Source organism: Meriones unguiculatus, chromosome 14 (genome assembly GCF_030254825.1).
Source record: "Meriones unguiculatus strain TT.TT164.6M chromosome 14, Bangor_MerUng_6.1, whole genome shotgun sequence".
In the NCBI taxonomy this organism is placed as follows: domain Eukaryota; kingdom Metazoa; phylum Chordata; class Mammalia; order Rodentia; family Muridae; genus Meriones; species Meriones unguiculatus.
This window is the reverse complement of record NC_083361.1, coordinates 84,505,891-84,576,291: the sequence shown is the minus strand read 5'-3', so window position 1 is coordinate 84,576,291 and position 70,401 is coordinate 84,505,891. Positions and strand designations below refer to the sequence as shown.

The following is a 70,401-nucleotide window of genomic DNA, read 5'->3' as shown; positions in this document are numbered from 1 at the left end:
GTCTCATGGCTCTGTAGTTAGGAGTCTCCTGGGGCAATGTCCTTCTCTCCTCCCCTCTTTCCATTCCATTCCATTCCCTCTTTCTTTTTCTTCAACTACAACACTAGGGATTGGAACTAGAAGCTGGTCATGCTTGACAAGCGTCTTGCCGCTGAGGTGTGGCCTCAGCCTTCTCTGTATTTTGAGACAGGGTCTCACTGAGCTGTCCAGGCTGGCTTGAACTCACTCTACAGCACAGGCTAGCCTTGAGTTTGAAAGGACGTTAATCTCTCTCTGCAGAGTTTGGACTTCGGCTTGGAGTTCACGTGACAAATCCTCTGGGGTTTCCTGTGTGTCACAAGTGTTCTTTAAGAGAATCTTTCTTCATGGCTATACAGCAGAAGGCAGCCTTGGTGCAAACTTGAAAGAAGCGATCTAAAAACATCTTCACTTACTTCTAAGTTCTAATGTCGAGGGGGAAAAGCAGAATTTGGACTTACACACTCTTCTCCAGGATTCTCCCTGTCAAAAGCACATGTGTAGGTGCACAGGGCGCTATGCTGTTTGCATAGTCAAGAAGTCTACTCCTTTCTCCGACCCACCACTTTGCAAAGTAGGAGTCTGCCAGAAGCCCCTAGAAAACAACAGGTTACCCTGTTCCCAGGCCCAGGCAGCAGCTCCCAAACACAATTCCTGAGGCACTTGTTGAAGTGAAAGACACAGAAAGCCCTGTGCCTGGGGAGGGCCAGAAAATCATCTCTGCTACCAAGCAGAGGGAGCCCATCACTAGGGAGAAGTCTCTCACCAATGACTGACTGTGGATCCCAGGCAGCAGGTGGCGGCCATGGAGGGAGGTTCTGGGAAGTGGAGAAAGCTTGTGAAGTAACTAAATGGGGGATGTTAGGTAGACAGGGTTTCCAGATCCCAAGTTCCCATGTAATGAAAACACAATACAGTGGATGTAAAGAATAGAAACTGCTGCCTCTAACATCTTCCTAGGGACTTCCTGTGGTGTACACACACATACTCACACCCGCAAAAGGGCAAATGCCCAGCTGTAGCCAACCTTATTTTTTAGTAACTTTATTAATCTTTGTTCAGCCTATAATAGCTTGTGGCTGTGCTGTTCTAATGGGCCTTTCTGCGACTCTTCCAATTTTCTGCTCAATTGTTGAGTCTTCTAATGCCCAAATAGACACTGTTAATTTTAATCTAAAGTCTTTAAGAAAGACCCACTTTCAAGACCAAGGTAGATGAAGCTGGCCTGCCCACTTCAGGTGGTTCACAACTGCCTGTAACTCTGGTTCCAGGGAATCCATAGCCACCAGCCCACATGTGGCATTCTCTCTCTCTCTCTCTCTCTTTCTCTCTCTCTCTTGTTTCACTTGGTTTTGGAGTTTCCAAAACCATTTTGGTACAATGGCTGTAACAGCACATCTGCCACCATAAGCTTTCGGAGGGCATGAGAAGCACTCACGGCTACACTGGTAAGGCTGGCTCTAACTCCAGAACCTTAAAATCCACAAACAGAAACTCTCCTGCAATTTTCCCTTCCCTTCAGTTCCTGGCAGCTGCAGGATTTGGGGTTTCTCCCCTGTGATGAAATGTTCTAAAAACAGACTGTGAGGATTGCACGATTCTCAGACACACTAAAAATCCATTAACCGTGTGACTTTAACAGTGAAATGTGTGATGTATGAGTTACATCTCAGTACCGTCATCACAAAATGAGGTAGGGGAGAGACGGAGACGTGTCCCCCAAGGCTATCCTCAGCACAAGGGAACAGCTGCCAATCACTGGAAAAGGTTGCAATGAAGCAGTAATAATCCCCTACTCAGCCCAGAGCTGACTGGTCACTCCAGCCCATGCTACCTGCCTGGAAAAAACAAACAAACAAACAAAACGACAAACAAACAAAAAACCTTTCCACTGTCAAGAAACAAAGCATACAGCAAAACCTGATGGCCAGATGAATCAGAATGGAGGGGGTCAAAGCTTTAAGTTAGAGATTTAACTCTGGTTAAAAGTAGATGGTTCCAGTAGAAACCATAGATGTCCTGTTCGAGCTGGTAGGGAAATAAGCTCATGAAATCTATTTATAAAAATAGCTAAATGAAGTACTAGAAGCCTTGCAGTGGTGGTGCACGCCTTCAATCCCAGCAATTGGGAGGCAGAGGCAGGAGGATCTCTGTGAGTTTGAGGCTAACCTGGTCTGCAAAGCAAGTCCAGGACGGCTAGGGCTACACAGAGAAACCCTGTCTTGAAAAACAAACAAAAACAATAAAATAACACAAAAAAGAAAAAAAAACTAGAAGTAAATAATATGTCAAAGAAGTGGTCAGCTGACCAGATGCTTAGCGGGAGGAGGAGCTTGCTATCAAGCTGACGGCTTCCTAGGCTCCGTATGGCGATGAGACAGAGACGACTCTGCAAGCTTTCCCTGGCCCCCACACACATGTGCACATAGAAGTGATTAAACAAATGTAAAAAGCAGAAAAAAAAAATAGCATTTGCCAGCAAATTGGAAACAGCTGAGGAAAGAAACTGACCATTCACTATAGCAATAGTCACATCCAAAGACAAAAAAAAAAAGGGGGCGGGGGGACGGGACTAGAAGACACAGCTAATAGCTGTGGGACAGAGGACAACAGTCCAAACATACATGCAGGGTGAGCTCCAGGAGAGGAGAAGAGAAAAGAGAACATATTCAAAGAGATAATGGCAGAAAAATCTCCAAATTCAATAAAAGACAACAGATCACAGACAGAAGAACCCTGGGATAAATACAAAATACACACATGCTTAGATATATAGTCAAACTGCCAGAGACAAACAAAACAAAAGTCAATCAATCAATCAACCAAACAAACAGAAAAACCCCACAGGTCAAAGGTAACCTCAGGGGAAAGTTATATATACTTATAAAATGAAACAGAACAACAACAACAACAACAAAAAACCAAAGACAATATTGACTCAGGCTCTTGCCAGATGTTTACTAGCCACAGCATGACAGGGTGACACCTTGAATGCTGAAAAGAAGCAGCAGCCCCCCCCCAATTCCATCGCAGTGAAAATATCATTCCAAAAGGATGGCTAAAGAAGAGTTTGTGCCATTCACAGTAGCATATGCATTTAATCCCAGCATTTGGAAGGCAGAGGCAAATGGATCTCTGTGAATTTGAGGTCATCCTGGTCACACAGTGAATTCTAGGACAGCCAGGGCTACATAGTGAGACTCTATCTTGAAGAAACAAAACAAAACAACACCACACACACACACCCCAAAACAAATAAAAAGCAAAAAACAAGAAAGGCTTGGAATCAATAAATTGAAGAAAAAAGCAAATTGTAGCCAAGGAAAGCAGAATAAGGGCATTAAGATAAAAAGTAGAGGTAAATAAAATTGAAAATATTTTGAAAAATGAGGCTGGTCAATAAGGCTGGTCAAGAGAAAAAAAAAAAGAGTAAAGACACAGACTGTCGGTGTCAGGATTGGAAAAGTTATTGCTTCCCGAAAGAAGTAATCCAGAAATCAAATTAAGGGTTTTATATTATGATCTGAGCTCCTATAACAGATGTTTCATGCCAAGAAAAAGAAGCAATTTAGAGTCAATACTGTGTAGGTATGCAGTGTATATAGCTATTGCTGTTTAATGATATTTAAATTATTTCAGTTATGTTAAGAAACTAATAATTTATGACACAGGAAAACATGATAGAGAGTATTGAAGGTATATTTTATCTTTCTACATCCAATGATGAGGACATTGTCTCAATGATTATGCTCCTGTCTTTGTTCCAGCAGTAACAGTCCAAACTGAAGTTAATACTGGCTTTTAGAAATCGCCGTTACCTACTCGTGTACCTTCGTCAGTGGTGGGGCTTACTTCCTTATTCTGAAAGCCATGTTCAAATGAAGGCTAATGTTTTCTTTCTGCTATACATTACATTCATATAAATGTTTCGCTCTAAGGTTCATAGAGCTGGATAACAAAATTGACTGTACATTCCTCCTTAAAATTCCCTCTAGATTGGTTCCAAAAGGTGTTAACAGTGACAGCACAACTACCCAGGGTTGTTTCCTGGGCTGCTTAAAAGAGCTGAAGGTGAGCTGGGTTTGCAAGATTCTTTTCCTCTATTCTCTTAATGTGTCTGTGACCAGCTAGCTGCTTTGACTTTCCGGCAATGATAACTGTAACCTGAAATGGCAGCCAAACTAAACCATTTCTCTTAAAGAAGACCGAGGGAAGGAAGAGGAAGTGACTGTTATGATCAGCTGTACAGCAGTGTGTGTGATATGTTAGGCTAAATGTCCTAGGGGAGGCCCTCGAAGCAACCAGGCCGTTCCTTCCATAACTGTTCCTTGTATAAAAAGCAAGCCTGAGGCTAGTCAAGAGGGGAAGGGAGGGCTACAGTGCGCTCACTTCTGTGGACAAGAACCCTCTGGCCCCAAGTGGGGTGAGGCTGACCTGGCGGAGAACAAACTGGGCTAGCTAACTGAGTTCAAATTCCCCTGAGTTTATCTTGGGTCTGAACCTATTTCTCAATCTCAGGTACACAAGAGTGACTGCTGTGGTGGCAGACTTAATTCTGGGGATTGCCCAATGGCAGTGTTGTAAAAATCCTTCCCTCCACCCCTCCTTTTAGTCTCCAACCCCTTCCATTCGGTCCCAAGCATTGCCTTAGCTTTGGACTAACAGGATTCAAGTCCCAGCTCCTTCTCTAACCGGTGCCACCTGTCTAAGCCTCAGTATCTTCACCTCTGCCTTAAGGTTGTTGTGAACTCATGCCTTTGAAGCTGTTGCAACAGCCGCAGGACAGGATGCCCAGTTAGTGCTCGGCACAAGGTTAGATCTAAACTTCTATCAGCCACTAGTGTCTTCCCTATAGGAGTCTTAGAAAACCCCAGTGCAGACTACACACCATGCTCTCTAATCTGACCTTAACCTTAGAAGCTCCAGGAGGGCAGAAAAGGAGACCTTTTCCTCTCTAGCGCACACAGATTTTAGCAAGCACGGTAGCGATAGATGGTATTGGGTGAGTGAATGAATGCATCAATGGATGAATGAGTACCATCATCAGCTGTTCTAAGTACTGTGATATTTAAAACTGTGTGGTCCATGTCCACTGACGGTACACAATTGCCGAAGTAGGGGTAGACAGTGAGGTGGATAAGATTCATCCTTCATCCTTAATAATTCAACAAATATCTGCTGACATCCACCTTCTGTCAGCTCTCGTGCTGAGCCTAGGAATCTTACCTGTCATTCTTCCTTTGCGTGGGTCACAACCTCTAGTCTCCCGGTGCTTCTGCAGCTGAGTGACTTTCCCCCGGGATCACAGATTTCTGGGGGCAGGATTCCTGGTATGCCAACTAGAACAATTTACTTATTAATTTTGTAGCGCTGCGGATGGATGTCAGGACATGCTAGAGACAAGGTCTATCGCCAGCCCGCTGGTGCAATGTAACAGAGCAAGGCCACGGTCCTCGCCAGCGCAGCTCAGGGCATTGCTCGCCCAGGGTGTGCTGAAAACCACCAGCAGCAACAATTCCTGGGAACTTGTAGAAATACAAATGATGGGCTCCCAACCCGGAGCTCCCCAGTCAGAAGCTGTGGGAGTGGGCCCAGGCACTTGTGGAGTGAGTGGCGTATGTGTGTGTGTGTGGGGGGAGTGGGTATTGTGTGTGTGAGTGTGTTTATATGTAGGCTAGAAGCTGCTCTCAACTGCTCTCCACCTCATTGTTATTTGACAAGGTCTCTCACTGACTGCAAAGCTCACTGATAGAGTTAGGTTGCCTGGAGCTCAGTGTTTGACAAGGCTGGTCAGAGAGCTTCAGGACTCCTCTTGTCTCTTCCTCTACAGTGCTGGGATTACAAGCATGCACCCCCCACTCCTTGGGCACCCCACTCCTGGCTTTTTGTGGGGGTGCTGGGTCCTTGTGTCTACATGGCAACAGCTTTTTCAACTCAGACATCTCCCCAGCCCAATTTAAGGATTGCAATGAGCCATGAAGGTACATTACAGCGCACCTTTACACGGTAGAGATAGAGAACAGTGCAGCAGTAATTATGGGCACACAAAGAATGACTCAGTTTGCCCCTCCTCCAGGAAGTATCGCCCACCCATGCCACCCCCCCTACCTTTTACCTAAAGGCATCTCTAAACTTCCTCCATCTGTTTACGTCATCTGTGGGCAGGGGGTGGATCTTGCCCGTCTCTGTGTGACGCCAGGCAGCTCAGGACTTACTAGAAGAGGCTGTTTAAGAAAGAAGTCCTGAGGTTGTTGCGGATTCCATTTCTTCCTGACTAAGGCTGCTGTGGGTGACATCAGCTCCTCCCAGGTCCCCCTCACAGTGTTTTCCTTTGTGAGCAGCAGTCTCCTACTGAGCAGTGGTCCCTTTCTGGGCTGAGGAGAGCATTTCTGCCATTTCTGGTCTCCTCCAGTTCTATTGGCTTCTCCACACGTTCTCTGGTCATGTTTGAACAAAAGCCTTTGACTATGTTGCTGTGTCTTCGGCAGGAAGCTCTGTCCTGCTCACCCATGGGTGGCACTGTCAAGAACTGTGCATCAGGTCCCGTGGTAGGCACTGGGTTCTTGTCACCGCTCCTTACTATGGCTCAAGGTGGGGAGAGGTGCCACCGTACTTACTTCCAGAGAATGGAGCCTAGGAAAACTGGGGTGTGAACAACAGGGACACATGGCAAGGCCAGGGTTGTTGTTGTTGTTGTTGTTGTTTGGGGCCCGGGTAAAGGTCTGGGGTATAGGTGTATAGATTAGAAAGGTTGTGATAAGCCAGTACTAAGAACTACCATAAAAGAATCTGATGGCCCTCTCCTGAGTTCCTACTTGGTACTATGGGTGAGAGAGGGGCCTGGTGCACTAGAACCACAGTGCCTTGTGCTTGTGTAGATGCACACGCCTTACTATCTGCCTGGCCCTGTCCCAGAACTTACTGCCTATACCAGAGGAATGTTTAAATGGTGCTTCGCAGACCATATGGAACCCTGGGGTCATCCTTGCTAAATTAGGCCGTCCCTGTCACCCACGTCACCTCCTGAGCTTCTGAATAAAGCTGCACTTGAATAAAGGCTGTCAGTGGTGAAGCGCTGGGGTAGCCAGGCTTAGAGGGACATCCCAGAACTCAAAAGGCTGATGCAGGAATATCAGCATGGACTTGAGAGCAGGCTGGGCTACACTGTGAGATCCTATCTCAAAAAACCAAGTCAGGTGATGCCTGTGATCTCCGAGTACGGGAGGGAAAGGCAGAAGGGAATCCAGGGAAGGCTAAGTACAGACAAGGAACAATAACAGAAGAGCTGGGGCTCAACAGTCGTGTGCTATATCTGCTGCTTCTCTAAGATCCAGAAGAGCACACGACTAGGGGTCTCAGAAAACGTGGGCCAGCTAGAAGGGCAGATGAAAAGTGGATTCACCGTGAATTCTCGGTAATTAAGTGTGTAAGTCTTCCATCTCCATCCTGGTTGGTGAAAGGCCTTGGGTGAGTTGAGTAAGAATGTTGCAGACAGAATGATGCAAGGGGCTCTCTGTACATATTGCAACAGAACATTCTAAAAAGGGGATTTGGGCTGCTTTGATGGCTGGCTCCTGAGGGGATCAGCTCTGCTGTTATCCTGTCAGTCAGACCTGCACACGAGACGGGAGCACAGGCCACCACTGAGCTCCCAAGGCTGACCTTACTGCGGTGCTCTTGGCTCTGGTTTGAAACCCAGAAACTTCTTCACTTTGCTCCTTCTCAGCCTTTGCCCTCTACCCATGTCACCGAGTCTTGCAGATCCCCAGACTTGGCATCCTTCAAAACACCCTTGCTGGCTTTGAAAGGACTTCATTTTGTCCCAGCTGTGTCACCATTATCCACTCCTCTGTCCCTGCATTCCTCCCACCAATATCACCCAAGTCCCTTTTGTGCACAGACTGGTCACAGAGTTGAACAAAGAGAGGACTCTGACACTTTTTCTGCCTAGAGCAGGCTTTTCGTGGGGGGTAACTATGTAGGCATTAGCTGTTACAGGCCCGATGGAGGACAGAAGCTAGGGCTCTGATAGGGGACGGGGTCTTCCTAGGACCATATGTTGCACACCTCCCTTTCTCTCTCAGCCCTGGTCTCCACCTTTGTCTCTGCAGTTTCCTGGATGCTCAACATGGCCGACATCAAGAGGCTTGCATCACCCTCTGGGTGGCAAGAAGTCCTGCCATTAGCCTTGGGGGAGGAAGGGAAGGGCAGAGAATAACCCTGCCAGGTTACCATGGGCTGTCTTTGCCCACAGCTCCTATTGGGCAGTCTTCTCCCCTCAACACCCACTCTGTAGAGCTCTCCCCCTTTGGCTCCTCTGTCCATGGGCCTTAAATGTCAGTAGTTTTGGAGAAAGTCTCCCATATTCATGCCCACATCTTTGAAAACGGTCTTTGTATTAAACTTTCCTCAAATTACCCAATTTGAGTAGGCTGCTCCCTGCAGAGAATCTAATTTAAGGCAGAGGTGATCAGGAAGGATGCCATAAAGGTGCTGGTTAAAGGTGTTCTTGTTGGTGACCTTACAGAGCATAAAAACGAGCATGCCTCGCCTCTGCTAAAATCCTCCACGGCTCCCATTGCTCTAAGGACAAAGTCCACATCTATAGCTTGGGAATTGAGACTGCACTCTCTCTGGCCCCTAATGACCAAGTGGCATGTAGGGATGTCTCGAAGAAGGACAGTGAAGGGCTTAGAAATGGGAGGGAGCCCAGGAGGGTGCAGCACAGCCACATAGCAGCTCCAGCTGGCAGATTGCTACCGAGAGAAGGAGATGATGAGTTCTGAGCCAGCGAGCCATGCCAGGCTGCCTTTCCCTTGCCCAAACCTCTACCCTCCTTCTCTCTGTAAGTGAAGTGAGCCCGTCCCGAGTTGAACCTCAAGGGCTCTAGCCATGAGTGTGAAGCTGGTTAAATCCTACCTGATCCCCGATACCCATCAGCTCCCTAAGATTAGTCTTTTCAATGACGAAATGGGAATAATCTCACGGGACTGTGGGAGCTGTTTAAAGGGGGTGATGGGTGAGAGTTCCTTTTCACCCAGGAGTTCTGTGTTTAAGGTGGACCCTTCTGCAGCTAGAGGGAATGGGAGAGCAGGAAAGGCATGTGGGCTGCAGGCTAGAGAGACTGGGGTATGGATTCCAGCTTCTCCACAGGCTGAGCACCCTTCATCTGAAATGCTTGGAGCCAGAAGCCTTTCAGACTTCTAATCAGAGGTACATTTCCAGTGCAGCCCAGGACATGTCTCTTTACCTGTCTGCACCTCAGTCCCTGAGCGGGGTGACAATCACTGCTGCAGTGGCTGTGGACTGGATAGGATCACATCAGCTGGGGCCTAACACAGGGCAGGGCGCTTGGTAAATGTTTCCTTTCACCCTGTGCCTGTGAACCTCCACTTCTACCATCTTCTCTATGAGGGAGGGAGGTAAGGTTCCCATCCAGTCTGTACACTGTCCATAGACACACAAGGCCACACACACAGTTCCTAGTAGCAACCTTTCAGGTGCTGGTGGCACACACCTTTAACCCCAGTGCTCAGGAGGCAGAGGCAGGTGGATTCTCTGTGAGTTCAAGGCCAGCCTGGTCTAAAGGGTGAGTTCCAGGACAGCCAGAACTGTTACACAGAGAAACCCTGTCTTGGGAAAATAACAAAAAAACGTAATGGCAACCTGACACTGGTGACTGTATGGAGTATTAGGACTGCCAACTTAGTAAAGCTCCTCTTGGTCAAGCCCTTCTCGAACCATCGCTGGTTATTCAAAGTGCTCGTGGGTTGGGATGTGTAGCAATGAAGGAGCAGTGACACAGGTCTAGAACACATCTTATCCTTGTGAAGAGCAGGCAGGCCGTCACCAAATTCTAAGGGTGTTTAGATGTGTGGAGAGGAAAATAGAAATCAATAGCCACCGTGAGCCCCCAACACCCACCTTCTTACAGAGGAGAAATCCCAAGTTAGTGTTCTCTCTTACTTATTTTCATGTGTGTGGATGTTTTGCCTGGTTCTGATCCAGGGGATCAGAACCTTTGGAGTTATGTTCAGTTGTGAGCTGTCATGTGAAGGGAATTTAACCTGGGTTCTCTGGAAGATCAGCTGATACTTATAACTGCTGAGCCATCTCTCCAGCCTCACAATGTCTTAAGCTTCTAACTGTGGGTCTGGTTTTCCATCCACATCTAATCTGAGCCAATGTATGTAAGCAGTGAGCGTAGCCATAGAAGCTGGATGAGAAGGGAGCTCTTGGACTTCTCTGTAACTCTTGGTACATGTTCCCACATTGAAGGGTCTAAACTAGGAACTAGATTTTTTTTTTTTCCTCAAGACAGTGTAGTCCTGGCTGTCCTGGAACTCTTTCTGTAGACCAGGCTAGCCTTTAACTCAGAGATCCATCTGCCTCTGCCTCGTGAGTACTGGGATTAAAGACATATGCCACCACTGCCTGGCATTAGGGACTAGATTTTACAGTCCTGTTTCCCAAACTTTCCACCTATATATACACTGCCAGCTCAGTCTGTCTTGCAAACCCATCATCTTATCCAAGACCTCACACCCTGCTCATGCTCTATCATTCACAGGATAAAGTCAGACCCAGTGCTGAACCATGACTCCCCCACCCCCCCAGATTTGGCTCTTGTCAACTTTTCAACTTCACCTCCTACCTTTTCCTCAGCTTACCATCTACATCCCTTTTCCAGTCATGGTAGGGTTTCACTCCTGGACCTCTGTCCATGCTGGACCCTGAATATATGGCCTTCCTCCCTGATCAACAGGACAGATTCATCTCATATCCGGTAGCAATATGCCTCCTCTTGACTTTCTCTTTTATCATTCCCTGACTACTGTCACATCTGTTGGCCAATCCACTGTTCACTGAGCTTCTTGGCTAAGTCAGACCCGGAGTGGGCATAGACCAAGGGCTCCTAGGCTTGGGTAGAGTCCAAGCTCAGTGGGGCAGGCAATGGCAGCCAGGAGGGAAGGGCTGACCTTGGCCTGTCCATCCTTTGACCACTGGTCTCATCTCTTGGTTGAGTCTCCACAAAGGCAGAGACTAGGTCTGATTCTGTGTGTTCCAATCAGTACGTGGCTCAGAGAAGGTGCCTAGGAAAATGCTGAAGTCCACGAACTTGGGATCTGAATGTTTCCAATGGACCTTGTTTACCCAAAGTCTTGCCATTTGTTATCATAAGATAATGATATCTCACTCTCATTGCATAAGGGTAACACCCTTTCCATATTATTTTAGTTGGTCCATAAGTACTCAAGATAGGAGCTGTCACCCCATTCTTTCTGTCTCCTTCTTTCCCTTCTCCCCTCCCTCCTCCTGTTTCTTTTTTGAGACAGTTTCATCTAATTCAGGCTAGCTCCCAACTCATTCTAGTCAAGAAAGACCTTCAACTCCTGGGGGCTTCCTCCCCGCCTGCCAAGTGCTTGGATTGTAACAGGTATGTCCAACCATGCCTGGCTTCCCACCTTCACTTTGTGATGAACAACTAGTGACTTACCCAGGGACACTTGACAAGTCACTGATAGAGGTGAGACCACAGACCTGGCCTACAGCCTTCCATCTTAATCTCTGCCCATTACACAGTATTAGAGGTGAGTGGGCTGCGGGTTACAGCACAAGACCTCCTCCATAGGAGATGCTTCTAGAGAAGGCATGTGCCTTACAGTGATCTGGGGTCTTCCGTGCCAACACCTCTCTGTCTCTTGTCTCTCTCTGTGTGAGTTGCTAGGTTATGAAACCAGAGTCTTATGCATTCTAAACATCCAGCAGGAAGGAGGCTTGCCTCCAATATCCATTAGCACTACAGCACCCACATGGCTGAACTCTTCTTTGCTCCCAAAATATACACCTACTGTCTCCCACAGTTGTTGCATGACACGCGTCCATTTCACATGGACATAGTATGTTGACTAGCTTTCCTGGGACTTTGTGACTATCCTTTCCTCTTCTGTTAGAACTTACCTCCTTTCTTTTCCACTCTCCCCAGCCCTCCTATGCCTTTTTTTTTTTTTCCCTGCAGGACATTCCTTTTACTGCCTTTGCTTGAGGCTAACCCTCTTACCTAGCTCCCTCCCACAGCGGGGCTCCCATCTATTTCTCATACTCTATCTAGAGAGCTCCTAGAATTCATCTTACCACTGTCATTTCCTTTATTAAGGCTCTCCCAAGAACCCACTCCCACCCTGGGAGACACTCAAGGATCTTCTAAGACCAAGCTGCAGTGCTGTGGGCTGCAGCATCCTCTACCACAGTTGCCTAAACTACAGTCACTGAGGGTCCTGGCCCCAATCCAAACATGTTCATTGTTCAGACTTTATGCTGGCCTTCTGCTTGCCTTCACACCCTCATTCTGCAAAACTCCTACTCATCCGTGGGCAATGGAAATAATTCCTAACCTTAAGTGCCTGCTGTGAGCAAAGTGCTTTTCATACCTCACTCTTTAGTTCTCAGAGCCTCTCACAAAACAATCATGTTTAGTCCCCATTTTACAGACGTGAAAATGAGGTGTGGTGGCACGTACCTTTAATCCCAGCACTCCAGAGGCAGAGGCATGTGGAGCAATGTGAGTTCCAGGACAGCCAGGGCTAGATAGCGAAACCCTGTCTCTAAAAAACAAACCAACCAAACCAAACCAAGCAAGCAAGCAAAAATCCCCTGAAGATGAGGAAAACAGAAGCCTAGAACTGGACTTGATGTAACATAGCATCACTATGTTCATAGAATTGTTTCTATCCCCGGTGTCTGGAGACAGGGCCACCAGATAGTCCAAGCTTGTTCTTCCTGATAAACGGAAAGAAAGGGCACTTGAATGACTGTGAAGTCCCTCTGTGACCTAACTAATCCCAACACTACGGACCGCAGGCAAGGCCTGCCCGTCTGCAGCCAAAGGCAGGCGCAGGCAAGGAAGAACACAGGCTCCCTCACGCACCCGATCGCCTCGCACGTGCTCAATTTCCCGGCCCACGTTCCAGCTGCTGGACCGTACCAATGTCTGAGAGGGAGGACGAGGGAGGAGGACAAGGCGGCCACTGGGACAACCAGAGGCGGCTTTCATATACCGAGACTCCAGCTCCCATTCCCATAGCTTATGAACTCTGTCCCATACAGGTCGGGCCACGGCGCCGCCATGGCCTCTGCGCATAAGCTATTCCCGAGAGACTCATCCCCAGAAGAATATGGTGCGGTCGGGGGCGGAGCCTTTCGCTCCGCCCTATAGCGTCACGGCCCGCCCCGTTGTGAGGTTATAAAGCGCGCGCGCGGCGGCGCTTAGCCGCCGTGGCCGCGCTTCGCCGTCCTTTGGCCTTTCCTAGGGTGGCAGCGGCTGCCTACTTGGGCTCTCGTGGTGTTGCTGCCGCCACGGCCTGGGCGCTGTTCCCCGGCTCCCGGAGTTCAGCGCGAAGCCCTGGCCCCAGCGGCCGGGGCATGGGCCGGGGACGCGGCGTGGAGCGGCTTTCTGCACGGCCGTGACGTGCACCGATTTCAGCATGAAGACCCTCATCGCCGCTTACTCCGGGGTCCTGCGGGGTGAGCGTCGGAACGAGGCTGCCGGCAGCGAGAACAAGAATGGAGGCTCTGCCCTGTCACGCAAGGGGTCTGGGCGATGGGGTGAGTGTCAGTCACTCCCGGAGCTTTCATCCTGGGGGTACGCACAAGCGAGACGACTTTGAAGAAGGGACTTTGGCCAAGGCATGCTGCCCTGTGCTGGACAGCTAGGTTGGCGTCCCAGGCAACTACTTCCAGTTTTTAAAAAGGTCTCACCTTGTAGCCCAGGCTAGCTTCCAACTCTCAATCCTTCTGCCTCAGCACCCTGAGTGCTGGGATTGCAGGTGTGTGCCAGCACGCCCGGCTTCTCTTTGGGGGAACCTGATTCTGCATCCTGTCATTTTTGTTCTGGGATGAGGGAAGAATCATGCTTGCCTAGTCTGTTTGGTCACTTCGAGACAGACAACCTGTCAAGCCTGGGTTCATTCTCCATCTTGGTACTCACCAGTGTTGCAACATGTGTTACATCACTTCCCATCCTCCAGATGATGAGGGTGACACCACCCACTCTGCTCACTTATTAGTGATATTTCATTCTCCAGCCCCCGGTACTGTTCTTTCTCACAAGGTGGAGTAGGATTTGGCTGCGAGAAACTGGATGGGGCAGGGTGACAAGGGTTTTGCAATCCCCTGAAACAGCCACTGGATGGAGAACACGCCTGCCTGGAACAGGTGTGCCCCAACTGTCCTCTGCCGCAGCTTTTGTGTGCCAACTCAGACTGTGAAGCCCACTCAGCAACCCTGAGTTTGACATAGGTGGAAGTGGGGTGGGAGAGCCTTGGGTTTTGTTTGTTTATCTTCTGTTTTTCCAGATGGGGTTTTTCAATGTAGTCCTGGAACTCTAGACCAGTCTGGCCTGGAGTTCACAGATCCACCTGCCTCCGCCTCCCACCTGCTGGCTTAAAGGCATGCAGCACCGCTGCTGCCCAGCTCTTTTGAGACGTGGTTTCTCTGTGTATCAGCCCTGGTTGTACTAATACTCTGTAGTCCAGGCTGGCCTTGAACAGAGATCCACCTGGCTTGGTTTTCCTTTTTGAAGATCTGCCTTCAAGGTAAAACTGAGGCCTTCAATAAACGGGTAGGGGTTGGGAGTGGGCAGAATTCAAATCACCCCACAGCTTTTCCCATACAAGGCAGAGCATCCCACACTCCTTAGCTGTAGTTGGAGAAACTGAGTGAGTTCTAGGACGAGCTCATTATGGAAATCTTAAGAAGTATAGGCAATTGGTCGAGATGGCGCACACCTGTAATCCCAGCAGAGGCAGGTGGATCTCTGTGAGTTTGAGGCCAGCCTGGTCTACAAGTAAGACCAGGACAGCCAACTGAAGGCCACACAGACAAGCCCTGCCTCAAAAAACAAAACAAACAAACAAAACAACAAAAAATCTAGGCAATCAGGAAGAAAATCAGATTGCTGATAAATCAACTTTCTGGTGGTTACTTCTATTAGTACATATTATATAAAGTCAAGAACATCCTGTAGATACAGTTCTAAATCCAGTTTTCTCTTAATGTTAGTTACATCTTAAAGTTAGTTATTGCCATTTGTACATTTGCCATTCTTGAATTCTGGTGGCTGCACGGTAACCCACGCTGGAGCACCATTGCAGTGTTTCCATCTGGCATTGGCACTCACCCTAGCTGACTGTTGCTGTGGTTATCTGCCCCTGGAGAAGTACCGACCTGTTTCTATCGTAGGGGCAAGCACTTTGAGCTGCCCCACATCCTAGACTATAGCTTCCATCAGCCTCTTCTCTCCATGCTTCTCTCTTCACTGTACCTTTTGATGCCCTTAGCAGGGAAAGAAGTGACATGCCAGGTTGATGCTTTTTAGATGTTCTTAATGTCTAGGAAATGGGATGGGTCTGCTGCCTGCTGTGGTCCCCCTGCAGATACTATTCCTGAGCTCTCCTCTATATATTTTTTGACACTTTTTTTTTTTTTTAACTCATGGGAATTTGTATTCCATCAGATGATTTTGAGCAGTTCTTTACTGTCATAGCAGGAGAATTTCTCCGTGTTGTTGTCCAACCTAGAAAACACAATGGAAAAAAAAGTGGGTGTAATTACATCATAGACTTCAACAAGGACTAATGAAATGCAAACTAGTCAGTTTAGCTCTCTGGGATCTCCTTTGGTGAAAGACTAGGTGGGGTAGGGGAGGTGCTCAAGCAAATTTTATGTTATCTTGACATCTCCAAGAGGCCTCCTTGTACCTCCTTGGTCCTGGGAGACACTCCCTAGTGTCCTAGTTTGCCTCAGCAGCTCAGTTCCCACCAAACATCCTGTTAGTGGCAGTGTTCAAGGAAGGAGGAGAGAGCATGGCTTCTGCGAAGGGAAGTTCCATGATGGGTGAGAGTTTGCCTAGATAACTTGGCGACTTGGACTTGTTTTTGTCAAAGCTTGAGTGGTACACATTTGTTGGGAGAGTGTTTGTGTGTGTGTGTGTGGCTTTTCAAGACAGGGTTTCTCTGTATCCCTGGCTGTCCTGGAACTCACTCTCTAGACCAGGTTGGCCTTAGTGAGCCACCTGCTGCTGGGATTAAAGGCGTGCACCACCACTCCTGGCTTGTGTTGGTATTTTCTGATCTCTAAAAGACTGGCTTGGACTGCGGCTTGGAGGCTATAACTAGCTGCAGGGACATCCCTGCCTTTGCTTCTCACGGCAGAGCCCTTGAGTGCTGGAGGCTATTAGGGTTTGATCTAGGACCTAGCATGAGGTAGTGGCAGTGCAGTTCTGAGCTGGTACGTTGTGGGTCTAGGACAAAGTCTAGGACAGAGGTGGAGTCATAGTCGGGGTTTTAATATAAGAATCCCAACAGCTGTTGATGACTGCATAGCCTGGATGGTGGAGATGGAGATTCCCGTCTCCTGGGAATATCCTAGGTAGAAGGTAGAACTAGGCGACCAGATTTGTTGGGGTCACTCTGGAACTGAGGGTCGACAGTCATCTAACACAGTCCTGCAATCACAGAATGAAAACCTCACTCCTGTTTCTATTCCTTCAGCTCCATAGCTTTTTTCTCAGCCTTACAGAAACCATTCTTGAGTTACATCTGCCGCCAAAGGCTCGCCTAAGCTAGGAAAGGAGGGCCAAATATAATGCTTTATTAGCAGGTAAGTGACTCAGTGGCAAATGTTGAAATCCTGCCCTGCCTACACCCTCCTGATTTAAATTCAGCAGCAAGTACTTGAGTTATAAAACCAGTTACCTATTGGTGCTGGCTCTGGCCCAACCTTCATAGTACAGACTAGAAACTGAGGTCCCTAGAAGGACTGGTCCAGGAGTATGAGAGACAAGCTAGAGCCCTGATCCATCTCCATCTGTGCCTGTCAGTCTCCTTAAGCTAGAGAGGTGTGGGGACAGGAACACAGAGCTGACCATCATGTGTCCCATGCAGTTGCCAAATGAATGCTGATTGCTTCTAACTCCATGCTGGGTGTGGTATCTCTTTCTCGAGCTTTTTGAGAATGCACCGCTAAGCTTGGTAAATAGGGGTACCAACAGTCCACAGAACTTTGTCTGCCTAAATGAGCTGCTACCTCTCTCCCAGTGCCTCAAACCTCAGATCCTATGAGGCTGCCCGAACACCTCCCACCACCTCATAACCTTCTGGCCACTATGCCATGTGCTGGCACTCTTCCTGACTCTCCGTCGTTGTCCATAATTTCATTTTTCTCTGACTCTCAGCACTTGCTTACCCTGCTTAGATCTTGGCCTGCCCACCCGGATCATCACCCTATCCTCTAGTCCCCAGATCCTTTCCTTTTGTAGTCCTTATCATTACCTAGTTATCTATCATGAGTGCTTTTTATTGTTCGGGTATTTGTCAGCCCTTGGGAACAGGGACTACATATGTCTTTGTCAGTGTTGGTCAGTGTTGTGTTCCTGGTGTCTAACCCTGTGCAGGCAGGTACTAGGAACCCTGTAGATATTTGTTGAGTAAGTGAATCATTAGTGGGACTTCTCAAGTCTTCTTGGCAGGAAGCTGCGTCTTTAACTTCAGTGTAATTCCTTAGCTTTCGCCAGACCTCTTTGCCTGTATGTGCTGAGTGAGACAGTTTGGGGGCTGGGTACCAAGTGGGAAAGCCAGGTGTGCCACGATCCCAACATGGTTTGAACTATAGAAGACCAGAGCCAGGATTTCTGTGCCTACTCTGGGACATGGTGGGTTTACTCTCTCTGGAGAGTCCATTTTCCTCTTTTGAAATCGATTCAAAGCTGGGTGTGGTAGTACACACCTTGAATCCCAGCACTCAGGGAGAGGCAGGAAGATCTCCGAGTTCCAGGACAGCCAGGCTGTTGGCAACCTGGTATCCTAAGTGTCCTGCTCTGTTGGCCTCGTCGTCAAAGATTCTACCTTACTTCATGAAGACTGAGGAGGTGAAGACTCTTGTTCCTGGAATGGGCTCTCCTTAGTATGGGCTTGCAGTCTGGTGGCTGAGCGCCTCCTAATGTGTCAGCCAGCAAGCCTGACTTTGAGGAAGCAAGGCCTGAAGAGTGTACACACAATGAGGATGTACAGAGAGAGAGCTGAGTAGTGACCAGGAAGAAGGGGCAACTGGGTCTGAAGGATGAGGGAACTGAATCACCCTGGGTTGAGGGAAGGCTTCCTGGGAGAAGAAAAGCTCATTCTGACTCAGAAAGGATAAAATGGCATTAGCAAGGCAGATAAGAGCATTGAGCTAGGGCTGGTGAGATGGCCCAGTGGGTAAAAGCATTTGCCTTGACACCTAATGACCTCATGAGAGATCAGTGCCCATCACCCATGGTGGCAGGAGAGGACTCCCAAAAGTTCTGACCCCCACACATGCATATACACAAAATAGTAATATTTTGAAAGATGTTCCAGGCATAAGGAATAGTGTAAAGAGACACAAGTTTGGGTGGGAAATTAAGTCTGACTGGGCCTTTGAAGGGTCAGTCTGAGCTGTAGTGCCAGTGTACTGAGGAGTAAAGACCAATGAGGCAGAGTGTGGTGTCCTGGCCTGTGGGGTTAACCTGCATCTGCTTTAGAAGACTGGAGAGTCCTCCGTACTCATGGGATGGAGCTACTGTTGGTTCCTTTGGGAGCTTGGGTCTAGGAGTCAGGCCCTAGGTGTGTGTTGTCCTTACTCTGCCACTGAAGATTTGTGTAGTCTCAGCAAGCTTTGCCTCTTGCTGATTCTTAGTCCCTTCCTGTGTGAAATGGACAGGGCTGTGGTAGGAGTATTTTTCTGTTATGGTGCTGAACCTGTGAGACCCTTTTGCCAACTCACAGGAGCAGGAAGCATGGGGGCCTACTCTTACTAGAGAAGCTGATCATTCTGAGCCAGTGCAGGAACCTTGCTCTGCATCCGCTTTCTACTCTGCCTCAGTTTTCCTCAGTGCAGTGAGGAGGGCTGGCTAGGTCAGTCCCTTTGGTGCCTTCCACATCAACTGGAGAGGTGTGATGACAGACCTGGCCCGCTGCTCTTCCTCATTCTTACCAGAAAATGTCATCCCAGAAAATGGGGCTCGCATCCTCCTTGGGGCCCCCTGGTAATTGCCCCAGAGGAACTTACCTCCCCATGAACTGTCATAAGGGCCTATTTTGGGTGACATGCATGCAAGCTGACAGTGTTGCCACAGCAGCCCTTCCTACTCAGAAAGTAGGTGTGGATAAGGCAGGCCTAGGGTCTGTGTCACTCATAGCACAGTTCTGGCTGGGCATGGAGAACCTGGAATCCTAAAAGACCTACTGTTTTTATCTTTACCTCCCGGGACTCTACCTTATTTAATGAAAACTAATTATGTTAAACCGTGAACCTCTGGAATAACCCTTGTAGGAGCCAGTGTTCCTATTAGAATGATCATGTATAGATTAAAGAGCCATTAGTGAATTCTAGTAGCGTCCAAGTTGGCAAGACCTCAGACCTCATCTGCTCTATCCTTACCCCTTAACTTAGTGCTGGGAAAACCTAGAGAGGAGAAAGGGTTCTGGGTAATCTAAGGAGACTTGGGATGCTGGGCCCCCTGCAGCAGGCTCTCGATGGTGTGGCCAGGTACTTCCCCAGCACAGCATGCCTGGGGTTTGGATCGCGGCGGTTTGTCATTCCCTTTGGGACAGATGTCACTTATGGGCACTGTTTTAGGACACATGCTTTCTATAACAGCCCTCAAAGGAGGTTGCTCATCTCTCTGGGAAGGAGCTCACCAACCAGTGTGTTAGCAGGTAAAGTTGGCTAGTTTGCTGCTCTGTTGGGAGGAGTAGAAACTGGCTGGCTCTTTCTGGTGTTCAGGGTAGAGTCCAGCATTCCATAGCTGTCTCATCCTTATGCCTGCCTCTCCGTCCTCTCAGATCAGTCTCTGTGGCAGCTGTGCTAGACCTTTATACTTCAGTCCTCAAAGCTGTGCTAACTCACTGTGCATGCCATCTGCAGGGCCCATGCCTTCCTCGGGGTAGGCTGCTACCTCATCTGAGCTGTTATATCCCTTCCTCAGGGTGGGTTGGGGACATCCCTCTAATCCCGGTTCTTTCAGGCCCTAAGTAAAGAATTCATAACCTTGTCTCCCCAGCTGTGTCTGGGGTGGGTAGTCTGAGAACTAACAGCCTCTGGCAGGTGCCTGAGAAAGAAGCAGAAGGCAGGAAGAGACTAAAAGCTTTCCTCTTGGTTCAGGGCACTTAGGAAGTATGTTTCTCCCTTTTGTCCCTGACTTTAGCCCAGCCTTTCACTTAGAAAAGACATTTCCTGTGCGGCACATGTCAACTTATTTCTGTTCTTGTCCAGGCCCTTTTTATTTATCACAGTCCCTTCAAGCATTCAGGCATTGACCAGGTACCTGCTCTTTGTAATGGCTCCATTCTGGGCATAGGAACCCAGACAGAGCAAGACATCGTTCCTGCAAATGAATACACACCTCCCATAGTGAAAGCAGCTAAGAGTGTAGGAGTGAGACAACCTGCCAGGCATAGCCAGTCCATCCTGAGATGGGTACAGGGAAACATCCCAGAGGGAGGGGTGGGTAGGCAGAGAGTCTGTGCCTGACAGAGAGCCCCAATGTGCTAAACAACTGACCAAACTTAGAAGTAAGAGAACAATACTTGGTGGCACAGCAGGCTGGGTCAGGAGAGTCCCGGGAACAGCTCTGTGTGTGTGGAGTGGGCCTCTAATAGCAGCAGTCCTGACCCTCCAGAGCTGACTCTTCTGCCATGTCTGGCCCTGTCCCCATGTGTGGCCTCTGGATGAAACAGCCAGCTCACCTTTGGCCTCAAAGAAGTTGCACCACTTTGGCCCCTGACTGGGGGTCCTGACCTCCCAGGAATATGCTAAAGGTCAATATGTCAGCCCCTCATAACCATGCAGCTTGTGCACTGTCCTTTGGAGCCACTTGAGGGTAGCTTCGTCGTCCTGAAAGCAAGGCTGAGTGTCAGTCCAGATGGCCAGATGTGTCATCCTTGGGGCCTGGGAATATAGAAAGGATGCCTCCTGCGCAGGGAGCCCCAGGGACCCTGGCGACCTCTGCTTTCTAGCTCTCCAGCTCTCATAGCTGGGCCAGTTCTGCTTGGTCTTTTTCCGTACGTTGTTCCTCATGGGGACGCTGGGTCTCAAGGAGGGCGACCAGTTGTAAGAAGCGTTAGGTCCAGGGTTTGTATTGCTTTCAGGTGAGGCAGGTGTTGCCACATCCATAAGACACTGAGCCTCACCTGATAATTAACTGCCGCTCACATAGATCCGTGCTTTTTATGGAGCTCCCGAGTAAACATTATCCCACCTAATTCCTGCAGCAGTCTCCCTGAGCTAGGTATTAGCCCTTCTGTAGAGGTGAGGAAACTGAGGCTTGTGTTGGCAGTGACTCATCCAAGCCACGCTTCCTGTACATTAGAGCCCAGTTTCCCGACTCTTGTTCTTTTTTGCTCCTGGGTGCAGCTCCTCCACAGATGCTTGTAGGGGTGGTGGAGAAGCCATGTGGGTTGTCCAGAGGCATGGCCGCCCACCTGCTCTGTGTTGCACATGCACCGCCCTCCCCCCGCCCCATAGGCCAGGGACTCCCTGCCCCTGGACTTGGCTCATTGCCCCAGATTCTTCTCCTTCATAGCTTTTGTCTCTACCTGTGAACACATTCTTTTCCTCAGCAGTATCTAAACTTCCAGACAGGTGGGGCAGATCCCCACCCCCCAACACTCTCCAACCCCCCCCCTCCCCGTGCCTTCTAGCTTTGAGTCTTAGCTGTCATGCCACTTTGACTAGACGGTCTTCTGTTTTCAACTTTTCTTGGGGATGTTCCAGTGTCCCTTTTTCTGGATTACAGATCATGTGCCCTGACCCTGGCTTATTGGACACTCCCCCCCCCCCCTTTGTTTTGGCAGTTTCATCAGCTACTGTCTCTGCTCACCTTCCAATTTTGCCCTCAGGGCACTGGAGAACCTCCCTGCAAAGTCCACTCTGTACCTTTTCTCCTAGTCAACAGCCCTAAGGCTTTCACCGTGTGAAAGCAGCAAGTGTCTCAGCTAACTGGCCGCATGCACCTTACATACATTAAAAACAGTTTGTTAAGTATACACACACACACACACACACACACACACACACACACGCATGCTATAGTCCCTGTGTGGAGGTCAGGGCACAACTCGACAGAGGTGGTCATCTCCTTCCACCATAGTTGAACTCTGTTCATCAGGCTTGGTAGCAGTCACCTTGATCCATCAGGCTCCTGTATTTTATTTTCCTATTTTATTCTCCTATATTTTCCAATTTAATCTTTTCCAACAACCCCATGAGGTTATTCTTGTGCTCAGAGAGGTTTAATCACCCTCCCCCAGTCACAGAGCCAGCAGGGCAGAACTAGCCCTTTCCCCAGAGCTGGGGGCTTAGGTTTACTCTGCCACCCTTAAGCGAGGCTGAGAGAAAGCCAGAAAACTGTTTTCATCAGCTCTGGGAGCAGCCTCCTTGTTCACTCTGATATTAGATATTGGACAAGTATGTTCTAACACAGTCCTCAATATTCCCATTCTTGGGCCCTGAGATTGTGGCTGTTGGGTCCACTGGCAGGCAGTTCTCATGACCTTAGCAGAAGCCTGACTATGGGAACATCTGGGTGGGGTTCCCCCTTCTTGCACAGCCAGTCTGCACAGAACCGTCCCCACGACAATAAGGCATGCACGGCATGGTGTGGGCAGAGCAGGCAGCCCTTCTCATGCAGGTGTTATCTTGGGGTTTGGGTGTGGACTGCCATGTTTAGTGAGGGAACCAGCCTTCTGTAACATGGCATTGTTCAAGTGATGAAGGGACTTGGAGTCCAAAAACTGCCTTCCTATACACCCTGTCCTTGTGGCTTTATCATGCCCCAGTTTCCTCCCTGCCTTTCTGCCCTCCTAAGGAGTGCCATGAGATAGTGACATGGCATAGGTGGTAAGACATCTGCTCAGGAACTCAGTCCTTCCCCGTCCCTCTGTCCTCCAGATAAGGAGTAGTAAATGAGCCATGTGCAAGGATTAGTGCCCTGGATCAGCGTCCTGTGGGAGTCTTTGCTTCACAGGACTATTCTATTTGCTTTTCTCTCTGTGAAAAATGATGTTTACAGATAGAGGTTCTGTTCCCTTCATAAGTCAGGGAGCTTGTGCTTAAAGATGGCAGGAGAGCCTCAGCATTTTCGTAGCAGGGCTTTCTTGGCTGCTGCTGCTTCTTCCTCCTCTTCTGCCTTCTCTCCTTCATTGGCTTCTTGAAAGCAGCCTAGCCTTAGGCACTAGCCTTCTCTGGGGTTATCCATGTTGAATTTGTCTAGCCATACAACAAACCTCTATAGTGCCCTGCCCGCCATGACCTGTGCAAGGTTTCACATACACCGCTGAATCAGGTCCAGTCTTTGTACTTACAATTCACTGCTTGAAGGGGGGGACACAACCAAGTAACTATGCATGGGGTTTGGTGGGACTGGAGCTGTATGAGAGAGCAGAGAAGAGTGGGTGTGTCTAGGGAAGCTTGGGGGATGAGGAAGTTGGACTTGATGGATGCTAAGACTCTCTTGCCATCCTGCCTAGGAGTCAGACAGGCTGTGTGAGGAGGTGGTGGGTGGCATTTGATTGTAGCTTCCTCACCAGCTGGACTTCTGCCAACCAAGCTGAACTAGAGGAAGTGTTGACAACTGGATGGCAAAGGCTGGCTATGCCCTGGGGATATACAAGGGAATCCTCACTTCCTAGTTTCTAGGTGACTGTTCCAGGGCTGCTGCAAGCTGGTGAACCTTAGGAGGTGGACACCAGGGACCATGAGCTTCATCTAACTCACTCCCTTTTAGAGATAGGGAAACAACCCCAGAGAGGGAAAGTCACTTGGCCAAGTTGACACAGGAGTTGGTGGCACAGCTGGGACTATAAGGTTAAGGCCTGCTGCCTCTACCTGCCCCTTAAGAAGCCTGATCCAGTAGGCATGGTGTAGCATGCCTGTTAGTCAGCACTCAGGCTGCAGCAGAATTGCAAGTTTGAAACCATCTGGGCTTTATGAGACTCAACAAAACCAAAGCTAGAGTCGGTGAAAAACAAAAGGTAAACAAACCAAACAAAAACAAAACAAAACAAACAAAAAGTGAGGCAGTTCCTGATCTCTGAACAGCAGCAGGGAATTAATTTCCACCCCTTCCCAGCTTTCCCCCAGCTTCACTGTGGGGAGCAGAGAGAAGGGACTTGAGACCAGTGGCCTAGGGCATATCAAGCCTGAATTTATATCTGGATAGAGTCCCACACTCTGACTGAGAGGCCCGGGCCATGATAACATCAAGTAGGGATGATGATGATGATGATGATGATGATAGAGTCCCAGGATCCCAAGCTTCAGGAGTACCTCAGGCATCATTCTTATTTCTCTGCCCTGCATGGAAGGAGGCCTAGGGGCCCGAATGGCTAGAGCATGGGTCTTCTCTTCCTTCCTCAGCAAGTCTTACTGGAGTACCTTTCTCTAGATTCCAGCCAGGTTCTGTCAGGGCACTGGGGACCTAGATGTGGATCAGAACTGACCTGGCTTCAGGCAGCGTCTGGTCTCATGTGGCATCAACTAATTGTATAGTTTGCACAAGGGAGAGGGTGTGGGAGCTGAGAGTGAGAACTTCCTTCTCCATCTCATGTTGCCCTCTCCTTACTCTTGTCAAACAGAAAGCTCCCTGGGGTGGCAAGAAAGCCACTGTGGGCTTCCAGGCTTGGGTGGCCCCCAGGGAAGAAAAGATTGTACCTCCCTAGAGGACATACTACCCTCGCCATCAGGAAAGCATAGTACGTCAAAGCAGGGAGCCGCTTCTGTGGAGCAGTCGTGGTGTCTCTGGTAGGCCTCTCAGAGCTTCCCTTGGAGCCTGGATTTGGGGCAGGCCAGCTTGGGCGGTAATGTGGGAGTGGATCTGAGGAATGCGATGCTGTGGAACTCTCCCAACCCTTCCAGGCATCTGCCATTTCGTCTCAGAAACACACTGGTCCTTCTGGACTATGTTTACGTTTGGCAGGCAGGCAGGCAGTAGGTGGTTGGTCCAGTGAGGCAGGAGGAGAACAGACTGGGCTGCTTGGATACAGACCTGGAGAGTCTCTTTAGGCCCTTGGTTTTGTCTGTACATTGGGATGAAGATGGAGTTAATTTGGAGAAAGAATTTGTTGGGTTTTCTCCATTTGGGGTAGGGGATGTAACCAGTAAGGAGTTTCTACATGCCTCCCCCAAGCTGAGTGCTGCACCAGCTACAGTTGGCTGTGCTGACCAAAATGCAAGGCCTGTCAGTGCAGGATGAGGGGTTCAGGCCTGGGCGTGGGCCTTATTTCCTAGCAGGCTCGAGGTGCTTTCCCGTGTCCTATGTGCCTTTCCTTAAACACTCCTCCAAACTCTAGCCTGAGGTTCTGCGTACAGTCGTGGTGGGAATTTTGAGAGAGAAGACAGCATTTGTTGTGATTTGTTTCTTGCCTAGCAGAAGGCACTGCCTAACTCGATGTAAGACGTAGACACTTCTCGTTGTTTCCCAAATTTACCACCCAGGGGTATCATCAACCACAGTGTTGACTCAGTTGACCCTGGTATTTCCAACCTGCTCACAGATGATATGACGGTGTGTCCACAGAACATGCTTTGGATAAGACATTGCTATGGCATCTTTTGTCTTCCTGCTAGTGGGGTACCTTGCCTGCCCAAGGGGCACCTATGCTTAGCTCTCGTGACCATTGTTGCTGACAGAGATGTTGTCAATCAGCTTTAAGTCAAGAGTTTAGGCTACACCTTGGAGGTTCAGTCCTCTTCTACATATGCTTGAGACCTGTCCCCACCTATAGTCCATGATATGAAAGGTCCTAAGACCCTTAAAGGATATAATTGTGACAAAGTCCTCTGTCTCGGCTCAACTGGTGGAGAGATGCACCAGGCCCTGAGTTTGGACCAGCATGAACTTGCTATGCCCTGTGGTCAGAAGCCTTTGCAAGAGGAAGTACCCTGAACAGAGGCAGGGATCCTGGGTTCTTATTCTACCTGGCAACTCTGCTCATGCTAATGCATGATCCCTTGACGGCTCAGGATGAAACCTAAGGAGCAAGTCTGATGGAAGGAAAGGACCTAAGCCAGTAGGAGAGTTACCAAAGAGGTAAAGGAGCAATACACCAACTCTCTGGAGTGGCCGGGGGATCCAATTCTGTTTTTCTGCCTTTGCCCCTTCCTGAGGAGCGTTAGATGTTATTGAGTTCCCAGCATGTAATGATCCCTGGCATTGAATCCTGTACTATTTCCTGGGTTCACATGGTAAGTGGAACCAAGAGTCTGCCCCTGCAGTGCCAGGCCCTCATCATCTGGTTTATTAGATCAGAGTGGTGAAAGGACTGGTATGTCCACCTTGAAGTCTGGCATTTCCTACTTATGCCTAAAGGAGAGACTGAGCTTTCAGCTGAGAGGGGCTGTACTTCTTTTTGAACTTGGCTGTGACTTTCCTGCTACCAGTTTTGATAAAAAGCAAAGGCTCAGATGTGACCCTTTTCTCCCTATCCCCGGCTTGTAGGCCAGGGCAAATGGTCAGGAAACCCTCAAGGACAAGACTGACAGTCTTCTGTCCTGGGTCCTGAGCAGAGGGTGGGAGGAAGGAATGTTTGGTGGCACACAATAGGCACTCAGTAAAGATGTGCTGAACAAAGGGACACAATTGGGCTCAGCAGATTTGGGTTCACTTCAGGATGGGAGGTGGCCTCTGTCTTTTAGTCTAGGGCTAGAATAAGTGGTCTTGGGGTCTCACCCGTGTTCTTCCCTAGTGCCACCTCTCTTGTAGGCACCAGGCTTCCTGGCCACACTGTCTATCAGCTATTGAGTCCAGGGGTTATACTGGGTCCACAACTAGAGAGCCAATTAATTGAGCACATTTTGTCCTAATTTCCGGTCTTGGCACTTGCTTAGAAGCAAACATAGGTACAACCCTAGATCAGGTGCTTCCCTGTGTCCTGTGTACCTTTGCTTAAACACTGCTCTAACCAGATTGGAGTTTATCTTCAGTGCTGGGGCACATAGCTATGCCTTTAGGGGAAGTATGATACCCCTGGATCCTCCCTAAGCCTCAAGCTTTGGCACTGCAGGAAAGATGAACATAATCTCTCTGAGGCTGGTAGTGGTATAAGATCGGTTGTTGGGGTGGAAGTGAGAGTCAGCTCCATGGAAAGAAGGGTGTCCGGGATAAAGGGAGTGTGGCAGGCATCCAGGATACTCAAAGTACACTTGGACAAAAGTCAACACAAAATATTGCAAACTGGATGTTGAACTTCTGTCCTTGGCCTCATAGACACAGGTATCAAAGTTTAAATATTTGTGCTAGATCCAGATAAAGGAAGATATGTGTTTGGGGCACAGGGATAGAAGAGAGCTGGCTTCCCTATGTATGGCCCAAATCCAGAGCTAGTTCTTAGATTCCCTACTACTTATCTTGCCTTGTTTTATATGTGGAAACCATGAGACAGGCAAGTCTGTACAGCAGCCTAGGAAGACATTTGGTGGCAGAGTGAGGGTTCAGTTAGTTCTGATTCTCTGGCCCGCATTCATCTGTCTAGAAAGGCACCTGTGGGAGGTGGGTTATGCTGAGGTGTCTGAGGCTGGAGGATAGGCTTATAACAGACAGACATCTTCTCCCGCAGGCACTGGCTCCAGCATCCTCTCGGCCCTCCAAGACATCTTCTCTGTCACTTGGCTCAACAGGTCCAAGGTGGAAAAGCAGCTACAGGTCATCTCAGTGCTACAGTGGGTCCTGTCATTCCTGGTGCTAGGTAAGCACACCAAGGGTAGTGGTGAAGGGGGTGTGGGTGGGCATGGTTACATCCAGTGAGACCAGCTTCTCCCCAGCCTCTTTCCATTTACTCCGTCCATGATCGAGCATTCCACCATTAGACATAGATGTAGCGTGGCTTCATTTTGCAGATTAACTTGCCCAGGTTACTTGAGTCTGGTTCTATGGGATGCTTGACGCTTGTACCCTTCTTGCAATGCCATCTTGTCTACCGGCAGGTGTGTCCCCTAGAGTGTGTGTTGTCGGCCTGAGAGCTACTGCGGACAAGCTCTGACCTTAGATAGGCCTCTTGAGTTCTCTCAAAGCAAACGCCCTCCTCTTGACCATGAAGGTGCTGCTGCCTGCCTCACATGGCTTTTGTAGACATCAAGGGATTGAAGATAAGGGTTGAAAGCTGCTACACAGAGCTTGGTGGTGGTCCCCATTGCAGGAATGCTGCTGTCAAAGACTGTCCCAAGATCCCAATGCCAGTCCCAGTCCCCTTTGCTGAATGTACTCCCCAGCTGTTCTCCTGCTTTTCAGCACTGTGATGGCTTTGTGGTACTGTTTCTATAGGCCTGGTTAGGTGCCTCACTGCCTGTCAGCTAGAATCATGGGGGGCGGGGGGCGGGCACTGCCTCCTGGGGCCTTCTCTTCATGCCCAGGCCTTCTATCCTCAGCGCAGGTTAGTTTCTGAGCACATCAGTACAGGCGGACCTGCTGCAGAACACCATGTGTCTGGCACCACACTGCCCAGGATGGTGGGAGCTCAGCAGACATCCGAATGGCAATGTGGGCAGCTGTCCTTAAGGCAGGCATGGAGCCTCTGAGGCCGCACTGTAGAACAAAGGGACAAATCTCACAGTGTGCCAGGCTATTGGAGAGTCTTTTCTCAGATTCCTTCTACATAGGTGAGAAAATGGAAAATCAGAGGTTCGGTGACGATCATGATACATTAAATGGCAAATTGGAGTTTGAGTCAAAGCCCAGCGCATTCATTCTCTTACCACGAGGGCCCAGAATTGATGGGCAGAGGCCAGCATAGGCTTTGGATTCACTGAACTCCTAAAATTAAATGCAAGGCCTCACATACATTTTTATTGCTGAAAAGGCTATAGATATCCTCAGATTCTTACAGGGTCACATGGCCTCAGAAAGATGAAGAAGCAGTGGTTTGAGGACAGATAGTTACATTGGCTTTATTAGGACTCAGACTCTGAGTGTGCTTACATTTGGTCTGCTATTAGAATGCCAGGGTAGAGAAGACAATGTAACGTCATCTTTGTTCAGACAGGAAGCAGGGACCTGGTGGAGACAGACAGAGCCTTGTCCTGAGTTATAGAAGAAAGTCAGGGGGACGAAGATAAGCACCCAGTGATGCCAGCCTCTCCATTTGTCTCCATTTGCTCTAGGCGCCACCATTTACCTTGCCTTAGTGGGTCAGAACCTGGCTGTGGGGCCCTGAGGACGTTGTGCAACCCTAGCCCATATGGCATGTGATAGGAACTGGCTCCAAGCTGTAGGTTAATGATCCCCAGCCACAGCCCAGAAACTGGCCCAGCGTGTCTTTCTAACATGCTGGTTGGTGTAGGACGGGCCTACACCTGGACTGAGGATCAGGTCTGCTTAAGCTGCTGTTAATTACTACCTGAGCAGCCCCAGCCACTCCCTGCACTGTGTCCCAAACCTGCTGGCAGAGGCTTACTCTGTGAGGCGAAGGCTGCCATGGAACACCTTCATTCTGCTCTTAAACAGGTTTTTGTTTGGTTGGTTGTTTTGGTTTTTATAATGTGCCACAGCCCACTAGAATTCTGGTGAAAGCTGTGGACCTTCTTGGTTCTTTTAATTATATTAATAAAGTGCACTGGGTTTTAAAGGAACTAATAATGCTGAAATATAAATATTTAAACATTTGAAACCCAGTTGGACATTTAGTAATGGGTGCTTTTTTTTTTTTTACTATGGTGTTGTTATAAAGTGGCAGCTGCTGTTATAATTATTAATCTTAAGTAGTAATAACTGAAAAGCCTTCAGGGTTGCTGAGATGCCATAATGCAATAGGAGCACATCTATTAGTGTCCTGTCAACAGGCTTTGCTAATACTTCTGTGGTTTGTCTCTATGTGAAGGAAATGCTAAATTTCCATGTGAATCTAGTAGAAAATTTAGATGTCACTTTGCTCTCCTAGACAAGTCCACACACTCTGTGTTCCAGAGCATGTGTTAAATTCTAACATCATGTCATTGCATCGGCCCTCTGTAAGAAAGAAAGGGCTTAGGCATGAGTAGTGGCCAGTGACATGGCAGGGCCAAGTCACTGAGTTTGCTTGGTCCTAGAGTCCCTGCTTTCGACATCCCTGCTGCTGTGTCTCCTGCTGAAGAGCACCCACACACTGCCCTGTACCACCAGCCTGGTACAGAGCTTTGCAGTATGAGTTGCTTGTGGCTACCATGTATGGGAAGGGATGAACACAGGTAGTTCTGAGCATTCTGTGTGGTACAGACAGGCTGTTCCAATCACTGTGCTTGCATGCCCTGGGCCCAGTGGCATTGGTGGGCTTCAGCCTCATTACCTGACAACATGACATAGGAAGCTATGGTAGATTCTCCAAAAGGAAGATCATTTTATGGGCTTCCCAACCCTCCCTCCGTAAAGGTTTTTTTGATACAGGGTCTCACCATGCAGCCCTTGTTGGCTTATGTGTATATATGTAGACCAGGCTGGCCTCAGCTCACAGAGATCCACCTGCCTCTGCCTCCAGAGTACTGCGAATGAATTGTATGCCACCATGCCCAGCAGGTAGAGCATTTTTTAACTTAAAAAAGTCTATATTGGTGACTGGGACTGGTGAGGTTAATCTCACCTTGTTCTAGCTCCAGAGTTGCTCAGGGATTGAGCTCTGTTGGACAGGCACATGGTGAGAGAAAATGCACATCCTGAGGGTGGGAGGAGCCCCCTGCTGCGTGGAGCCAGAACTAGAAGGCCAGCTTTGGGCTTCTGTCACTTCTTTGTCACACAGAAAGGACAGGCCTGTAGTGATAACTGTCCTACGCATAGCAGCCAGCCTCCAGAGATCAGGACTCCTTGCTGGTAGCAAGTCTTTAGGAAGTTTATATTGTACCTCTTTCTGAACTCCCATGAGCCTTGCCTGGCCTAATTGGAATGCACTGAGCCTTCCTTTGCTTAGACACTGTGGAGGCTAGGGCTGAAGTGGACCCTTTTCTGGGACCAAGGAAGGGGCCCGAGGCACATTGTTGGAGCAGTGTACCATGTACAGCCTGTTTATAAGCAGGACTCCCCCCCCCCCCAGCTGCCCTAGGACCTACATTGTCTTCAACAGAGTGTGTGGGCTGCAGATGCCTCCCCAAAGACCCCTGTGTATGAACCACTGCTAAGTTGTCTTTAAGAAACCACCTGCCTATTGTTGTAACTATAGCCTGATTTTCGCCATCCTAGGCCAGCTCCGGAGGAGGAGGGTGAGGACTACAATTTCCCTGCTCTTAGGTTCACAGAGATCTGCATCTGGACTTATCCTTTCCCATGGACACAACCTCCAAACAGGCTTAACACTGTGGATGGAAAGGCCTATTGAAACCTGAGTTCTGCCTCCTCCCTAGTTGTGTTGAATGCTAGAGGGAAAAGATGTGACCCCACCCAGTGTGGAGAATTTGGAGGCAAGAGATTGGATGGTGGGGTAGTTTGATACTGAGGAGTACTCTAGAGGAACAAAGGATCTGAGTGGGGTTTAAAGGCTGGGTGAAAATTGGAAAGGGAAGTTGTGGTGGGCATCTAGGGGTGGGCCGTGAAATACTGGCTCTCCTTCCTTCTGAGCCAGGCCATTAAGCCTTATGACTAGTCAGCAGGTCCTAAGTGCAGTGGCCACACAGAGAAGGCATCCCAGGAGAATCTTTCCAAGTATTTGAGGAGAGGGAACCTGATGGGTTCTGGCCCTGTCCTGGAGCTGACTGGCCTTCCTTCTGTTAAAAGGGGCAGCCCTCCATGACAAGCAGTCCTCCCTCCTCCACAGACACACACAGTGCTGTCACATTCTGCTATTTCTCACCTTCAGTGAACTTCTAAGGCCGAGTCTAGACAGTGGACTTCAAAGTCTGAGTTTGAACCCTGGCTCTTCTCTGTCCTGCTGTTTAAGCATGGGCAAGTCACTCCTGCCAAGTTCTCATCTAAAATAGGATAAAAGTCACCTGCTTTAGTGATATAGTGGCTCAGCCCATCTTGAGCTGTAAAGTAAAGGGAGGTGCTTGGTAGGTATTCCTTTGTCCGGTGTCTTTGATGGGCCCTGGCAAAGCGGTCATGCGAGGAGGAGAATTGTTTGGAAAGAAGCTGAGGTCTCTGTGTATTGCCCATCCTGCTCAAGCCCAGGTGCCTCTAGCACTAGGACTCACCAGGGTCTTAAGAAGTGAGGCCTGTGCCTGTCAGCTCTGTGCCTCTTCACTGAGCCACCCACCAGCCACACCCAGTACCTAGGCATCTGGGATCTCTGCCTAGATTAGCACTGTGGGGAATGCTTCACCCTTTCCTAAGGGGAAATGCTGCCCCAGCCAGGAGGAAGGAGCCTGACCTGCTGTGCTCTGCCTCCCCCAGGAGTGGCCTGTAGTGTCATCCTCATGTACACCTTCTGCACTGACTGCTGGCTCATAGCTGTGCTCTACTTCACCTGGCTGGCGTTTGACTGGAACACCCCCAAGAAAGGTAAGGTCTGGGTCTCCCACCTGCGTCCACCCCATACTCTAGGAAGCTCTGTCTGTGCAGCTGCAGCTCCTCATGGGTGCTGCCTTTTTTTTTTTTTTTTTTTTTAATGGAACACCTATTTTGTGAGGGACGTGGGCTGGGCTGTGTATGGTGGCTTGGGGTGGGTGATTCAGAGCGCCCTCTGTGTGTTCACAAGAGCTCACCCTTCATTAGGGATGGCAGGGGGAATGTATGTGGGATGGGGCCACTGGGGCAGATGCAGAAATGCTGTGTGGGCTATAGGCACCTCCCTCGGGGGTTCATACCGGCTCTGGTCTCACCTGTATTGCTCACACCCACTCCTTGCCAACACTGTCTTTTGTTTCCTGGAAGGTGGCAGGAGATCACAGTGGGTGCGAAACTGGGCTGTGTGGCGCTATTTTCGAGACTACTTTCCCATCCAGGTAAAGACATGGTGTGCTGTCTCGGGGGGACAGGGGACAGGAATAGGTGGGAATATGGACAGTGACTGTGTTGAGTTGAACTGTTTGGGATCTCCCACCATGTGCATCTGTCCATACGCGACTGACTCCAGATTGAGGAAACACTTTTGTCGATACATATACTAGGTAAAGTGAAATCAAGAGCTTTAAGACAAAGCACTATCTTCAGCCATGCAGGAAGCAGTGGCTACAGCTGAACATGACAGCCAACGCAGTGAGAGAAGCATGGTAGTTGCTGTTCTTGTTTGATCCTTTGCGGGAAGCAAGACTTGTTTGGTTCTGAATGATGATTCTACGCCACGGGTCTATACAGTGTAAGGGATCACCATGTGTTTTGTGGCATTGCTTCTCCTGAGAGGTTGAGGTACTTAGAGGGTGGGGTGCCTGGGACGTTAAGGATGTGGCATTGAGAGGGTAGGAAAATATCTTTTTTTCTTTAAGATTTATTTATTATGTTTAGTGTTCTTCCTGCATGTACACCTGCTTGCCAGGAGAGGGCAACAGATCTCATCTTAGAGGGTCATGAGCCACCATGCTATTGATGGGAATTGAACTCAGGACCTTTGGAAGAGCAGACACTGCTCTTAACCTCTGAGCCATCTCTCCAGCCCTGGTAGGGAAATCTTGAGTCTGAGAAACATCTGTGTGAGGCGTGAGGCGAAAGGCATCCATCACTTTCCACTGCTCCCTACAGTATCCTAAGAGGAACCTGGAGGTTAGAGAATGGCAAAGCTTGGTGCAGCCCGAAGCCAGTGAGCAGCTGCACGGAGCTTCCGGTTGCTGCCCTGTTGGAGCCTAGGTCCCGTCCCACCCCACCCCACCAAGGTGTACTACCTGTCCCTTCAGCAGCGCAGAGTCGGCGGGGCACGGGTGCTCACACTGGGAGCATGGAGGCCAGGGTGATCAGGGCGGGGCTCGGTCTTCCGGGACACAGTTTTCTGCGATGAAGCCAGTTTACAAGCCTGTGGGTTTCCTCCTAGTGTGCCCGTGGCTATTTGAGGGCTCTTTGCTTTTCTGGGCATTGGTCTGCTCTGGGATGGACCTGACTCCCCAGCAGGATCAGTGTTGGAGTCATCTTGGCTCCGGCGGGCCCCTGCCTGGTCTGGAGGCTGGGTGGTGAGACAGAGTGATCTAGCCCTGGTGCATTGGAGGACTGTGAGTGGGCCTGAAGATTTCCCCACAGCAGGGAAGACCTGTCTGATCTCTCAGCACCCAGCCCCGGCACACCCTTGCACACCCCTGCACAGCCAGCAGAAGGCAGAGTCCTGAGCACAGGAAGAATGTGAGTGTGGACGCGTGCTGAGCTTGACAAGGTGTGGCGTGCCTTTGTTGGATGTCCGTCGCTGAGATGTGCAGGTGAATTGCATGGGAGGTGGTCAGGTAGCCCTGCACTCCTCCACCGCACTGCTGTGTGGGGGTGGCCCCAGGCTGCCCTGCTGACCACTGGCATTCCCAGGACTTTGTGTTCCCTGCAGTTGGGCTTTCTTCTTCAGAGGGCCAAAGCTTGCCCAGGATGTCCAAGTCTGTGGCAGTGGTGCCAGGCTTCTGACATGCAATCCAAGTTCTTTTTCCCTGACTGCTAACTACCCATTCCTCTGCAGAGACTTGGCCTCAGGTGTCTCCCCAGCTTGACAGATTCCCTCTTCCCAAATATCCTTGGCTGTTAGAATCGGGTTTCAGCTCTTGCTCTGCCATTCCATTTGCCATCCTGCCATTGTTGGGGCCTGTCTGATACTGGGCCCTTCACTTGGGCATGACTGATAAAGGAGAGTCAGCCCTAGGCTTATGGTCTAATCTGGTTATACTTTATTCTGTGTTAGCTTTCTCAGCGTTACCAAATGCCATTTGTCTCAACTGCAAATTGGTGCTATTAAATGGTAAAAAGTGAGTTAACACTAGGGCTATACTAAGTCTGCTCTGTTCTGTCTTCTCTGTCCCGGGTGCTGGTATCTTCCCAGACCCTGGACTCAGTCCAGGAAGCCTCTTGCAGGCTGGTAGCTTCCTTCCCAAAGCACATGACCTAATGCTTGTTGGTCAGACATGAGCATTCAGGTACTTCAGCTGATCTCTAACACTTTCAAAGACCTGGAGGATGGGCTGGAGAGATTGCTAGTGTTTAAGAGGGCTGGCTGCTCTTCCAGAGAACCTGAGTTCAAATCCCAGCACCTACATACATAGCAGCTTACAACTGTCTGACTCCAGTTTCAGAGGATCCAGTGCCTTCTTCTGGCCTTTGAGAGCACTGCCTTTACATGGTACATAGATGATGAACATTTGTGTAAAACACCTCTACATGTAAAATAAAAATCTATAAATCTAGCGGGGTGTGGTAGCACATACCTTTAATCTTCGGTAAATGTAGCTGGATTTCAGGCCAGTCTGGTCTACCTAGTAAAGTTATGTGTAGCCAGAGTTACATAGTGAGGCCCTGTTTCAAATAAATAAATGAATGAATCCTAAAAAGACTCAGCAGAGCTCCATGTTTTCACTATGTCTTTGCTGAGCCATGGGGCACCTGTGAGCTGCCCTGTGACGGTATCTGGGCCTCGCCCTGAGTGTGACGGGCTCCACACTTTGTCTTTTGCCGCTTTACGTCAGGTCTGATACTCTGTGCCCTAGAGCTGTGCGTGACCTGCCTGTTCCGCCCCTTTTTCCTGAGCTGCTGCCACGGGTTATGTAATGGAGACCTCCAGCTAGATCCATGTGCCCGCCCTCCATTTCTCTTATTAGAGCTCCCCTCTCCAAAGTCAGCCAGCTGGCCCAGAGGGCATCTCTTTGGCAATGGTAGGGCTGGCTCCTTCAGCAGCCACTGGGACTATAACTGCCTATAAGTGGCCCACGTTCTGGGGCTCTGGAGAGTAGGCGTGACCTTTGGAGACTAGGAAAGGCTCTCTGGGCTTCAGATCAGCTGTCTCACTGCCTGATTTCATAGATGTGCAGAGGAGGCCCAGAGCGGAGGGACTGTCCCAGGTCCGCAAGAGCCTTTGCTGCCATGCCTTTCTATATGCCTGGGCAAACTGCTGCTATTCTCTGGGACAGAGTGTCTTTCTCTGTATGGGGCGAGGGTAGGATAAGCCTGTCCTGAGACCAGCGTGTGGGGAGTGACCTGCCAGGAATGTGCCCAGGCTCACACTCACCACTTGGCCTGGCCCAAAAGCCATTGTGCTGGGACCTTGCCACTCAGCAGGCATGTCAACAGAGCAGTGAGCAGCAGTGACCTTCGCCCTGCATACTCTGTTCAGTCTTGGGAGGAGTAGTGTGCCATGAAGACAGACAAAAGCTCTACCAAATGTCTCTATTCTTCTTAGTACTGCATGGGGGTCGTTAGCCTGTACAGTGTTCCAAGGATGTTATGAACCATGTATCCCGTTGATAAGAGCCTTGGGGAGGGAGGGAATTATTTAAAGAGCCAGCTAGGTCCCTAAGAGGTGGCCGGTCACTAACATAACATACAGGGAGAATTGAAAGCAGAGAGGCCTTGTGCCTGTGTGGAGTTGGTTCACGATGGTTTCCTTAGGGGAGGCAGTGACTCTCTTCTCTCACTTGCTCAGCTTGTCATCAAGAAACAACCTAGATCATCAGGGCGCTCCAATCCAGGCTGAGCTTTGTCTCCCCCCAGCCACTGGCTCCAGAGAAAGTTTCCAGCCCAGGACCAGTTACCTCAGCTCCTCCCTCAGTGCCTGCCTTGCTGTAGACAGCGCTTCACTGAGAGCTAGCGAGACGGGCAGACCTACCCGCTGTCCCAGGCGGAGCACAGAGCAGCAGCTGCCTTGCACAGCTCGCGTGCCGGGGTCCTTGGGGATTCCCTCACTCCACCCCATCTCTGGTTATTTGGTTAACGGCTGTGTAGTTTTCCGGTGGCACTAACCTGCTTCCCAAAGGCAAAGTGAGGAAAGAGGACAAGTGTCCTACCCAACAGGGTGACACCAAGGGGGACTGAGAACGGTGCCAGATGCCCTGTTCTACCCCCATCGCCTCCTGCCATCGGCAGCACTCCTCTTCCCCAGATTCAGCAGAAGGTCCTTCGCTCTGTAGGAGGTGCCCATAGCTGAAGGAAAGGAGAGTTGGATCCTTTAATATTCTTCCAGTAGCCAGGGACTCAGCTAGCCAGCGCCAGCACGGGAAGGGGTACTGCCAAGCTCATAGGCGGGATGCTGTAAGTGCCCTCTCTCCAAGGCAGGGCAGCCCCAAACCAATATATTCACTCCTCGACTCAGGAATTGTGTTTCTGGAAGCTTAGCTCACAAACAGTTGGAAATGTGGGTTGGAGATTATTTGTCAACACATTATTCTAGGAGGAAAAGTGTGGCTACATTTAAAATGTCTATCAGGCAGGATTTGAGTGAGTGTCCTATGTGCCGGGGCTGCAGACTGGGGAAGTGCAGCTTGGAGGAGGCTAGTACCGGGCTTTGCTAAGCATAGCCAGATAGGACATGCTTCCTAGAAGACGGTACTAATGCCGTGGCCTCAATTTTTTTGGGTTTTTTTGTATTGTTGTTGTTGTCTTTATTGTCATTATTATTACTCCCAGGATCTCACTCGTAGCCGTGGCTTGCCTGGAACTCACTATGTAGACTAGGCTGGAAGGCCTGTTTCTACTTACCTAGGAAAAGGAACAAGTGGTTTATTTCAGTGGAAGTAATGCAGATGCTCATTTTCACTTTGCTTTCCTGTGTTTAAAAATTCTGAGGTTTTTTTCTAACTTAAGAGAGTGATGTCTTGGGAACAGAAAGCCCTTCTTCCTCTCTTTCCTTAGCAGTTCCATTCCCACTGATCAGGGTTTTCAGGCACCCAGCCTCAGGGCCCTTAGGAAGCCAATTAGCATTTGGAGAATCCCAGGATAACTAGTTCAGATCATTAGCTGCCACAGCCACACAGCCAACCACCTCTCCCCTCCTCCCACAGACAGGGCTGCCTGGCATGAGGGCTGATATTTGCCCTGTCCTGCCCTGCCTGTCTCAGAGCCTGCACTGAACCTGGCTTCTTTGGTAGGAACTTTGGACTGGTCCAGCTGTACCATCCTTTTGTCCACACTGGAGTGTAAAGACGTGGGAGGCGGGCTACGTGGGCTTGTCCTTTGACTGACGAAGAGTCTGCAGTGTTTGGAGACTAGGCAGACCCTATCTTCAGGGAATTCTTGGTGGTAGACCTGAAGCCATGGCTCTGTTTGCCAAACAGACTCTAGACAGTACCCAGTGAAGGTGGGTTCCCCTTTTTTAGGTCTGGGTGTTCCAGCTTGGACGTGAGTTTTAGGGAAGTCACTGTGGTGAGGAGCCCAGCAACAGGAAGGCAGGAGGCTGGTTGAGCATGTATTAGTGGTTTGGGGCTGTGTTTGGCAGGGAAATAAGGAGGAAGAAGGAAAAAAGCAGCCACCCAGGGACTCACAGCCCAGTATCTGCCAACCACTAGCACTGTGGTTCCAATGAGTCTGAGTACAGGTTTGGAAAGCCACTGTTGTCTTGGGCGCCTAGCATAACAAGGAATGAAACATCAGGTCCTTTCCCCACTTTTTGGGTATGCCCTTGCAGTTCTAACATACGATTTCCTTATAGCTGGTGAAGACACACAACCTGCTGACCACCAGGAACTATATCTTTGGATACCACCCCCATGGCATCATGGGCCTGGGTGCCTTCTGTAACTTCAGCACAGAGGCTACTGAAGTTAGCAAGAAGTTCCCCGGCATAAGGCCCTATTTGGCTACATTGGCTGGTAACTTCCGGATGCCTGTGCTTCGGGAGTACCTGATGTCCGGAGGTGAGGATCCACTTCAGCTGCACCTGCAAGGCTCCGTTGTCATGGCTGAGCCTCCCCACTGATCATAGCAATACTGGGAGCTGAAGGGACCATTCCCATGAGGTAGAGACAGCCTTCAGCAGGTATGCGCGGTCAGGAGCTGTCTAAGCTTCAGGCTGCCTCATGGATGACACCTTGTCGCCCCTTTCTAGATGGACTAGCCACTGTGCTGCTATCATCTGTGCATGATCCCCACTGGCTGGACTTCAGAGCTGGGGCTTCACAGATTTTGCAGAATTTTTTCCCTCGAAACTACTCTATATCAGTCTCCTCATTTTATAGATAACTGAGAATCAGAAAAACTTGTGACCATATATGATCATATATGTTCAACGAGGGTAACAGGTCTGGGACCCACCCCTATAGAGATTTTTATTTTATCCTTGATTATATGTAAGGATAGGGAATACATCCATGAGCATTCCTGACTCTTGCCCTCCCTCCAGGCATCTGCCCTGTCAACCGAGACACCATCGACTACTTGCTTTCGAAGAACGGGAGTGGCAATGCTATTATCATCGTGGTGGGCGGTGCAGCCGAGTCCCTGAGCTCCATGCCTGGCAAGAATGCAGTCACCCTGCGGAACCGCAAGGGTTTCGTGAAACTGGCCCTGCGCCATGGGTAAGTACACATCTCTCTAGTATTTTCCTCTAGGACAGTGGGCCTCTAGAGTTGGTGCCCAGACCCGAGGAAGGCAAAGAAAGAAGTGCCCACACTTTGTGGCTTGGCTTGTCCAAGTGTAGGTGATGCAAAGGTGTGACCTGTTATTCCTGGGCACTTACAGGTAGACTGAGGCTAGGCGTATATGTAGGACATGTGAGAAGACTTCAAACTTGAGGGGTCGGAGATGTGACTCAGTGGTAGAACAAATACTTGGTTTGTGAAAAGCACTGCGTTCAATCCCCAGTGCACAAGCAAATATATGTATTCTCTCCCTCTCCCTCTCTCATACACACACACACACAGCCAAAAGTAACCTTTTTCTAGGGGAGCAAGACCAGAAAGGAGATGGTATTATTTGAAGCACCAGAGAAAACTTGTTGGAGGAGTACCCTTTAGAGAAGAGAAGAGCTGGCAGCTCGCAACTCTGATCTTTCTAGAAAACCAGGGGCATATTCTGTTTGATGAGCAAACCCACCTTCTAGCATCCCTTAGACTTCCTAGCAAGTGAGGGGACCAAGTGTCCTTAGGGTCTAGAGCTAAGCTCCTTGTGCTGTGTCATTGCTTTCCTCCCATATCTAGGGTCCTAGAATGATGGGCTTTTTGTGAAGACAGGTTATCCACGGTGACTCAGTAGTCCAAGTCATCAAGGCCCCATGAATCCAAGGCCCCTTGGAACATGCCTGCAAACAGAGCTCTTGTCTCATGTTTCAGGAGAGGCTGTTCTATAGTGTGGAGTCAGGCCAGTGCTGTGTGCTGACAGACCAATGGCAGGGAAGGGATGGGGTCAGCTAGTGTGCTGAGGATGTGGCATGAGGTGAAGCTGGGGCTGAGAGGGCCTTGAGTTGGGCTGGACAGGCAAACAGCAGAGCCAGGCCCGCTGGCTGCAGTCCTCTCTGGTGACAATGGGAACGGAGCCCAGTGGTTGGGGTCTGACTAATCTGGGCCTCTCTCTTGCAGAGCTGATCTGGTCCCCACCTATTCCTTTGGAGAAAATGAGGTTTACAAGCAGGTGATCTTTGAGGAGGGCTCCTGGGGCCGCTGGGTCCAGAAGAAGTTTCAGAAGTATATTGGTTTCGCCCCTTGCATCTTCCATGGCCGAGGCCTCTTCTCCTCTGACACCTGGGGGCTGGTGCCCTACTCCAAGCCCATCACCACTGTTGGTGAGTTCCTAACTTGCATTCTGAAGGCCATCTTGAGCATGGCAAGATCCTGGGCAAGTCACCCAGCTCCGATGAGAGCCTTGTCATAAGAACCTTGAGGAGCTGGGTACTGGGAATGATGAGAGAGGTGCAGGTTGAGCCAGAGCACCATAACAGTGATAAAATACAGACCTGTCAGGAGAAGGTGACTATGTGACCATGCTGATGCTCCACTCTTCATAGTGTGCCCAGAGGGAGCGAGAGCCAGGTATGGCCGTGTGTACCTGTAATCCCACTGTGGAAGGCAGAAACAGGATCGCTGTAAGTTTGAGGTCAGTCCAGCCCTGCTAGGGCTACATAGCAAGACCCTGTCTTAACATAAGATAAAAAACTGCCTAAAAAATTCTAAAACCAAGGTTTTTTGAGAAACAGAAAGAAAAGTAAATATAGCTAGAGCATAGATCTGTGGGAACTTAGGAAAAAAACTAGAGTGTTGTATGTTTGTATTTTGGACAAGTTACAGCATTCAGAAAGTCAAACATCAGGGGTGTGCGTGTGTATACGTGAACAGGAGTGTGTTGAAGGCCACAGGCCAGAGATCTTGTGGACACATGTGGCTCTGAACAGTCGACTGGAATGTCCAAAGGTCCGGCAGTACCTGCATATTGACTGCAGGCATTTGCCTGTGCTCCCCGCAGGACAGCACCTGAGGGGACTGGGCGCTGCAGGGCCGACACGAGGAGAGCTCCGGCAGTGTTTATTCATTCCAGTGTGTGTGTATGCATGTGATTTCAGGGCTGGCCTCTTGGAGTTGGACTACCCAAGGGGACTTAGGCTGGGAAGACGTTGCCTGTAGTCTAGGAGTGCCACCCCAGGATGTCCTGTCTGTGTTAACATAACCTCCTTATCGTTTAGCATCTTGTTCAGGCAGCCATGTTGTTGAAGTACCGTGGGTTTAGCTTCCCTGACATTTCTAGGAGACAGAATCTCTCAACAGAATTCCTGGTTCTCTGGCTCTTACAGTCTTTCTTTCTGTTTCTTCTGAGAAGCTCTCCAAGCCTTGAGTGTGGGAGTTGTCTTGTAGATGTATCAATAAGGGCTGAGCACTCCAAGATCAAATTCTGACCAGTTGCGGCTTTCTGTAATTGCCTATGCCTGCTATAAAGCTAAAAAGAGAAGCTTTTTAGAGTTGCACTTGCCTACAAATTTAAGTGATCTGGGTCTGCTAGGTAGAGGGAAAAATAAAGCATAAGAATGGGTCAAAGGCAGAAGCCAGGAGGCTAGTCTGCAGTTTTCAGCAGCCCGGTCTGAAGGAGCAGCTGTAGAGGAGGATGTGTATGAACTTGGGAGAAGTCTCAGAACAGTGCTGCCCGACTTTGGGCTGGGCTTGAACATGAAGAAGGACAAGAGAATAAAGCAAAGTGCAGGTGTGAGGGTAGTCTCCCCTCCGCATGCCCTTACCAGCTGCTCAAGTATGTTCCCTTCTTCCCAGAATCCTTAGAAAAGCTCTGTGAGACGATGCCAGGTGGCAGATGAGGAAACTGAGGCTCTGAGAGGCAATGAGTTTGTCCTGAGTGAAGCAAAAGCAAAGCCCTGCGTTTGGTCCACACCTCACACTGGAACTCAGCAGTGTGGGGCTGGGCTTCACTTTCTCTCAGGGACCACAGCCTTCGGTGGGGTCTTCCCCATCTGGACAAAAGCACAGTCCATAGCACATGGTCAGCACACAGTACAGGGTCACAGCACCCAGGAATGGGGCACTCAGTGACACTAACTGACCGGAATCTCTGCCCCTCTCTGCAGTGGGGGAACCCATCACCATCCCCAAGCTGGAGCACCCCACCCAGAAGGACATCGACCTGTACCATGCCATGTACATGGAGGCCCTGGTGAAGCTCTTCGACAATCACAAGACCAAATTCGGCCTTCCAGAGACAGAGGTGCTGGAGGTGAACTGACCCAGCCCGTGGGCCCAGTCCCTGGAAGGGACGGCCGCAAAGCCTTCTCTACCAAGTTCTCAAGTGCATTTTGTTCTGTAAATTTGGAAGCGTCATGGGTGTCTGTGGGTTATTTAAAAGAAATTATAATTTGTTAAACCATTGCAATGTTAGATCTTTTTTAAGAAGGGAAGAGTCAGTGTTTTAAGCTCTCTTCTAGTGTGTCCTGCTCAAGGTGGTGGCTGACATTTCTGGACCTTGATGGTTTCTTATTCACCCTTCTAATGTTCCCCAAACAACAGACACTTAGCCCTAGTTAACTGGGGAAAGACAGCCCTTAATAATGTGGCTGCTTAGGTAATCCCTGTTGCTCCAGGGATTCTCAAGATGGCAGAGGCTATCTCCATTCCTACCACCTCACATGTGACTGCAGGTCTGGTCCTTCTTGCCAAGCGGAGGACAGACACAGAGGGCAGAGTTGGCCCCATTTGGGCAGAGTGGCAGATAGCTTCTGGAATGCCTAGCTTGAGTCTTCTCCCTGCTGCTCACCAATCCCTTTTCTCCAATCTGAGCCTACCCTGGCCTCCTGTATACTGTGCTAGGGACAAAGATGTCCCACAGGTACTGTCTGAGTTATTTCGCTTGCTGTTGGCTGGTTTTACTCTGGAGGCTGCTATCGTGGACTCGGCATGGCTCAGTGTTGATGTGGAACACATTCTCCCAGTCACCTGAGCTCTCCTGAGCCACACCCCAAGTCCGGTGTATGGAAGGGCCTCTCTTCTGTTCACAGAGGAACCCAGCTTCCTGAGCAGCATACTGGGTCCAGGACAGGAGGCCCCCTAACCCAAGCCTCACATGTGTGCCTTTCTGAGGCATTGGGCCAGGGAAGAAAGCCATCCCCTCCTGTGTATTCTGTTTTTTCTCCATGAGATTGTTGTGCCATGTCACACTTTTGTATATTCCTAGACTAATAAATGGAAATAAGAACTGCCTGTGAGTTGTTTAATGCTGTATTTACACTGTCCTATTGCACAGGGCAGACAATAGTCTTCTCTGTGCTCCTGTCACAATCCGTTAGTCTTGGGCCTTTACTGGCTGGGTAACAGTAACTGGCTTCCAAATTTAGTGGCCACAGAGCTGGAGATAAGAGCACCAACTGCTCAGGATCTTAGTTCGATTCCTATTATCCACATGGTCGCTTACAACTGTCTGTAACTCCAGTTCTAGGGATTTGATGGCCTCTGTGGGCACAAGGCCCACAAGTGGTATAACAGACAAGTCCCTGCCAAGGCTGCAGTCCAGGGCTTGGAGGTGTTGGCTAGGGCTAAAGACATCCTGAACCTGAGCAAGGAAGATCCATTTCCACTGTTCATGTGGGTGATGGCAGGGTTCCCTCCCTCACTGACTTCACAGAGCCCATCCTCACTCAGCTCTTACTTCACGGCAGTGAGAGGAGCCAGCATGCAGTGAGGAGCATGACCTTGGGAATGATGACTTAGTCTTGCTTTCATTAGATGTGAGGAGGAGGTGAAATACCAAGAGGCAAGGGCCAGGTAGCCATGGTGAAGCTCACGCCATGTATGAGCAGGTCCTACATAGAACAGCAGAGCTAGAAGGGTCCTTGTGAACTATTTAAGCAGCCCCCTTTGCTGGGCCTCAGCTAAACTAAAAAGGTGAGGACCAGGCCTGATGTCGTGGTTACAGGTCTCAGAATGTGCTACCCCTCTGCTTTTTGTTCATTCAGTTCCGTGACTGCTCAGCAGCCAGAAGGAAACCCTGCCCAGTTAGAGCACAGACCTCATTCCAACCCTCTTACTGCCAGCGTTCCATCCTACTACCTGTCTGCCGTCCCTCCACCTCGGGGCACCTCCTCCGCCTAAAGCCGTGAGTGGGCCTCAGAGACCATGGGAACAACGGAGGACACGGAGGGCTGTGACAGACTCTGTAGCCCGACCTGGAACGTCATTGAAGGTATAGTGACTAAGCTGGGCCTCAGAGCAGAGCTGGAGGTTTGCAGGCAGAGCACCAGGTGCAAAGATGGAGAGGCCCTCACTCCACTGCCGCTGTTCTACATCCAGTGCTTGTGGACGCCGCTGGGTCTGTGAAGCCTGAGGGTGGGGTTTCCACAATCCAGGTGGCAGAGAGGATAGAGTAGGAGGAAGCCTTTGCTGACTTCTGTTACACTTGGCAATCCTCAGGAGCATGAAAGCTCAGGCCAGAAAAACAGCCATTGCTTGCTTTTTTTTTTTTTTTTTTTTTTTTTTTTTTTGAGGCAGGATTTCTCTGTGTATCTCTGGCTGTCCTAGACTCACTCTGTAGATACCTGCTTCTGCCTCCTATGTGCTGGGATTAAAGGTGTGCGCCACCATCATTGCCTGGCTTAGCCATTTTCTTTTGGTAGAGCCTGTTTTCTGATGAGAGCCTCAGACGAACACCAGATTCCTGGCCCCCGCCCCAGTTCTGCAGCTAACTGGACAATGGACAATAGATATTAAAACCTCTAGCTCCAGGCTAAGCCCTGGCCCTAACCTAATCTACCCCATGATGGAAGGGCATCAGGAAGGATTAAATTTCTTATCAGTGAAAGCCTACTATTTACTAGGAAACTCAGTTACCTCAGTGTAGGCAATAAGCAGGTCCGAGTCCCAGTGGGATTCCCTTACTCAGGACCATCTAGCAGCAGAGCTGAAAACAGCCTTGATCTACTATTGCTGGGGAGAGGGGGCAGGTGCATGCTGGGAGGTTTGCCTTGGTAGAAGGAACTCCCTTATCAGAAGATCCTCTGCTGTCCAGGGAGAATAGGCATTGCAGTCTTAGCCTTCTCAAGTGTCATTTCCATGGTTCTTCCTGTGGATACCAGACACAGCCACCAGGGGGCACTGAGATCGGTTCCGTGGCAAATGTGACATGGCTGCCTGAATGCCTCACATTTGATACTTAACCTAGCTCCTGTCCTAAGAAGCAGCTGCAGAGAAGTGGAATCAGAGTACCAGACAGAAACTTAGCCACCCTCTAGAATACATTCCCTGGGAACCTGGGTGTGGAGGGGCCAAGGGGCCTGCCACCATCACATGGCCAATCAACAGTCAGTGCCTGAATGCAGTGTTCTGGGTTCCTGGGCTCTCAAAACATTAAGATTATGGGGCACAACCTCCATTCTTCTTTATTTCCCTGCAGTTCTGAGAAGTGAATTATTTCCATCTCCCTCCCTAAAATCACAGACAGGAGGCTGGATCCGGCAAGACATGCAGACAACATCCCCGCCACCCTGTTGTGTAGCTTCTACGTGCCTCTGCACCTGTAAAATACATGTATCTCTATTCCCGAATAACAGAGAATACTGACACCTAACAGGGACTGAAAATGTTCACGGCTTAGCCCATAGGCCCTTTCCAGAAAATGGTAGCTGTGATGGTAAGCCAACTCTGTTGTTGGAACACAGCAACAGCTCTAGGCAGCCAGTGCATAGGAGTGGATCAAAAAATGGAAAGAAATCCAGTATATGAAGTAGAATGTGGGTTTGTAACAGCAGAGCTAGACTGCTTTAGAAGCTGAGCTCACAGACAGGTGGTGGTGCACACACCTTTAATCTCAACACTTGGGAGGCAGATTCTCTGAGTTCAAGTCCAGACTGACCTACAGAGTGAGTGAGTGAGTTCCAGGACAGCCACAGCTACACAGAGAAACCCTGTGTCAAAACAAAACAAGTTGAGTTTAGTAAGACATCCTCAAGCCTGACTTTTAATCTCACCCTGTCGCTAGGATCCACAAAACTGCTTCCCACCATGTCTGCCACATATCACACAAGTTAAGTGTCTTAAAATCCAAGCTTCGCTACAAACGGTACTCTACGAATGTAATCCAGCCCTGGGTTCCAGTTGTTTCCAGCAGTGGAAACAAGAGGATCAAGAGTTCAAGGTCATCATCCTCTACTACATAATGGGTTGACAAAGAGAAAAATTCTTGTCTCCCCTTACAAAACTCCATTGCCATAGCCCCAACCTTGAATAAAGTGACTGTTCTTTAATAAGTCAGTAAATTAATAAATTGGTTAACATTAAGTCTTACTGAGCCAAGCATTATGAAAAGGGTAAAACATGTTTTCATTTTAGTCTTGGAAGTTATAAAAGAACAAGATTGGGGGAGGGGTGAGAGGGTTTCTCTGCGTAGCCTTGGCTGTCCTGGACTCACTTTGTAGACCAGGCTGGCCTTAAACTCTCAGCAATCCGCCTGCCTCTGCCTCCTTGAGTGCTGGGATTAAAGATGTACACCACCACTCCTGGGTAAGAGAAGATTTTTAAAAACAAATCTCACAAGGAAACTGCAAATACAGTGCAATGAAGTGAGTCAGGCGCAGACACTCTGTTCTGTGACCTAATTGTTACCCTCATGGTGATCTCGGGCTTAGGGTCCTGGCTTTAGTCTCAGATGCCCCATTGCAGAAATGGGAAAGTGTAACCACAATGAAGCCAGGGAGACTGTGGGGAATTCAGAGAAAACTGTCACTACCACATCCAATCTTCAGACCTTGACTCAAGTGTCATTTTTTTTGTTTGTTTTTTTGAGACAAGGTGTCTTTATATAGCTCTGGCTGTCCTAGAACTCACTATGTAGACAAAGTTGGCCTTGAACTCACACGAATCCATCTTCCCATGCTTCAAGATGTGTGTCACCAATGCCTGGCAGCATTTTCCCTAATGTATATTTCAGCAAATGGGTCAAGTTCAAGGTGACATGTTACTTAATTTTCCTTTTCCCTGAAACAGTTGCTCTATTTTTTTCTTGATGGTCTTGGACAGTCTAGATTGAACACAGGGTAGATTCTCTCAGAAGACAATACAGGTTTCCTCAGGTTGACTGAGGCTGTCTGTCTCAGAATGGTAAAGGCCTCTCTCATCACACAATTTCACTTTGTCTGATGGACAAGAGTCACAATCACTCATAATTAATATGGTGCCTGCAAAATAAATAAATAAATAAATAAATAAAGCCAGGCAGTGGTATTGCATACCTTTAATCCCAGCCCTCAGGAGGCAGAGATACACAGATTTATGTGAATTAAAGGCCAGCCTGGTCTACAGAGTGAGTTCCAGGACAGCCAAGGCTACACAGAGAAACCCTGTCTCAAAAAACAACAAACAAAAAGTGTTCCTCAGGTAGCCAGGTGCCATGGCACACACCTGTAATCTCAGCACTCAGGGAGGCAGAGGCAGGTGGATCTCTAAATTGGAAGTCAGCCTGCTACACAGGGAAAACCCTGTCTTGGGGGGAAAAAAAAAAGCCAAAACAAGCAAGCAAGCAAACAAACACATGAATTCCTCAGGTGTTTGTGGTGTGCACCTTCCTTTAATTCCAGCCCTCTGGAGGCACAGGCAGGTGGATCTCCAAGTTGGAGGTCTGGTCAGAGTAAGTTCCAGGACAGTCAAGACTGCACAGAGAAAGCTTGCTGCAACCCTCCATTTCCCCGAAAGTTCCTCAGGCATCCTCCTGCCTCAGCCTTCCCAGTAGCTAGGCTCCAGCTGCACACCGTCAGGTCTGGCTGTACCTCATCTTCCTTGGATTTTGCCACCTTGCTCCAGCAGTCAGCTATCCATCACCTTCATTACCCGCCCTGGTTCCCTCCTTGCCCTGGGTGGAAACCCTCATCATCCCTGGTTTTGTCTTTCTGCTCTGGGACCCTCTTTCACACTGATGCCACATTGTTCATACTCTTTCCTTGGAGGTTTAGGGAAGGCTTTCTTCTTTATTTTTTTATTTATTTTTTTTATTTTTTCAGAAGAAAAGGGGAAGACCTTCGTAGGGAGTTTTGCCTTTGAGTTGCGTTGCTTTGTTTGCTGGTGGGACTGCAGTTCTTATCCTCTGGCAGAATTCAAAGTTCCAAGTAGTATAATTTATTTTTATAAAGATTTAAAAACATAATTTTCTTATTTTTAGCTATTTTTAAAAACGAGTTGTTGTTTTGCCTGCACGTATCTCTATGTGAGCATGTTGGTTCACCTGGAACTGGAGTTACAGAGAGTTGTGAGCTGCCTTGTGAATTCTGATAATTGAGCCCAGGTCCTCTGGAAGAGCAGCTGGTGCTCCTAACTTCCTAATTGTGGCTCCATTCCCCAGTTCCTTAGTGTGGGTTTGTAAGACAGTCTCACTCTGTTGCCCATGCTGCTCTGGACCCCTAACGGATCTCAAATTCATATCTCTCCTGGCTGCTCTTGCAGTAACTCCAGTTCTTCTGGCCTCTGTAGGCACCAGGCATGCTCGTGGTATACATACATGCAGGAAAACACCATATGCATTAATTAATTTTTAAAATGCAGGTCTGGACTGATCTTGGACTTCAGACCTCTAAACACTCTGTGTTATATCCAGGGTGCTCCCCCCGACTAAGATAGCCCTCCACCATGCGCTTCTGCCCCTCCCTCCCCTTTGAGAAAAGTCTCAAATAACCCAGTCTAGTCTTGAGCTGATTCCACTAACCTCTGCCTTCCAAGTGCTGGAAGTACAGACCTGTACCACCATGCCCAGCTCAGCATGTTAAAGAAAAATTAGATTTGTGTATGTGTGTGCTGAAGTTCCCATGTGCATGTGGTCATGCTTGTGCCTGGAGGAGCAGGAGACAATCCAGGAGGAGGCTCTCTCCCACCACGTGGGCTTTGGGGATAGAGCTCAGGTGGTCAGGCTTGCGGACAGTGAGCTTTACCCCTGAGCCACCGCACTGATGCTCAGAGTGACACAGCATAAATCAGATCATGCCACTTAAGCCCCATCAACGATTTTCCGCTTCAAAGACATATAAACCTGTGGTAGCCTACAGCGCTCAGAGGATTGCCCCTGCGAGACCTCCAGCTTCATTCCCTGCCACTGAGGGGCCAGATCACAGCGTCCACAGTGCTGAGCCCTGAAAAGACGGTGTGGCCTCTGCCTCGTGAAATTACGACCATGAGCCGCATAAACTAAAGCAAGTGCAAGTCCAGTTCCGCTTTGGTTTTGACATGTGTTCTTTGAAAACTGACGCCCCCCCTCCCACTTCACAGCACCGAGTGCTCCCCAGCTGCCGCACCTGGCCTTCTCGTTAGTTCTGTGGCTCATGCCCCCTTCTTCAAGCCAGTGCTCCTTTGACCTATACCCCTCCCCTTGCTCTCACCAACTTTTGCACGACTGACTCCTCTGTGCCCCTCAGGCCTCCTCAGGAAAGCGTAGGGGATGTTTCCTCTGGACAGCTCTTGCTAGATCTGCGCTGGGGGTTCTGTATGCAGCGTACTGTGTGCCACTTCCCTGGCTTGCCACGTGTTCCCAAGCCACGCCAGCGTAGTTTTAGTCATGACCGTGAAACTATAGAAACGGAGCAAGCCCAAGTCTTTGCTTTGTAGCAGACTACACTGTCTGTGTGACCTTCGGCAGGTTCATTTCCTCTCTCTCTGGATCTCTTCCACTGAGGGAGGTATGGAGGGGCTATAGTTTGGATCTGGAACCCCCAGTGGCCCATGTGTTGAGGGAGGGCTGCTGCCTAGGATTTTGGGGAGGTAGTAGGGCCTGATGAGGGAAGTTAGGCCACTGGGGATGTACTTGTGAAACAGATCTGGGAAACCTGGTCCTTTCTCGTTTCCCTTTCTTAGTGTCTTAGTGGTCATGAAGGGGATGGCTTTCTCTGCCACACACACCTGCCATGATGCACTGTGGCTGCCACAGGCCCAAACATCAGGGCTGAAATGAAACATGGGGCAAAATAACCCCATTCTTGTATTAAACTGTCCTGGCCAAGGCGCCACAGAGAATCTCTGTCCCAAAAAACAAGCAAGCAAGCAAGAAACCAACAGATGGACCTCAGGTATTCTGACACAATGAGAAGCTTACACACGAGGCCCTTGTGTGACCCCAACATTCAGGCTTCCGCTCACTGCTCACTGGCTTTGTCCTATCATCTGCTCAGCAATGCTTGTGAAGCGGCTCCTGTGTCTGGATGCTGAGAATTCAGAGAGAAATCACAATGGGAAGTATACAAGGAGTGATGGTGACTGACTTACCCAGCCCAGTATAACTGGACACAGATATACCTAGTAAGAAATGCCAGGCAGCCATGGGGTGGGGGCCCAGAGGAGGCAGCTATCGGTTCAGATCCAGAAGGGCTTTTCAGGAATGTGACTGGAAGGGAAAACAGGAAGAAATGCCTTGCAGGGACCTGCCTTTCAGGTCGGCTGGGTGTAAAGGCTCCTCAGGATCTGCCTTTTGGTTTCACACTTTTAACTTGGTCTTGTGCAGACCTCCTGCTTGTCTCATTCTGCTCCCTCCAAGCTGCCTCTCCAGGGCTCTCTATCCATCATCCCAAAAGTGACTTCCTATAACCCAAAGCGAAGTGAGTTCTTTAGCCAGTTAGTCAGCCTCCTCTCATTGGCCCTGCCAGCGTCCTCTAGCCTCCTTGCCTGAGGCTCTTCTTGCATGAGGCTCTTCTTGCACCCTTACGGCTTTGCTTCAGCCAAATACTGCTAATGCCAGCCTCTGAGGAGCGCCTTTGCGCACCACCGCTCTGTCTCCCCAGGATGCTCTGTCTGTGCTCTCCTTCCTGGTGTTGTCCAGGATGTTAGCAACATCCCTTTGTGTGCTCCCGTTGTACTTCATAAGTCATTTATCATTACACTCAGCACTGAGGACTGAAATGAGTGAGGAATTCTCCCCAGCCAGGGTGCTGTTGGCCTCACTTTCTTAAGGGGGGGGTGTGCATCTCGGGCTGGACGCCTGGTAAAGGTCTGGCAGGCATCTGGTTGAGCAAGTGAACGAGCAGAAGAGGCTCTGTCGCGGAGAGGCTAAACTTGATTTAACTGCGTTTGGTCTGAGTGAGAGCGGCTCCACGGGCTCACACATTGGACTCCTTGGTCCCCAGTTGGTGGAACTCTACGGGAAGGAGTGGGGGCGTGGCCTTACTGAAGGAGGTCTGTCACTGGGGGCAGGCTTGTGAGGTTTGAAAGATTTGTTGCATTCCCACTGTTTCTCTCTCTGCCTGTGGATGTTAATCAAGATGTGATGTTGCATTCCCACTGTTTCTCTCTCTGCCTGTGGATGTTAATCAAGATATGAGCTCCCGCTGTTCCTTTGCTCAGCCACAATGGACTCTGACCCTCTGAAACCATTAGCGCTTTCTTTTATAAGTCGCTTCGTTCGTAGAGTTTTATCGCAGCAATAGAAAAGTGACCAAGACATCACACTTTACAACTTTTTAAGTCAGTGCTGACCTTCCTTCTGCCTCTGAAGGGCCAGCCATGCTGTTTCCACTTGACCTTCAACCTTCCTGACATCACATATGTACTGCACTTGACCACATTATCATCCACTCTCTACCATAGGCCAGCAATTCTCAACCTATGTATGGGTCATGCACCCTTTTAGGGGACTGAATGACCCTTTCATGGGGTTGCGTTATCAATCCTGTAGATCTGGTATTATACATTACAAGTCATAATGGAAACAAAATTACAGTTATGAAGTAGCAATGAAGATAATTTTTTGGCGGCTGGAGAGATGGCTCAGTGGTCAAGAGTGCTGGCTGCTCTCCCAAAGGACTTGATTTCAAATCCCAGAACTCACATGGCTGGTAATTTCAGCTTCAGGGGATCTGACACCCTTGCACAGACATACACAGAGGCAAAACACAAAATGTAAATAAGATTAAAAATATATTTAAAAAAAGAAAAAGAATTTTATGGTTGGTGGTCACCACAGCATGAGGAACTGTGTTAAAAGAAGCATTAAGGAGGTTGAAAACCACTGATTTACATACATGTTTCTCTGGGAAATACACAGGACTGTATAAGTTTGATAATGTTAAGAAATCTAAAGTGGGGGGGGTTAATATGACCTGGAGAGGACAGAAGTTCCACAAGGACCAAATATATCTGAGCACAGGGGTCTTTTATGAGACTGTTTCTCCAAACAAGGACCATATATGGATGCAACTTAGAGCCCCTGCTCAGATGTAGCCCTTGGTATCTCAGTATCCAAGTGGGTACCCTAATAAGGGGAACAGGAACTGTTTCTGACATGAACTCGATGGCGGGCTCTTTGACACCCCCCCCCCCCGGGAAGAGCAGCCTTGCTAGGCCACAGAGGAGGACATTGCGGCCAGCCCTGAAGACACCTGATAAACCAGTATCAGATGTAAGGGAAGGAGGTTCTCCCTTAACAGTGGACTTGGAAAGGGGCAGGAAGGAGATGAGGGTGGAAGGGTGGGACTGGGAGGGAAAGAGGGAGTGGGATACAGCAGGGATACAAAGTTAACAAACTGTAACTAATATTAAAAAAATAAAAATTAAAAAAAGAAATCTAAAGTATCTTTTATGTTGAAATGGCCACATTATAGACTAAGTTCCAATGAATGCCAGATGCTTAAGAATAAAATAGCATATATGAAAATAATCACAGGATGTGTTTGAACACTTACTGTTTCCAAGACACCATATGCTATATAGTTGCATTTTCTTGAACACTTTGCAAGCAGCAGGCTGACTTTCCCACTAGTGCTTGAGTCACAGAGGCTGAACTGTCGGAGATGGGTCCTGTTTTTGAGGTATGCACTTCTGGTATCCATCAGGCAGCCTGTGAGGAGCCGAACCCCAGGAAAACTTGTGGGAAGAATGGACTCTGCTGAAATGCTCTCCCTCGGCTCTTCAATACCCTTGTCTAAAGCCCCTCCATCATGAAGATTGTCTGGGTAATACTGTCTTCAGGCTTCATCCAGTATTAGTACTAGCATGAGTACTTGTTGGTGTGTATTTTTATCTATCTTTATTTGGTTTCTTATGCCCCTAACTCCCTTCTCCACCTCATCCCTTCCAACACCAGGTAAGGGAGAAAAGTGAGAAGGGAAAGGGGCAGTGTATGTCCCTTTAGACTACTTCCTGCTGTTTAGGGTTGTTGGGTTCCTAGAGGCAAGTTCAATCTTCATAGTCAGGATATCTCCAACTTCTCATTGCACTGCAACAGCAGCAACTGGAGCAGCCGCCTTCTTCTACTTTCTCAGAGTACGCCCCCCAGCCCTCTCTGGGCCCTGGCACTTATTTCCTCTTTGAGGCCCCAGAACTAAACTATTCACAGCTGGCAAAGATCATGCCCCTCTAAGAGCCTGCACGAGGCAAATAGTCTGCTGCTGTGGACAGTCTGAAGCAGTCCCATATCCCACACCTGGGATTAAAGCAAAAACATGTTTACATAACTGAGTTTTTAAAGAAACCCAAACTCCCACTCCAAGTACTAGCTCAGTACTAGTATTGAGGGATCAGGGTGTCACTCTTCAGTAATCACACCCATATACGTGGAGTTACTTAGGGAAGGGACTAGATATGTGGCACCTGGCAGAGAAGCTCTCTGGGCATTTGTTCAATGAATAAAGTAATAAAGCCAGATGATAAAAGTGACCGCCCAAAGGAAGACAAAAAGATTCGGTGTCCCCTCTGTAGGCCAAATTTTCTTTTTCACATTTATATGTATGTGTGTACTTATGTTTATGTGGGTGGGTTCCTATCTGTGCAGGCGTGTCCCTGCAAGTCAAGGGACAACTTAGGGAACTGAGTTTTCTCCTCTGCCTTGTGGGTTCCAGGGATAGAACTCGGATCCTCAGGCTTGGCAGCAAGCACTTTTACCTGCTGAGCTATCTCATTGGCCCATAGGGTCATTTTTCTTACTGTGTGTTAGGGGCTGAATGATGGCCCAGATATTCAAATCATTTGAGCCTGTGATTATAACCATATTTGGAAAAAAGTTATATTTACATATGTATTTTTTTTCTTTTCCTTTCCCTTCCCTTCCCTTCCCTTCCTTTCTTTTATTTTTTGAGACATGCTAGCCTGAAACTGTGTAGTCCACCATGGCAACTGTCTGAGGGCTGCTTTTACAGACAGAAGTGACCCTTCCTAGTTCTGTAGATGTCACTTAATGAAGGATGTCAAGATGAAGTGTGAGCAGGGCATTGGAATTCAATGCCAAATGTCTCTGTAGGAGAAAGAAGCCCCGGAAAGACTGGGAGAAGGTCAGGAGACACCGAAGACTGCAGTTATGTAGCCAAGGAGGTCCGAGAGCCACCTGAGGCTGCAAGAGCAAGGGCTGAATGACTTCTCCTGCACTGTGGGAGAAGACATTCCTGTTGTTTTCAGCTCCCAAGTCTGTGGTAATTTGATATGGCAGCCTCCGCAAACAAGCACAGCTTAGACGCAGAAATATGTCTCCTGTGAAATTCCACTGAATCTTGGCACTGTATCGGTTGAACTAGGTACAATTTGGAATTTCCCAACTACTCACTTCTCAACGGACGCCTGACCCCACACTGAGGCTCCAGCCATGAGGAACTGCTCAGTGTTTCAAAACAGGAGACTCTGATGTAGAAGCAATTAATTTCTAAGGCCTGAAGCAACTCATTTCCCCCTGAAAGTGAATATGCTAACCGTTTATTTTAAGAAGGGGGAGGGGTTGGGGAGATGGCTCAGTCGGTAAAGTGTTTAGGTACAACCACGAAGGTCTGAGTTCTAAGCCCCAGGCTGGCCTTGAACTCAGATCTGCCTGCCTTTGCTTGAGTGCTGGGATTAAAGGCCTGTACCACTGCCCAGCTGCACATCATTTTTAGGTGGTGCTAGGGATTGAACTCAAGGCCTCATGTGAATGCTAAGCATCTACTCAACCACTGAGCTATACTCCTTCCCACGCAGTAAAAAGAGTCTAAATCCATCTACTATATGCTAGGCTCTTTATGGGCACATATATTGGCCTACCTATCCCCCACAATGACACTATTACCACTCTACCCATGGGTAGAGAGCGGGAGCTGACAGGCTCAGCGACAAAGCTAGAAGGTGGCAGTCAGAACCCCCCAACTGCCCGTTCCCGTTGTGTTTGCCTCTCTGAACACTGCATTCTTTCTGTTTTATCAGTGCAGGTGGCGGAGAAATTCACACTCTACCGGGTGGAGGGGAATCAATATCCTGCAAAATGACTCAGTGCTACTTATAGAAGCAATGGCTATAGCTTCTATTTTTATGGTCAAAGAAGTCTTCGGGGAAGGGAGGGCATTTGAACTGCACTTCATATTAATTTCCTCATCTTCTGCAGGCAATGGGAATCCAGGGATGAATCAAAGTCCTTTGGTTTAGGGATTCACATGCGCGTGTTTGTGTTCGGGGAGGCAAAGGGACTGCTGTGTGTTAAACGGCTATTAAAAGACGAAGTGGAGGCGTGGTGGCACACATCTGTAACCCCAGAATTCGGGGAGCTGAGGCAGACTGAGCTACGCGGTGAAGAGCAGGCCAGCCGTGCCACAAAGTAAACAAACAAAGACAACGCAACAGAATAAGCAGGGCGGTGGCAGCAGAGGCAAGCTTTCTAATTCAGAGTCTCAGAGAGATGAGCGAAGTCTTCTGGAAGAAGGGACTCCTGCCCCAGCTGAAATACGACGGCCAAGCAAGCTTTGGACACAGCAGTAAAGGCTTTCTAGGCAGAGGAGAAGCGTCCCACCCGCAGAGGTGAGGCAGTGTCCTGGGTGGCCGGCGCACTCTGTGGCTGTGCTTACTAGAAGCTGGAAGGGGCGTGGACTGAGTCCATCACTGAGGAGCTGGTGGCCTGGATCTCCGGTCCTAGCGATCGCACGGGGGCGACTTCCCTCTCAAGAGTAAAGCGCGGCTTTTGTGTCCGTGGACGAGAACACTTCGGGAAGACAGACAATCCGTCCGGACTCTGCTGGAGCCCAAGCGGTCCCCGACCTCCGCGGCGAGCTCTGTTACCATGGCAACTAGGTTAGGGCGGAAGTGGCTTACCAGACTGACTCTCACTAATCAGGTGACTCTCCAGACTTCTGCACGTGACTCCGGAGCCCAGGCGCGCGCTCTACCTAATCAAGACGCCGTCCCTTTTTCGGCGACAAACTGACGGCGCTCTGGAGCAATGGCCCGCGAGGCTCCGCCGGGAGACCCCACCCCTCAATAGTAGGAGAACCAATTAGGCTGGGGCGAGGAGAAGCCACGCCCCGGGTTTCGCCCCGGTTTGACAGACGCAATTGAGGCCATCCTAGAGTCCCTCCGCCCCTAGCCGTCGCGGCCGGCGACGGACGGGCCCGCTGCCCAATAGCACGTCTCCTGGCCGCCGCCGGGTCCCGCCCTCTCCGGAACGGAACCAATGAGCGCGCGAGCTCCGGGCCGGGTGGAGGGGTTGCACTGCGGTAATATGGCTCTTCCTTAGCCAGCGGCGGTGGCAGGCGCGGGCGCGGAGCTGCCGGGGGCTCTCGGGCGGCCGGTCTCTAGGCTGCAGGGGCTCGGCGAATCGCGGCTCGGGAGGCGGCGGCCGATGCCGGAGGACTGCCCACCCGGCCGCTCGGCGGCCCAGCGGTCCAGATGAGCTCCAGCGCCTCGCTCGGGGGCCCGGTGCCCCTGCCGCCCCCGGGCCCGTCTACCGCGCTGACACCGGGTGCCCCCGCGCGGGCCCTGCATGTGGAGCTGCCTTCCCAGCAGGTGAGCCGGCCGCGAGCCGGGGGGCGGAGGAGGCCGGGAGAGCAGGTCGGCGGGGCTCGCGGGGCTCGGCAGGGCTGACAGGAGGAGGACCCCGAGCGCAGGGCCGGGGGAGGCGGGCGTTCCCGCGCTCAGACCCCCGCATCCCTCCAGGAAGGCGCCGGGAAGCCCTGCGCCCCGCCGGCCGTTCGGCCGCTTTCCCTTTCGCTCCCGCGCCGAGGTATCAGTTTTCTACACTTACTCCCAGCGTTGCGATGTGCTTCTTTCTGCTCCTCCTGAGGAAGGTATTTGGGATGTCGAGGGTTCCTTCCCAGGCTCAGATCCTCATGGCACACTTCACCCCCTCGGGTGAGCGTCTGGAAGGAGATTGGAAGTATATATTCATATCTTGGATCTCCATTGCAGAGGGATAAGGACGAGACACCATTGATTTTGGGGATCTGACAAAATTCTTGGCAACACCCGCCTATCTGTAGAGTCCATCTTCCACTGCCTTCCCTCAGTCCCTCAGGGGAGGCTCTGCAGGAACCTTAGCATTGAAAAGGACCCAGAAAAACTGTCAGTCATAGAGAAGTTACCGTGCTGGTTCTGTGCAAAGTGCTCATTGAATCCTCATAACTGCATGAGATAGCTGTTTTTATTATCCCGGTTTTTCAGTTCCAGAAACAGGTTTGTCCACTGCCTTCCTGTTGGTATTGCTGGTGGGGTTGGGTTTCGGAATCTAGCCTGTGCATCAGCGTAGTTTGCTTTAGACTTGAGCAGCCACTCCACAGGACCCAGCAAACTCCCTCAGACCCTTCCTGTAACTTTCCATCCTTGCCAGAGGCAGGAAGGAGCCACACAGGAGCTCAGAGACTGGGAGAAAGGGCTGAGCATGGATGGATCGGAATGTAAAGGGAAGAGAAATGTCACACACACAGCCCGGTGCCCTGAGTGGGGAAACAGCGTTCACTGAAGAAGCAATGGTAGAGGATTTACAAGATCAGAAGGCAGGTGCCCCGGTTTTGGAGTGCCTTTGGGCAGGGGCTTTGTGGAAAATGAGGAGTTGGGAGGGAGCGAGGCTTGGATTGCGTTTGGAGGTCGTGGGAGAGGAGGAGAGGGTGGCTGGGAGAGTAGTTGGTGGATTGGGCATTGAGAGGAATTTTTGTATGTGTGGGAGGTGGAGTGTGAGGGGCTGGCTGGATAAAGCCAGAGTGGGCACTGTTTAGAAGCAGCATGGAGAAGTCGGGGATGTAGCTGGGCACAGTTTAGGGGAGCTTTGAGAGCACGTGGGGTTGGAGAAGAGAAAGCATCATTTACCACATAGAGCCTGTTCTGTTTAACAGTTCACAGTTTAACACTAGGGGGAATAATCCGAGCAAACGGCCCGTGGACTCAATTCAGCTCCATTTGCTAGTGTTTGTCGAGTTTCTGGATTGGTGTGCAGTGGCCGAAGTGTGCAGCTGGACACTGCCTGACTGCTTGGCTTGCTAGTTTCAGCTTTCTGGGAGTGGCATCCTTGAACTGTTAGGCAGCCTGTGTAACAAAATACACTCTTTCTCCAGTTGGTATTAATTCAGTTTCTAGTTCAAAATGCTCAGCTTCGGGAAACTACATATATATTTGAAACAATTATATTTTAAAATAAGCATTTTGTTGATTAATATACTATTTTACTATATAACACAAGTTCTTGAAGTATTGTCCTCCTTCTACCCTATCTGCTTTTAGAAAAGATTTGGGTTTGCTCAAGAAAGCCCACAAAATTATGTGTAAGATGTACAGTTTGTCTCTTTTTAATTTAAATTTAATTTTATTTATTATTTTTATCGCTTACTTTGTAGTGTTAGGGTATCTTGGAACTATGTGGACTAGGCTGGCCTTGAACTCACAGATAACACTTGTCTGTGTCTCTCAGGCTTCTGGGATTACAGGTATGCATGACCACACTTGGCTTGGACTACTGTCAGGAGCCACCATCCCTGGTTTGTTTTTCTTATTTTACTTTACACATCTAATCTAGAACCTTTCTTTCTGTGGTTGAGTACGAGCTACGGTCCGATGTGACCAGTACTAAATTTAGTCACCTTTGTTTCTAGGTCATCTCTGTTCAACTGTTCCTTAAGCAAGAAGTCATCATACATTTGACGATGTGTTGCTTTTCCAGGCTTGGTTGAGGTTTGTCATTAGTGAATCAGTATAGGCTCATCCAAGAGAAGCATGCTGTACTCCCTTGGATTTAGGAATCTCAAGATAAAACTTTTGTTTTTTTTTGAGACATTTGGTATGTCTTTAATATTAAGCTTAACTGAGAGAATTTCTCCCCTCCTTCAAAGCTTCCCAGCCACATTCTCAGATACTTGGAATGCAGACATTTTTGGAAGGTTTTAGTGATTATGTTGTTGCCATTTTTGAAGGTCACATGTTCCTTTAAGAATTCATAGCTGGAGAGATGGCTCAGCAGTTAAGAGCACTGGCTGCGCTTCCAGAGGACCTGGTTTCAGTTCCCAGCACCCACATTGTGACTCACAGCTGTCTGTACCTCAGTTCTAGGGGACCGGACACCCTTACACAGGCATAGACATATATGCAAGCAAAATACCAGCACACATGAAACATAAATTAAAAAAATAAAATAAAACAAAAAAAGAATTCATTAAAGATATCGACTCTTAGAAAGTGCACTTACAAATACAAATAAACACCTCATCTTGCATGTGGCTTTGGTTTCTTTGATATAATTGGCTAATCCTTGTCTTGTTCTTCCTTCCTTCCTTCCTTCCTTCCTTCCTTCCTTCCTTTCTTCCTTCTTTCCTCCCTCTCTCCCTCCCTCTCTTCCTTTCTTCCTTCCTTTCTTTTTCTTTTTTTTGGACACAGGGTTTCTCTGTATAGCCTTGGCTGTCCTGGACTCACTTTGTAGACCAGGCTGGCCCCAAGCTCATAGAGATCTGCCTGCCTCTGCCTCCCAGAGTGCTGGGATCACAGGCACATGCGTGCACCACTGTGCCTGGCTGGAACAATCCTTTTTTTCTTGTCTTTTTTGGTGTTGTTTGATTTTGGATTAGAGCTATTATTAGCCTTTATTACTGTTATTGTTCTTATTAATCTTACCTTTGTGTGTGTTAGTTAGGGAGCATGGCACTAGGAGGTCAGGGGATGACCTCAGGTATTGGTTTCTACCTTATCTGAGAAGGAGAATCTTGTTTTCTCTATGGTGTGTGCCAGGCTTGATGACCTGTAGGCTTCAGAGTCTCCTGTCTGCATCTCTAGAGGAGTTTCTGGATTACGGACACATGTATTCAACCTGGCTTTATGTGGGTTCTGGGGATCTGAACTCAAGTCCTCTCGCTCAAGGACTTCCCTCTGAGCCATCTCCCTGGTCACCGTCACCACCACCACCACCACCATCACTAGTATCATCATCACCATCATCACCACCACCACCACCACCACCACCACCATCACCACCACCACCACCACCACCACCATCATCATCACAGTACTAGGATTGAACCAGGACCTTGCACAAGCTAGGGAAATCCCCTCTCTTCTTCCCCTTATGGCCTCAACCCTTTCTCTACCTTTTAAAAATATTTATTTATTTATTTATTTAGACTCAGGGTCACACTGTATAGACCTGGTTGGCCTGGAACTGACACAGAGATACCTTCTACCTGCTTCTGTTTTCCCAGTGCTAGCCCCCCCCTTTTTAAAAAAATGTATTTAGTTTTTATTTTATATACATTGGTGTTTGACTGCATCTATATCTATGTGACGGTGTCAGAGCCCCTGGAACAGGAGTTACAGACAGTTACAAGCTGCCATGTGGTGCTGGGAATTGAACTCGGCTCCTCTGGAAGAGCAGTCAGTGCTCTTAACTGCTTAGTCATTTTTCCAGCCCCCGTTTTTTTATTTTTTGAGATAAGGCCTCATTGCTCAGGCTGGCCTTGAACATATGTGTGTATACACACACACACACACACACACACACACACACACACACACGCACACACGCACACACACACATATATATATATATATATGGCTGGGTGGGGTGGCACATGCCTATAATCCCTACACTGGAGGAAGCAGAGGCAGGTTGATCCTTGTGAGTTTGAGACCAGCCTGGTCTACAAAGTGAGTCCAGGACAGCCAAGGCTACACAGAGAAACCCTGTCTCAAAAAACTAAAAACCAAAACCAAACCAAACCAAACCAAAATATTTTAGATTTATTTCTTTTGTTTTATGCATATAAGTATTTTGCCTGAATTTATGGACCTGCATCACGTGTGTATCTGTTGTTTTGCAGAGTACAGAGGAGGGTGCCAGATCCCGTGAAACTGGAGTTTCAGATGATTGTGAGCTGTCATATGGGTGCTGAGAATTGAACCTGGGTCTTCTGTAAGAGCAGTAAATGTTCTCAACCTCTGCAGCCATTTAGCCCTCCATTTTAAATTTTTTTTTTTTTTTTTTTTTTTTTTTTTTGAGACAGGGTTTCTCTGTGTAGCTTTGGCTGTCTTAGACTCTTTTTGTAGATCAGGCTGGCCTTGAACTCAGAGAACTGCCTGCCTCTGCCTCCCAGAGTGCTGGGATTAAAGGCATGCACCACCACCTGACTCATTTTAACATTTTTTAAAGTGTGGAATTTAGTGCCATCAAGAACATTCTCAGTGTTGTACAGCTGACACCTCTTGGAACTTTCTCATCGTCCCAAGCAGAACCTGCACACATAATAAACAACTCTCCATTTTTCCTCCCACTAGCCCTTGCTTGGCAAACTCTCTTCTATTTCCTGTTTCTATGGATTTGGCCACCTGGGTTCTTTGGGTATGTGAATTCTTACTGTGTTTGTGCTTTCTTTTCTGCCTGATCTCTCTTAGCGCGATGTTTTCAGGTTCATCCCCATCGGAGCATGTGTCAGAACTGTCCCCTCTTGGAAAGTATATGAGCCATTGATGTGAGTCCCACATTTGAGATGCTCATCTTTCTAGTCAGAGATCCTTGCTTTTCTTTTAAAATTATTTTTATTTTATATACATTGGCATTTTGACTGCATGTAGGTGTCAGATCTCCTGGAACAGGAGTTAGAGACAGTTGTGAGCTGCCATGTGGTGCTGGGAATTGAACCCGGATCCTCTGGAAGAGCAGTCAGTGCTCTTAACCACCGAGCCATCCCTGCAGCCCCATCCTTGCTTTTTCCCTGTTTATTTTCTGTGCATGAATACCATGTCGCATTTAGTTGGCCTGCCTCCTTTTAGCTGTGATAGTTCGTACTCTTTCCTTTTTTTGATGCCCTTGGCTCTTCTGAGTACTGGTCATGTAGTTTGTAGGATGTTCCTGTACTGGCATTAGTATGAGTTGTTTTTCATGGTCATACTAGGTTTGTGGGCAAGCAAGGCTTAAGAGTCAGGTGCCATTTTATCATAGCAGATGTACACACGATTACACTATTTGTCTCAATGGATTTGAACCACATCAGCTGAGGTGGTAGGGGGGTAAAGGCTTTATTTTTTTCCTCCTGCTTCCCTCCCTGCCCTCCAACACTGTACTTCTGATATCAAGAGTGGAAAGTTCTCCAGTGGGTACCAATAGTGTGTCCTATAATTAAACTGTGACTCTAGCTACCTGGAGTTAGCATTCTAGTCCATGGGTTAAAGGCTAATATTTGCCCCCTTGCCATTCAGATGCCATTCTCAAACCTGGACCTTCCAGAACATCTGAATAATTGGCTATAAATTGAGGTATTTACAACCTCTAGGTTTTGATCATCTGCTAAAATGGCTCACAAGGCCAGAAGAACCTTTCAGTTTACTGGTTTATGGTAACGGAGATGGGGAGCAGCCAGGGGGTGGGCGGAAGCTTCCCTGTCCTCAGGGTGCCCACCCTCAGGTTTTTCTGAGGTCCATTGTGTAGACAGCATCAGCGATTAACTTAGTCGCCAGCTCCTTTGCTGAGATGCGTGAAGCTGATAGTTCTAGCCGTCCAGGAACCCGCCACGCTAGACTAGACTAGACTAGAAGGTGCCGCATGAAATGGTCTTGGTCAGGAACCACCGTCAAGCATCTGAACCGGGCAGGAAGATTTCCCTTCGCACTCCTTCCGGGGAAATGAGGAGGTGAAGGGCTGTCCTGCGGACTGAAGAGCCAGGTGAGTGGTCAGGAAGCATCAGTGCAGAGAGTGAGCAAGCTGGCAGGGCTCAGCACAGGCATCACCACAGGCATCACCACAGCAGGCCGTGCTCACCAGGACGCCCTGGAAGCCTGCTCTTGCCACCCCACTCCTCCCTACTGTGCTCCTTGGGACCGAGTCCCTCCATGCAGTTAAGGGGTGGGGTTATTGCTCCCCCACACCTTGAGGTCAGAGTAGCTTACCAACATCACTTGCAGTGCGTCAATGGACACTTTGATCCTTTATAGAGGAATCTAGGGTCTAGGTAACTTTCTTAAAGTCACAAGGAGCATCCACTTCAGGGCTGTCATTCGCAGCCACCAAGTCCCATTTGCTGTAGCCATGCACTCTGTAGGGTTCTGATGAAAAGACCAAGATTTTCATGCTCCAGCAGCATCTGCACCTAGCAACAGGTTGCTTATGATGTGGTAACTCAGTGAGTAGTCACTAATGTGACTTTACCAGCTTACAGAGAAGAGTCCGTTGAACAGGACTGAAGCATACTGTAACAAAATGACAGAAGCAGACAGAGGTTTAATGTGGTTGTCAGCGGTATGTCTGCGTCCCCCTTACCTGCCAGGCTGGCCTTTAACTCACAGAGATCCACTTGCCTCTGATTCCCAAGTGCTGGGATTAAATATGTATACCATCATGCTTGGCCGTATGTGCTTGCTTCTTATATCCAGTTTCTGTTTTTTGAATCTGTTGGTAAGGCCAGGGCAGGCCCCGGGGACAGCGGGATCGTGTGGGAACAGATGGCCAGTGTAGCGCGGTGCTCCGCCCTGTCCCGTCCTTCCGTCCACTAGTGTTTAGCGAGGCTCTTTGACTCAAAGGCAAGAAATGCAATCTGGAGTTGTGTATCTGTAAAATAAAGGCAAGGAACCTTGTGAGCAGGGTTGGCTCTTGTAACAAAACCATGAGGAAACTTTGGAAGCCTCCTGCAGCATCTTAAAGTCGTTATTTTACATGACAAAATGCCATCAAGAACTTAAGTGCTTACTTTGTTATTTCTTTGGTCTTCCTGTGGAAATGTTTAGTTTCTCTTTGAAAGGAAAAGCTATGTTCTTATTTTGTGTTTACGTAAAGCTTTCTTCACAGGGTCTCAGTTCTTAGTTCTGGGGAGAAAAATCCAGAAGTGAAACTAACTGGAAATAGAGCAGACTTGAAAGGCTCAAGGGTGTGGTAGGATGGCCAAATTTATGTCTTCATAGTTTCCAAATGTGCATTTCACTTTTATTTATCTCTTTTTGAGACAGCATCTCTCTGTGTAGCCCTGTTAGTCCCAGATCTCACTATGTAGACCAGGCTGCCTGGCCTTAAATGCTTAGAGACTCATCTGCTTCTGCTTCCCAAGTGCTGGGGTTAAAGGTGTGTAGAGTGGGCCACAGATCTGTATCTTAATACACCCTGTGATTCTATCTGCAAGCCAAGACATACTTCTGCTGTGGCAAATGAGAAATTAATGTTATTTGTAGTGTACCGGAATGCCGTACAGTTATAAACCTGGAGCCAGTGTAGAAAGATTAAAGACAGAGCTGTTTTAAAAATATGGGCTGAAACATTTGCAGTTGTATACTTTAGGTTTAGTGGCATTGGTATTTTCTTATACCGCCATAGCTATTTTTATTTATTTATTTATTTTACTGCATCTGAAATGATAGTGGAACATATGAAAGATAAAAACCTTTCTTCTTTTGTTTTGTGATTTTTGTTTGTTTGTTTTTGTTTTTTTCAATACAGGGTTTCTCTGTGTAGCCTTGGCTGTCCTGGACTTAGTAGACCAGGCTGGCCTTGAACTCACAGAGATCCGCCTGCTTCTGCCTATGCTGGGATTACAGGTATGTTCCACCAAGCCTGACTTTCTTTATTTTTTTAAAATGAGTTTTATTATTTTGTGTTTTAGTGGTTTGTTTGTGTATGGCTGTACACGGCAGGTTTGCAGTGCCCTGGAGGCCAGAAGATGTTGAATCCCCTAGATTTGGAGTTAGGTATGGTTGCGAGCTACCAGATGGGTGCTGGGAATCCAGCCGGGCTCTTCTGCATGAATAAGTACTCTTAACTTCTGTACCATCTCTCCAGCCCTCCCTTCTCTCTTTTAGTTTGTAATTAATACGGTTTTCCATCTTAATCTTAAGGTGGAAACTCAAGTTTTGGAATAATAGAATTTTACAGATATAAAAAGAATCTGATATTCTCAGAGTTGATCTATTTGCCAGGCCACGAATGTGCTCCAAAGACCTCAGGTGCTTTGTTTAACAAATCAGTAGGGAGCACCTGACTCTTGAGTACCCAGTCTTCTAAGCTGAGAACTGTTTCTCTAACTCCTCTTTGGGCTTTAACATAGCGCCCCTCCCCACCAGCTTTAACTTTAGGCTGGAAGCAAAATGGGGTGGTGGCATTCATTGTCTTCAACTTCTGTGCAGGGGCAGCCAGGGCTAACACTCAGCTTTGCCTCCATTCGTGGCGTAAACCAAGGCAACCCTGACATTTCCCTAAACTCCAGGGCTGGTCTTTCTCTCTTGCCGCTGGTGCTTTACCAAGCATTTCCCTTTTTGACTATTTTGAATATTCTTAGGAACAGTTCATTCTCTGCATCCTTAAGTTTCAGAAACAGCAGACATCTGGTGACTGGTTTGTCACTGCGCCAGCAGTTTGATTCTGTGTAATATTTAGCACTGATTTCTGTAGACGCTAGTTGTGATGTTATTAGACATTTTTAAAGCATGAAAACAAGCAAAGTGTGTTTGTCAAGGCTGACAAAAGTAGCCCAGAGGTTGAGCAGTAGAACCCAGCACTCAGTGATCGATGGGGATTGGTAGCATTTCTTCCTGTTACGGTGCTCAGAATATCCTAAAAGATGTGGCCAGACCTTTAAAAATAACAGGATATATCAGGAAGCTGAAACTCATGTCTACCTTTGGTTTAGTCCATAGGTTCTTGAGTAAGGAAAAAAAGGGAACAAATAAAAGAAATTGGGAATTGGGCTTCTGGTTTATGTTTTTCAATGAAAAACTTGGTGACCTTTACCATGACGTTAGCTTTTGTGACTAAGCGTTTAACTTTGAACTCTAAGTAATTCAGTGTGTTTTTAGCCGATGTTAAAACCAGTTCTGAGTGCTGAGTAGGAAAGACTGACTGAGTAGTCATTTGCCCAGTCGATATTTGTGCCTTCTCCGAATGTGCCAGCTGTGGACCTGAGGCGGGCTGCCTTCATTCCGCCAGCCTGACTGTGTCTTTGAGAGGATATGGATTATTTCCTTCCTCAATTCCAGACATTCTTTATATGAGAGCTAACCTAGAAAACCTTTAAAAAGTCTTCAAAGTGAAATGCTTTTATTTAGAGTTATAAGGAATGCTTAAAAATTTGTCCCCTTTGAAAAGAGGAAAGTCCTTGAAATATTGTTATTGCTAAAATCATCACTTCCGGTGCTTGAGCGGCTGTTCAAGTTTTGACCAGCAGAGTCAAGCAGAGTCAAGCAGGTGGGCTGCGGGAATTCTTGGAGGTGGAGAGTGGCTGCCGGGACTGTGCCTACTCCTGGGGGTAGGGCACATGCAGGGAGATGTTTAGGCTTCTTTTCATGAAGAGGGTAAAGGAGTTCTTTCCGTGTGGAAGATTTTCAGGACAAATGGGAAAATAAAGAGCCAGCTGCCTCTTTACCCCTGAGTGGTTCATTATCTCCACCAGATGACACCAGCTATTTACTAGAATTGCAGAATTCCTTTTCTTTTTAAAAATATTTTCAATTACATATTTATTTTTGTATTTTATGTGTATATGTGGTGGTCACAGGATCACTTTTGGGAGTTACTGTAGGTCCTGGGGATTGGATGTAGGTCATCAGCCCACATGGAAAGAACCATCTTGTCCTTTGTTTTGTTTTGTTTAGATAAAATCTCATTTTTTCAGCCTAGGCTGGTCTGGAACTTCTTATAGTTTAGGTGACTTCAAGTTCCTATGAGTCTTTATGTCTCAGTCACCTGAGTGCCAGGTTTCCAGGCCTTTGCTGCCATTCCTAGGTGTTAAACACGATTGATTGATTGATTGATTGATTATAGGACTGGGATCCAACTGAGGGATTTTCCTCTGTCCCGCTCACCCATTCTCCTCTGGCAGCTGGTTGCCTGGCTCTTTGGTTCAGTTCTGAAGCTGCCTACGCGGAGTTAGTCTTTGATCCTGGAAGTTGAGGGATGATTTTACAAGACTCCTGCCTCAGACTGCTACTGCAAGTCTTGGGCTACTTGTATGTCCATCTGTAAGCAGGGGACTTCCGTCACCCTCTCCGTGGGTTCTGTTACTTGCTGGAATGGCCCTGGGACGCCACAAACCAGCTTGCTCACCATTACAGCATACAGCACAAGCACTCCAGACGGAGAGGGCCACGGGAAGGCATAGGGAAGGTGTGCAGCTTGTGTGGCCTGGGTGGGCCACCCTCTCAGTGGCCCCACACACTCAGAATCTCCTGGTAAGTCTGTGGTTCAGGCATGCTTGATTAAACACAGTCGTTGACGACTGCTTCAGCCTCCATGCTTCTCCCCCTTGAAGGATGGGGTTGGAATAGAAAGTTTCAGCTCTCTAATCATGCCTGTCTCTTTTGTGTGGAAGCTCTCCGTGGCCCACATCCCAATATTGTTAGTTAAGCGCATGTCCTTTAACAGCTCTCTCTGACTTATATTCCTGTTTTGTTAGTTGATTGTATTTCTTTGCAGAACATCTCTTCTTGTATTAGCTTTCTGTTAAAATAAAGAAAAAAAAAAAACAGAACAATCAATTTATGAAGAGAAAAGGTTTGTCTTTGGGAGATTTGGATTAGAAGGTCTATGACTGGTTGACCTCATTGTTTACCCTCATGGAAACAGCTGGGCTCCGTGGCACAGCCGCACAAAGCTGTCCATCTGGACTGGGATCCCGCCATCCCTTCAAGGGCACATGCTCTGGAGACTTCCACTAGATCTCAGCTCCTCCTGTTTGGGATGGCAATGCACATCTTCATCCTAGTACTTGGGGCTTTTCCATTTCCTTCTGTAGTAATGGGATTCAGAGGTGTTGCTAGCAGATCACGAATAGTTAGGAGATACTAAAATATCCTGGTTTGTTAGGGGAGCATCGTGGAGATGAGGATGTTTGTGGCTGCTGAGGGGTTGCAGGACTGAAGATGGGCTGGAAGTTTGGAGCCTCTGAACCTGTTTAGTAAAGCATTATCAGAGCAAGAGGCATAAGAGGACCTTGCTACATAAGGGGTTAGTTTCAAAGAAGAGGATGCAACAGGAAAAATAAAGGAGAAATCAAAGTTCTGCCTTAGAAATACCAGATTCTGGCTTGCTCTAGGCTATGCCTGGGATCAGCATGTTCAACCCAAATGTGTCTCAATGCCTTGAACCTTCTAGAATTGCCTAGAACTTGATATTAGGAACTGAGCTTTTGTTTTCAGAAGAGGAAGTTGATACAGGCAGGAGAAGGAAGCTGCTTTTCCTATTGTGACAATAACTTTGGGGCAGTGAATGAAAGATGTCAGAGGAAGAGCCATGTACCGTTGATGTTGGGAAGACAGTTGATGAGCATGACAGCTGGCTGGTTCCAACTGGGTAAGACACAGGAGACCTGAACGGCTAAGCGGCCTCCCAGATTTTGAGGCAGGGTGTGTGGAGGACAAGTGTGGCCCAGTCACCCGGGACATCGGGCCTGTGGCCCAGATTAACTTTTGCATCTTACTAACAATGGGAAGGCCTCTTTTCTTGTGTCTCGGCTCTCTCATTAGAAAGTAAGTCTGATGCTGTAAGTCTCTGCTTCCATTGAAAATACACATTTGAACGACCTGGGCACCCTGTTAAAATATGGGTTCTACCTGACACGGTCATTGCCCTGCTAGGACCAAGGTTCTGCCAGTTGAGCACATACCCAGGCCGTGCTGTGTCTGTGGGCTTAAATGACCTCCGGAGGCCTCTCCGCTCCGCAGGTCTGAGTTCTGTTCATTGAATGTTTCTGCCCCAGAGATCTGTTTAACTTCTGTCTCTTTCCTGTAATCCTAGGTCCATTTACCTTTCCCACTGATAACCATGCCCCTCTCCCTGGACCTGTCTGTCAGCTCATTTAAGTATCGTTCTTCACTGTTTTTGCAGAGAGCTTTTACACGCGTTGCTATATTCTCTAGTAACCCACATAGGTACGCAGACAGAAATGTCTCCATTCTATAGGAAGGAAAACAGCCACGGTTTGCTCATGAGGGAGTGTAGATCAACCCTCAGGTTCAGGGCTGCTGGTTGCAGTTAGAGTTCCTTACTGTGTCAGCCATGCAGAGAATGACAGTTATAATATCTGCATTTAATGATTTATTATTTTTTTCTTAATGTAAGTGTTGTGGGTATTTAATATTTATTGTTGATTTATCTTTTAGTTAAGCAGAGGTTATTCCTAAACCAGTTGTATACCCAAATTGCCACACAGAGCCTAGAATTTATTTAATTAACCTAGAGCTCAATGCTGGGCAATGATTACTCCATCCTGAACCTCCAAGCCCTCATAGTTTCCTACCATTCAGATTTTACCCATTATACTTGCTTTTTTTTTTTATTAGTTACACTTTATTCACTTTGTATCCCCCCTTAAGCCCCTCCCTCCTCCCCTCTCAATCCCACCCTCTCTCCCTCATCTTCAAGCATGCCCCTCCTCAAGTTCACTGGTAGGGGAGGTCCTCCTCTCCTTCCTTCTGATCTTAGTCTATCAGATCTCATCAGGAGTGGCTGCATTGTCATCTTCTGTGGCCTGGTAAGGCTGCTCCCCCCTCAGGGGGAAGTGATCAAAGAGCAGGCCAATCAGATTATGTCAGAGGCAGTGCCTCTTCCCATTACTATGTAACCCACTTAGACACTAAACTGCCATGAGCTACATCTGTGCAGGGGTTCTAGGTTATCTCCATGCCCGGTACTTGGATGGAGTATGAGTCTCTGGGAAGACCCCTGTGTTCAAATTTCTGGTTCTGTTGCTCTCCTTGTGGAGTTCCTGTCCTCTCCAGCTCTTACTATTTCCCACTTCTTACATAAGATTCCATGCACTCTGCCCAACAGTTGGCCATAAGTCTCAGCGTCTGCTTTGATAGTCTGCAGGGCAGAGCCTTTCAGAGGCCCTCCTATACTTGCTTTTAGTAATATCTTAGGTCCGATTCATCTCTCCTGGTGGTTCTAAGACCTCTCCTTCGGATTTTCTGCTCTCCTCCCTTCACTTTCTCTCCCCCCCATGTCCTCCCCTATTCGCTCCATTGCACAACATTGTTTATTTT

At 48.7% G+C, this 70,401-nt stretch overlaps 2 protein-coding genes and 1 long non-coding RNA gene across 4 annotated transcripts in view; 2 read left to right on the top strand and 1 right to left on the bottom strand.

The window, feature by feature from the left end:
- Positions 1-6,238, bottom strand: part of LOC132647056 (uncharacterized) — an 8,750-nt gene extending 2,512 nt beyond the window's left edge. The window contains exons 1-2 of the long non-coding RNA XR_009585340.1: positions 6,134-6,238; positions 5,245-5,357 (exon numbers count right to left, since the gene is read on the bottom strand). This is a non-coding gene — a long non-coding RNA (uncharacterized LOC132647056). The remainder of the gene's footprint in view (positions 1-5,244; positions 5,358-6,133) is intronic.
- Positions 6,239-13,276: 7,038 nt separating this feature from the next.
- Positions 13,277-43,497, top strand: Dgat2 (diacylglycerol O-acyltransferase 2). Its single transcript, XM_021664035.2, has 8 exons — positions 13,277-13,623; positions 27,651-27,779; positions 32,381-32,488; positions 32,861-32,931; positions 38,523-38,727; positions 39,213-39,387; positions 40,387-40,589; positions 42,372-43,497. Exons 1-8 carry the CDS (start codon positions 13,503-13,505, stop codon positions 42,524-42,526), a joined length of 1,167 nt encoding a protein of 388 aa, XP_021519710.1. The 5' UTR covers positions 13,277-13,502; the 3' UTR covers positions 42,527-43,497.
- A 13,171-nt stretch (positions 43,498-56,668) lies between these two features.
- Positions 56,669-70,401, top strand: part of Uvrag (UV radiation resistance associated) — a 264,183-nt gene continuing 250,450 nt past the window's right edge. Inside the window, exon 1 of one of the 2 annotated variants that reach the window (XM_060367624.1) lies at positions 56,669-56,982. In XM_060367624.1, the coding sequence (XP_060223607.1) occupies positions 56,866-56,982 (117 nt within the window). In that variant the 5' untranslated portion in view covers positions 56,669-56,865. The remainder of the gene's footprint in view (positions 56,983-70,401) is intronic. The other variant, XM_060367625.1, reaches the window with a different exon arrangement.

Excerpts from the sequence above, each read along its gene's own strand:
- Dgat2 (XM_021664035.2), top strand. The coding sequence starts at position 13,503 with ATGAAGACCCTCATCGCCGCTTACTCCGGGGTCCTGCGGGGTGAGCGT. Across the intron at positions 13,624-27,650 it reads CAAGGGGTCTGGGCGATGGG|GCACTGGCTCCAGCATCCTC; the intron begins GTGAGTGTCAGT and ends CTTCTCCCGCAG. Across the intron at positions 32,489-32,860 it reads CTGGAACACCCCCAAGAAAG|GTGGCAGGAGATCACAGTGG; the intron begins GTAAGGTCTGGG and ends GTTTCCTGGAAG.